Below are 72089 nucleotides of genomic sequence, written 5' to 3' on the forward strand. Positions count from 1 at the left end.
TTTATCTCATGATACATCACCATGGACACATGCCATGGTGGACACACTTCTGGTCATGCAATGGGCATTGGGGCCCAGGAAAGAGGGAGCTGCAAGCAGGCTACCTTAGCAAGTAATCCTGCTGGAAATCCGTCCTTACTCACATCTGAAGGGCCACTACAAGAGGTGGCAGCAGAGATGGGGACCATTTGGATTAAATGTTCTGGTAAATTGGATCTGAGCTGGGCTGCTTCTGATTAATTGCTCAGGATGCAGGGGTCATTGCAGCTGCTGCAAAAATTAGCGTCCTCAAATGAGGATGGAGACCAAAATAGCAAACTAGGTTTAACTCCTTTTCACCCTGAAGTTCTGGACCTGCAAGTTTTCCAGATCTTGAAAGAAGCAGAGGTCCCAAAGTCATGCCTAATGTGCAGCTCTGGATGCTCTCAGGGCCCCTGAGTCTCAGCATTATTCACTGCCCCAGTCACAGGTGTCAAACCACTTGAATGCCTGAAGTCACTTGCTCACATTTGGGCAGCACATGGCAGCAGCTATGAGAAATCACAGTTAGTTACCTGAAAGGGCAGTTCTCTACACTTAGCAAATGGCACAGTGTAAAGAGATTGGATAAACTGCAATGTATAGTCCCAAACAAGCAGGCATAAGACTTCTTATATATATCGGTATAGAAAGGTGCTAAGCTAAAGTGATCTAACACCTCAATATTCCTCAGTGAGCTATTATATTTAAAAACATATACAACCATGATATTATATTGCATGTTATCCAGCAGTGGCTATTCACTACCTTGTGAATTCATCATTCCTCTGACCTGCAGGTTTGTTTGCTCAGTCTGGTTCCATGTAGAGCATGGACAACATGTTCTTTCTAGCACACGTGGGCACTTTCAGAGCAAACAATAGACACAGGCTTGCAGTGAAAATCTCCAGGTAGCCCCTGCCTTCACTCAGGCAAGGCTTGAAGCCAGGAATAATTGTCCTGACAGTGCAAGATGTTCCCAAATGTGTTCTGAAAATAATGGAGGGGTTGACACCACTACAGCAATCTTTTTTATGTGAGGGTGTGGAACAACAGAAGGCCTAGGGTAAAAATCTAGGGAGTCTGTTTTGGTCCGTTCCTGATATCATTCAAACAGAAAGTAAGCAAAACAAATTTTGCGTGATGAATCCTTCTTCTAAATAGTATAAATAACACATGTACCCTTCCCAAAGCTCGGACTCATATCATCAGCCTTTAAGCACCTGACTGGAATGTATTAAAGAAGCTGGCTGGTGACCATAACCCCCTTCTAGATGGGCTGAATCGTTTTCTGAGATGTTCCTATCTCCCTCCGTTGAGATTATACAGACCCTAAGGCAAATCGTCTCCTTTCTTAGTCATTGCAGTGAAGTGCCTTTTGTTAGGTGTTATGAAGCCGAACCTCTCTGTCTTTCCCTTCTTCTTAAAAATATTGGACAACAGCAAATACTTACACTCTGCACTGGCAGGAATCATTACAATAGGGAGATGTGGTAATGTCACAGAGAAAATATCCTGTGTCACCTATAGTCATACTTAATGTTACAGGCACACTCAGTCAAAAAGCACAGTAGTAAAGCAATTAATATACTGTAAATTATAGTCCTGATTCTGAAGGTTGTATTTATTATATGGAATCCTGTTTCTTAAAATTAATCACTTGAGTTTTATTTAATATTCTATTTTAGCTCTTCCTCAGTTCACTGTAGCCAATTGCAAATGCTGCTTTTCATACTTGCCCTCTGAAGCTCATTATTCCAGAGAGACTGGAATAAAATTGGGATAAAAGAAATTATGGTTTTGGAAAGGAAAAACAGGATGTTGCAGCCTTTTTTCAGAACATACCAGTTATTCTGCTACAGGGAATTTAATACATTTACCAACTATCTTCAGTTTTGATTTGGAAAATTTGTGAGTATTAATATTTTAAAAGAGCATTTTGAGCTCTTTTGTGGGTAGTTATGTATTTACAGTGTATATGTGAAGACAAAAAGATTTCTTAAGCTAAAACCTACTGCTCTTTCTCCAGCAAATCTCCTCAATAGATCAATGGACTGTTGAATTCCTCACTGAGTATTTTTTTTAACTTGCTTCTGATGCATGGAGTGTTGTTTGCCAGCGTCTGGCCATGTCTCACCTAATTACATTCCTGTCATCACTAGTTTTGAGGGCATCTTTAATATCTTTGTGTTCCTGCTTGCGGCACTAAGCAGTTTCACAGACTCATCAGAACACTGGTTGAAATGGTCCTGTGGAGGACAGCTGGTCCAGTCACCTCCACAAAGCAGGGCTGCCACAAACACCAGGTCAGTTCAGACATGGCTTTGCCTTGCAAAGTCTCAAAAACCTTCACAGACGGTGACTCTGCAGGCTCTGCTCCCTCAGCAACATGTTCCCGAGTTGCACTACTATTCTGCTGATGTCCAGCCTAAACCTTCCACACTCTGGTACATGGGTCCTGTCCCATGTCTGGCTGTCTGGCACTACTAAGAGTCTGGCTCTGTCATCTTTGTAACTACCCTTCAAGTAGCTATAGCTTGCTCTCATGCTCCCCCTTAGCTCACCATCTGCCAGCGTAAACAAGCCCTGTTACCCCAACTTTTTCTATTCCAAAAAATCCAAATGTTTTAGTCCAGCTGAAGTGATGTGGCTTCTTGGATATGCAGGACCTGGGTGAGAATTCAGGGTGTTTGACATGCAGGAAATGACATTACCTGTCTTGGTCTTAAACTTTAAAAAACGGAAATAAAAACTAATTTTTTTTAATGTGTCTTTCTAAGGATAAAGCATAGCAAGACTCAGCTAATACTGAAATTACTCCTGCAAAAAGCATCCTAAACCTTTTAAAGTGTGGATTTGGACCTGTGTGTAGATGTGTCTGTAGTGTCATATGCTTTGAATGCAGCTGACTTATCATCACCAGGATTACTTTGACTTCTAGTGTACTGGTGAAGAGCAGACAGCCACGACAAAATAGCAAAATACACTTTGCTTTCCCCTACAGACTGGTTGCTTCAGTGGCAATGATGATGAGTACAGAGTGAAAACTAAACTCAGAGCTCCATCAAAATCTCGTGCAACTTCAGAAGACAGTATTTGAGCAAGAAGCAAACACAGACAGACATAAGGCTCTTGTACCAAGAGGAAGGTAGTATGAGTCAGAGAGCAGCAGTTACTTCAAAATAGGCATATTACCATTATATTTTTTAGTTTGCAGGTGAGAGCGGGATTTCCTGTTTGCAGAAAACACAAAAATGTTAATGAAACATTTGACACAATCTCACATTCTAAAAAACAAGGCCAAAATGCAGAAAAAATGTGCTTAGTATTTTGGTAAAAGCATCTCCTTACCAACCTTATTTCACCCTATAAAGCCTTTTTGCCAACCCAGGCTCCAGACATAGCAAAGTAAGCAGTTACAGTGACAGCAGCACAACCCTGACCTGCTTTGCCTAAGGCCAAATCCTTGGGGGACAGCAGCTGGGGCAGGGGCAGGCAGCAGAGCTTCCCCCATCCATGCCCCAGTGCTCCCCATGTTTGGGGGACCTGAATTAACAAGCTCTGGGCCAGGACCTCCAGTTCACACAGCCAGACCAGCTCTTGATTGCTCTTTGCCTCAGACAAGGGCATTGAACAATGGCTGGTAGGTTTTCCTTCCTGAAGAGCATTATAGTGTTCAGAAAATGGGACCTGCTGATCTGGCAAATGTGTGAGGTCATGCTTGGAGCTCAGGGACCACTGAGCCCTTTTTAATGGCACTGCCACCACAACTAACTCCAGTCCCTGCCAAAAACCTCTGCTCTGGAAACACCCTTCTAGCTTTATTGTTTAGGGGAGGCCTTCTCTGTGCAGGAAATATGCCCTCAGTCCTCGGATCTGCCATGTCTGGAAATTTCTCCTGTAAACAATGGCAGGCATTACTGCATCACGTACTGTCTCTATGAGGTGGTAGCTAGCCAAAAGGCACCAGAAGAGGAAAATATAATATAACATCTATGAAATAGCATAGTTCTAGCTGCAGTTGACCCAGCTTCCTCAGAGAAAGAGTAAACAGGGATCTAGCACTGCGGGGGAAACCTCCCTCATGAGCTACAGGGTGCGCCATAGGCACTGAGGTGACTATTGGAGTTTGTAGTATGATCCCACAAATTAACAGAGAAAGAAGAGATTTATTTAGCAGCTTTTGGAGGATTGGTGGTTGGTCAAAAGCAGTATACTTGGTCCTTCTTTGAATATAAGAGAAGTTACTCTGGCTGCAGAGTATCAGAGACATGTCTCACAGAAAGCTAGTGCCAGCTACAAATAGGCATGAGTGTGATGAATACCACAAGGTTGTGCTTTCTTTTGTTCACTGTTTCCAACATTATAATCAAGAATTTAATCCTATTCTTTGCCAGAAAACAATAAAATATATTTTCTTCTTTAAATTCTTGCAGGATGTCAGTAATCCTAACAAATATAAAGTTTTCATTAGAAATAGTGAAATCAAATACAGACATGTGGAATACACAACAGAAAGGGCTCTGCAGTCCTAAGGTTAGAACGAGTCGCCCTTCAATCTGAAGATCAGACACCAACATTTGCTCAGCTGAGAGAAGTCCTTCTTGGTGAAAATTAAGCAGTGCTTTCTAGTTGGGGATAGGCAGAAGGAACTGTCAGTGTCCCCATGTTAATACAGCTGGTTCCTCCTCTGCAGACAAGAACCCCAAGAAACCCCATGTTAATACAGCTGGTTCCTCCTCTGCAGACAAAATTGCCTACAAGCATGTGGACGGTTTCTGCCAGCCCCACCTGCCCATACACCTTATGCTGCCTGGCATCTTTGGGACATCAGGTGCTGGGTCAGGGGCACTGCTGAGCACTGTTGGTCCTCATGATTCCATGCCTCCATGCACTGAGGAAAGACCCACCCAAGTACCCTGATGTGGCTGCAGAGAGAGTTGCGCCATGCTGCTTAGGCTCAATGGGTATCAGACATAGACATTGATATCTGTGGTATTTGAAAAGGAAATGAACTCTAATCTTGATTACTATTTTTTAATCAGGTTCAAAATATGTATCAGAAGTAATTTTCACAGCTGTTGTTGATTTGTTAGTACATCTGCCCCCAAATCTCCCTGCTGTTTGCTTTATGGTTTACAATCTTATTTTCATTTGTTTAAAGAAATGTTTTTCTCTCCCCTGTCGTTACATGAGACATCCACATGAACAACAGCGCAACGAAGAAACTGCCTATACCCACAGTCCTGTCAAGTGTGCAAAGCAAACAAGCATAAACAGAGAAGGACTGCCTTCCCCAGCCCCTCCTGCAGCTCTGCTCCTCTCATCCTAGAAATGGTGTAAAACAGTTTGGTGCTAAATCATAGCTGAGAACTGCTTTAATTCATTAAGGACACCTATTCTTTGTCATATTCTTTAGCAGGAGAGCCTGTTTCCCTCATTAGGCCAGCTGATACAATGGAAAATATGGGCAGCTTTCAGACTCAAAGTCCCTTATCTAGTCTAAGCCCAAAAATGTGTTCATTTTTCCAACTATGAGGTAAGTTTAAAGCAAGATAGGACCTCCAGCTCCAAACCTTGCACCTCTTAATCTTTGGACTGTACTACTTTTGACATCGTATGACATGACAGGCTTTATGATCAGTCACATTTTCATAGGAATGCAGAACTGAGGGAGACAGAGCTTATTTTTGTTAAACTATTTGTCTGAGTCTATATTGGAACTAGGATTTTTTTGGAGGGGGGAACCATAAAACGGCACAGCACAGCCAGTGCCAGCAGCAACCAGGCAGAAACCCTGCTTATGGCAAAGCAGGTTTGGGTTCCCACAGGTTGTCACTCAGCCTGAGCTAAAGCAGTCTGAAGTGCTCTGCAGGGAACTCTTAAGAATTAAAACTTACATTCCCTCACTTGCCTTCCTGCCGTCGCAGTCAGGCCAGTTTGAGGGCTTTAATCACAAAGGGAACATGGGAGAGAGGGCTGGAGGGTTGTTTGGATTTTTTAATTATGGTCATTATGTAATTGGATAAAAGGTTGTAAATTCTACACAAATGCATCACAGGTAATGAAATACTTCTCCACAGGTGCATATTGCCATTAAATGAGTAACATTTGTCATTTGACATATACCTCCACAACTGTAATTACAGTAAATATTTCAACTGGGAAACTAAGGTACAGGTCAACCAGCCTATTTAAAAGCACACACTTCCAATCAAGTTCTGCCATGCACACCTCACTGCAATTGCAAGATGTTGCTCTGTAGTTACAGAGATAAGAGCAGTGTGGGAGCCCTTAGTTTTTTCTCACAGATCCCATTTTCCAGGCTTATTACTATTGTGTTACTGCAAGCTTAATACACGCGCATCATTCAAAAATCAAGACTATCAAATGAAAGCATGATCAAGCCTGGGTGAAGCATTCTGCAGATATGCATTTTGTAATAGAGTTAAGCTCAGAGAGCAAATAGCTCTTGTAACTGAGATGTTTGCCCTCAGTGTGCTCCAATAAACTGATTTACTTTTCTTCTTTTTTTTTTTACCCTTTTTTTTAAAAAGAGCTGACGCAAGTTTGTCAAAGGGAGTTGTTGGGGTGTAGCAGCTGTTGATTGGTTCATCTGATACACTCCCATTTGTCTTTAAATCACTGTCCAACTGCTCTAGGTTGCACATGAGCAAACTTTTCATTACAGGTACAATTCCTAAAAGATATAACCTGCTTAGCAAGTGAGGAAGAGAATCTGCTTGACTCAGAGGTAAACCTAAAATATTTTTTCTTTACAATGTTTGATCAATGTATTTTAGACACTGGTCACATTTTTAAAAACCAAGAATTAGAAATTTAATTAATCTGTAAATATAAGTGCAATGTGAAGGATATGTTCCTTAAGAATTACTGACATGGTAATTTACATTGGCATATATCTTTGGTATTTCTTCAGGAATGAAATTTAGTCTTTTTTTTTTTTTTTTTTTTTTTGTAGAGCAAATCAAAACCTAAGCAACAGAGAAGCAGCAAAGGGTGTTTAAAGCTGACCAGGCAATTAAGAAATGTATGCTTGCTTTACTTTGCAGCCCTTGGCTAATTTCTGAGAATTTTTTTCAAGGCTCTTGATTTACTTGGCTAACATTTCTGTAAATAAATGAATTTGTGAAAGCAGGCTTTGCATTTTAATTGTTAATTTCACAGTGACAGCACATTTCATTTTTAAGTAGCTGTGCAGACAATAATTTTGTAAAGTCACTGTCATGAAGATGAAGAATCCGGCAAAATCTGCTAAATCAGATACCATGGTGGAGCTTACAAATCTTGATACTGCAAAACCCATGAAAATGTTAGTCATATCTGTGACCCGGCATTATCTGCCTGATCATTGTCTATTCATTCAATGTCCTAACTGCAGACTGGACAGAAATCAATAACATTGTGAAATCTGATGCCAAAAATTTCATCATTTTCTGAATCACTGCTGAAAACCGTTACTTAATAAATGATGCAGAACAGTACCCTATACTTGAAGAGAAAAATAGTTCTATAGGGATAAATAGCTTCCCGCTAATAATAGGTGAATCTCTTGCAACCAGTATTTCCATTTTAATACCATACTTTAAGAAAAATATTTTCTGTTCAGCCAAATGCCACAGGAGACAGCAAAACTATCACCATATTGACGCCAAGTTTAAGAAACACTGTAGAGCTAAGATTTTTCATATATATAAACATAAGGGGGAAACGTATTGGTTTGAACTACAGAGAAGGAAAAAGAAGTGGAGACTTTTGGCTGCTTCCAAACTTACAAAATTCCTCTGTAGGGAAAGGAAGTCATGCAAGTCATGATGGGTTGGATGCCTAAAACAGAATTTAGGGACCAAATTCAGAACTCTGAAGCAGAAAGCACTCAATCCCAGGGAAGCTAAAGCAGATGAACTTTGATGTTTCTCCTCTGATATCATGTGCTAATCTTCTTGGCAGGGCCCAGGCCTGCCGGACCTTGGTGGCTGTGCTCTGTCACGCCATCACTGCCCTGGTGACTGGCCATGACCCAGGAGCAGCCTTTCAACCAGCACGAACCCTGCAGGGGTGTAGCCGAGCACCCATCTACCAGCCCTGGCAGTGGGGTTGCACATGGTGCAGCATGCAGTGTAGCCAGTATTTTATTTTAAACAGAGCCAGCTAGTGCATCCCCCTTTTTCTAAATAATATCTCGCAGGTCAAGCAGCAACCCAAGAGGCACATGGCTACCTCATTTCCTCTTCAGGTAAAGGGGTGGGAGCTCTGCCCATTCTATGTTACTCATGGGGAGCAAACGCTACCAGTACCTCAACATCTTCTCAAACCCTTCAGTACCTACAGCTTTAGGAACCTGAAGACATGGATTTCCACCAACTAAGGACCAGTTCTGCCAAGTTCTGCTGAAGTTCAAAGACACCATTGGTTGTAAATACAGTTATTAGTGTTTTCAGGATTCAAATCTAATACCAAGACAGTTTCATGGGTCTCATCCTGCCCACATTTATGCCAATGGCTTTCAGCTCATGGTTTGCAGACCCTTTGAGCTCTACCAGCTGCTCCCTAAAAGGTGACAACTGTAAGAAACCAGCTTCTCAACAGATTTAATTTTGCCACCTGAGGCTTTCCACCTTCACCAGAAGACTTTTAGGAATTCACAGATTAAAAAATAAAATAAAATAATTTTTAAATCACTGCTTTATGCAGTAATTCCACAGCCTCTTGAGGTGACGCCCATAAATCAGATTACTTGTGTAAATGTTTGACAGGACAATGTCCAGATGATTCTTATGCTCTAACATGTATTTCCAGTCCATTTTTGCTCCCCTTTCCAAATTGTGTTTGCTGTGCTGCACAAACTTTCCTCTTCAGCTTAATCTCTGTGTAATTTAACTACTGGCAACTTTTTTGCTTACTTTTCCTGTTTCCCAACTCTTTGAAGATCTGTATTTTTTTTGGACTGACACTACTGGAAAAGAAGCGTTCCTCTGACAAGCGTTTGGCAGTGTGCACAGGGGAGATTTTGCCCTTTACCAGAACAGGGCTAAGCACGGTCAGATTTTTCTGCCTGACTTTTACACCACAGATGATTAAAAATAAGCATCAGGAATTGGAAAGACTTCGTTTCTCAGACAGGGCAGTGTCTGCATTTGAAGACAGTTCTGTGAATGAAATCACAGTTGGGAGGGCTCTATTGGGGGGTTTTCTTATTATCTTTCTGTGTCCTGGAGTTATTCATATCCCAAGCGGGCAGAACCCCCCGGCTGCTGGAATGCGAGTGCCGGCAGCTCTGCCCTGATGCCGGAGTCACTCGTCCCCTCACGCACACTCCCTGCATGGCAGCAGAAAGGAGTAAACACAGACGATCTCTCTGGTAGGAAATCTCCTGATGCACTGTGATATTGCTTTTCCTTTTCAGCTGTGTGGTCTGGGTGAATGTTTTTAGTAAGCGAGGAAGCTGACTTTAATTTCTGGCCTGGGGTCAGTTTTAGCCTCCAGGACTGGTACTTAAAAGTTTACGTTTACATTTTAAACACATGCACTCTAACATTTTGCCACTACAAGTATGTTTGTAGATGTTCTTAAGAACAGAGTGTGATCATTAGCAGAGGCTAGTGAAGGTCTGGTCATTGAGCAAGGACCTATCCATCCATAAATGCAAAACCAGGAAAAAGGCTATTAAATAATTGCAGGTTTAGTGTTACAAAGAGCCAGACATAAAAATTATTTGTCGCAGTGTCTGATATTGTTACTATACAGTGCTGGGCTGCATTTAGCATGTGATATTTATGAAAATTGTAATGGATTCAGCCAGTGTGCCTGATTGCAATGTATCAGGTAGAGTGCCAGCAACATGCTATCTGGTCTGTTCTTGCTCTCTTCACCAGTGTGCCTCTTTTGTCTCCTCAGCTATGAAATGGAAATATAAAATGTATCAAGGAATATCTTTGGGAAGGGAAAAGTATCATAAAACTGCAACATTTCTTGCAGTGTTTTCCTCTTGAATCTGGGAATGAGCAAATGAATGTAAATATGTATCTGCAGATGAGACTGTAACATAAAGCTGCTGATAATCCTGGAGGTGAAGTCCTCTTTGTAACTCTGGTTTGTACAGTTTCCTTTGGTCCATATAGAAATAGACAGTTGAGCATTTATCCATATGATTTTTAAAAAGCAGGGATTTTTCTAACAAGGGTAAAGACAGTCCATGTAATATTCATGTAATATTCCTGCATGAGACAGAGCTTCTAGTCTTGAGAGACAAGTAATAATTAAACTCAGATATACTGAAAATCAGAAAATGCTGTATCAGAATTGCACCAACTAAATATCATAGAAGTGATCATACAGAGATGCTTACCTCTGTCCGATCCCAGTGAAGTGGCCAAACCTTCAAAACATTTAAATCTGTGACAACATTAATCTTACAACAAATTATTCAAAACACTGAGAATTTCCCTTAAGAGTAAGTATGTTTTGAAGTAGTGGTAAGAAAACCCTGATATACTCCATTTCTAACCACAAGCTCTTCCGCATCACCATACCCTAGAAATTCAAAACCAGCAGTTCAAGAAATTACTTTCTGATGGATTTGTGATTTTGCCAGATGCTGGATATCCACTGTGCATCCATTGGTCCCTGCACTCTTTCCCATTTGAAGGGAGACAGAAGGACCAAGTGCTGACATATAAAGGGACATTATGTTTGCCCAGAATTTTCCCAGTCTGCAACGGTTTCCCCTCTTAATGCTATTACAAAGAACAAACACAAACCCAACAATTCACACTGGTTTATCTAATTTGAGGAAAACTCTAATGAGTTCTGTTGTGTTTTGTTTGCAGAACAGAGTGTTCTGGCAGTCCCCGCATGGTAGAGAGGACCCACAAGCAGACGACGTGGTGCTGTTTACCCTGAAGAAGTGAGTGTGTGTGCTGGAAAGCGCTGACCGCTCTAATGGATCGCATGGAGCTGCAGAAAGTCAACATCGAACTTGATGATCAGAGCAACAGTGGGGAAAGCCTTGAAGACAACTACACGGAGCTGGTTGATTCAGAAAAGGCTGCAATTAGGAGGTAAGCATTTAAATGGGAAGGCTGTTCTGTTAAGGCTAGAAATAAGTAACCAAAAAGCAAACTCCACTAATGGTATCTGGGACTCAAAACATTTCCTAGGTAATGCAATGAATTTAGTGTGATTGTTTAGCTAGTGTTTTCCCACAGCACCAACCATCTCTGTTCTGCTCTCTGCAGCATGGTGTGCCCAGCACAACAGGGGCAGCCCAGGTTCCCCCTTGCTGGCCACTGCCTGCAGTGACCTCTTCAGGCACCCACTTGGCAATTTTCAACCACTCCAGTCAGATAGGACATGTGTAAATTAATATGCTCCCAGGGCAGTGCTCATCTCCCATGGGGCAGCCCACCCTCAGGCATCTCCGCCAGAAGCCCCTATAGCACCAGAACCTGGGTGGCCTGAGAAAGACATCTCAAAGCCAGCCATCAGCCTCCAGCTTTCAGCTTGCTGAACCCCCTGGCACATACCTCCAACAGGGCAGTTGCAAGGCACTTTGTTCCTCAGCTGTGAAGTACCTGCTCAGCTTTAGCACATTGCTGGCAGTAAGGAATTGTCATTTTCCAACATCTGTAATCAGATATAATTTGAAGATTACTGGTTTTAAAACTAAATTCCAAGGCAAAACAAAGATCTATTAAACATGTCATTGGACATGAGAATCTTACAGGAGTAAAGAGGGGTTTTTCTGAAGGATTTTTAAATATTCATTGAGATGTCAAAGGAAAGTTTCCACTGATGAGAAAAGGCACTACTTGAACATAATGTGTGTGTCATAAGCCTTATCTAATATTTTCTTATTTTTCTTCATGTTCAGTGCATTTGCTAGTGATGATGCAGAAAGTCAGAAGTTCCTTACAAATGGATATCTGGGTAAAAAGAAATTGGAAGAATATAGTGAAGAATATGTAAGTTTTATTCAATTTTAAGGGTAATTGCAAAGTAAATCTTATTGACCTGAATCTTTTTCCAAAAGTTTCAGTAAACAAAGTTACTCTAGATCTTGATCAGTATAATCTTGGCTTTGGAAGAGTAAACATATTTTCTAACAGTTAGTGCAGCAAACCTTTTCTGTTGTCTTGCAAGCAAAACTGCATCTTTCCTTCACAAGTATTCAGAAAAATTCCTCACATCATACTTGGACTTCAGTAGCACCCATGTCATCTCACCTGAGATGTTCAGCCAGGGTGGGTCTGCACCCATTTTTCTGATAGGAGATTTGGTTCAGGGGAACTTTGTTGTTCCTATATCAAGTTAGAACTGGGCCTTAGTGCATATGCATTTGTATTGTTTGTTTCCAGAGTCAGTGTAAATGAATCCACATCCAGCTGCATTGCTTTAAAGAAAGGACATTCACGTTTGGCTTTACAATGCTGAACATTACACACTCAGCACACCTCCAGCTCTTTCCATGTGCCAATGGAAGTACAGCATTGGTTTCTGGGGGGTTCATAGGGGTATCTCCTGGGGGGTTCATGGGGGTATCTCTCTGCTCAGGATTTAACTTTATTCAAAGTTTTCATGAACATCTGATTTTTTAAAAAATCAGTAATTTGAAAATCTGTTAGATAACAGCATGTATTTCTATAGAGGCTGGCCAACACAGCCAGTTGTGGCTATGTCACCTCAGTTGCCTGTCAGGAATGTAGCTCTCCCCCACACTGAGACAAGAGGAGAGTGGGAAGAGGCAAACACCTACCAGCACAGCTGGCTTTGGGGATAGAAGAGGCTCCTTATGGTGGAAATCACCTGTGAGCTCAGGAACCTTGACACAGCTCCACCTCTAAAAGATCAAGGAAGCAATACAGGGAAAAACAGCAGACATGATAATTAGTCTGTTGTTCTCAGTAAAATGCAAATTAATTGCCATTTTCTGTTCTTGTTCCCAACAGCACCGGGGAAGAGCTTCCTTTGGAATGTCCTCATTCAACCTCAGCAATGCCATTATGGGCAGTGGCATCTTAGGGCTCTCCTATGCCATGGCCAACACAGGAATTATCCTTTTCATGTAAGTACATATAAAGAAAAACAAATAGAATATAGCAGTGAGCTGGAGCTAAAGTTTTTGTGACTGAGAGGTACATTAAACTGGTTTTGTTAGCTGAAAAGTTTTGTAAGATCATCTGTAATGAAAACATTTTAGCTGCACCACAAGGAACCATCCACTGCTGACAAACCTTTTTTTTTTTTTTTTTAATTTAGCTCTGTTTTGTATCAGGAACACAACTGTGAATTGATACTGTGCAATCAAAAACCAGAGGGGTAGAACAGTATACTGGTCCTAAAATAACAACAACAATCTTACTGGTTCAGTTGGGAATTCAACAAGGGAAATAAATCACCCATAAAGTATATATTTACATCATCCCAACTATCTAATCACTATGTAGAAATGGAAGAATATTCAATATGTCTGAAATAGCAGTATGCTTTGAATGAAAAGGCATTCACAGATTTATTCAGATTTAATGTTCTCCCTCAAGTCTATTTGTACTCAACATGCACAGATGACAGCAATGGTATGTGGCTGACATACAGTATCTATACACAATGGGTTTTGATAGACAGTAACAGATAGCCTCATGAAGTTTTTTAATCTGTGGCTAACCTTGTAAAATGAGACAGACTGTACAAAAAAAAAAAAAAAAAGTTGGTTTTCTTTTTTCAATAACTGGTTTTAATTTTAACTGAAGCCTTGATATTAATCCTCCATGAGGCTGGAATAAAGCATGACAGTACTATATGACAATAGGCCATTATTTTACATCACTGAAATCTAACAAGCCTTTAAATCAGGTTGCATGACTATCTTCATACAACTTCTTTCTCCTGGAGATTGTGTAACTATGACAGCAACAGCATTTGAAATGCTACATGTAGCCAGTTGCTAAGAAGCACCTCCTGTGTTTCCAGTAGAATTTTTAACTCAAAATTAATTGTAGATGCACCTGCATTCAATTGGTTTAGATCTAGTATTTACAGATACAAAAATGGAAGCTGGTTCTAACATTGACTGCATTAGGGTCTGAAAAATGTAGGATTTTTTTTTTCCAACTTTCTCTGAGCACTTGTACTAACTAGTATGGCCATAAAATATGACCGGAAAGAAAACTGCGATACATCAAGCCTCGCTAGGGGAAAAAAAAACATTACCTTTGTAATATTTTTATTTTTAAGGCTCTGTTCATTCACACGGGTGGCTAAAAAAATCTGATATGAGCCTAATGACATTAGCTCAGTTGGTGGTGCTAAAACAGGGAGTAATGCTAAAGCAACCCTATGAAGTCTTAAACAGCAAAAACAAAGGACATCTGCACCCACAGTTCATTTTTGTTTCTGTCCTACTTTCATACTTTCTGCATGAGAACATTCTCCCTTCTGGTAAGGAAGGAGTTTTATTTAAAAGTATAAAACTGTGTGAGGATATTGTTACCCCCATGGCATGTATCCACTTGCTGGAAGTTCCTCTGTTTTCACAGATCATGACATTAGTGTTAGCAGGACAGAAAAATCCCATCTACTAAATGGAAAATGCTGGACATTTATTTTAATTTGGATGATGCTGGCAGAGTTGTCCAAATTTTTGTAATTTACTGTTCTCATGTTGCCCAAGTGCTCTCATGCTGGAAGATGTTCCACAGGGTGAAAGCTAAAGGAGGCCTCCTAAAATTCAGAAGCTCTCCAGAAGTTCTTATTACATCCTCCTCTCCTGTAGAGGAGGTTTTCAATGGCACACAGCATGCACCAGAACATCACTTCTGCTGGCATGATTTAGCAAGTGCAAGCAGGATGGCTTTAGTTCACCACACCTCATGCGTCAAGACATGGAGACCATGTCTCTGAAAAGCAGCTGCCTGATTAAGAAGGGTGCAATCTTGGTAGGATACACTGCGACCTCAGACATGACCCCCCTTACCAAATTACATGAGCCAACAGTGTGAGAGACAACCCTGCTCACATGAAGTCTGCAGCACTGTCTGTCTCTCTTGGAGAAAGAAAATTCAGAGAAAATTGTGGTCTGGTGGCCATCACATGGCCCCAGGGTCTATGTCTCCTCTTAGACTGTAACTCATTTATGAACTTGGCTGTCAGGATTTCCCATAGCAATACCAAATCATGTGTTCAGTGGAGTGGAAGCTGTGCACACAACCTCCTGTTCAGTCATGGAGTAAGGCACATCCGTATTTCTTAGCTATGTCATGTTATCTCACATCCCCTTCTGCACCAACCCTTGTGCAGGTTGATAACAAGACAGTTATGGTAATAAGATATGTTACCCACAGTGTTGTGCTCTGAAAATGTCATATAAAGCTACATTTTTCACCAGCAGTTCACAACAGGCAGATAGCTGAAATCACATAGGATGCGAATGTTGTGTGGAAGGAATATGGCAGTAATCAGAATTAATGAATTCAGGCACCAGTACCTGCAAACAGACTAGGCTAGAAGAGTATGCTGCAAGTGCTCCAACAGCAGACTTTCCAGTGTCGTGCCATACTTTAGCATTATGCAAGATTTCTAAAAGCAAAAGTGGGCATCTCAAGCTAAACTCCACATCTTCATGATGACATGGTGAAAGTCAAAAGTGGTGACTAGTCAGGAGCTGGCAGCAAAGTTGTCACAACCATGGTTTTAGTTTCTTTTTTAATAGCTCTGAGTAAGGAGAGAGATTAAAATAAGAGGTCAGTGAGCAGGTAAGAGACTGAAGACCTGACTCTTGTATAGAAATCTGTTTACTTCAGCAGGGTCTTGTTAAGATGTAAGATTCAGTCCTTGTGGAACAACACAGAACTGGCACTTACCTGAACTTAAACAAGCCTTGAGGGGCTCTCGGAATACAAGACTCACAAGTAAGCTACAGCTGACAATTGTCTCTTCATTTACCACTGGGAGTCCAAAGTACAAACTTGCTGAAAACTATTTATGCATTGAACTTCATGAGAATGAGCAAGCTTACATTCAAATCAACTGAGTGTCTCTGATGTCCTGCTTGGGATTCTGATTTCTGCTTTGCCTTGCAGAGTTTTGCTGCTCAGCGTAGCAATACTGTCACTCTACTCGGTCCACCTCTTACTGAAGATATCAAAAGAAGGAGGTATGAGGATCAGGCTGTGGCTGACTAAGAGTCCCTACTGCATGCATGTATTTTACCTTGGAATCCAATTCAAGTGTGTCCAATGCAGTGGCCCATGTTTCTTTTTTTGTTTGTTTTTTTTTCAGGATCACTCATATATGAAAAACTGGGAGAAAAGGCATTTGGCTGGCCTGGGAAGTGTGGTGTTTTCATTTCAGTTACAATGCAGAACATTGGAGGTAAGGGGCAAGAGTTTTCTAACTTTTCTACAGAACACAAGTGTTTTCTCTCCTCTTCTGGCTAAATGGCATCAGAGAGAAGCCAGGTACATATATCTATACCATACTGTAATAAGGAAGGACAGGAGGAATTCACCTTGTCTTGTTTCAGTTACCTGACACTTCAGTGTCTGGTGAAAGCTAGTTACTTGGGATCCCTCCATGACCAGTGAAGAGCCTTCAATGATGGCTAAAATGGCTTGGCTGAATGTCCTTAAAGATTTGGCTGTTTCTCTTCATTGAGTACAGCTCAGACTAGACATCATCTGCTTCAACTCAGAAAAGATTAATCTGACCTAAAAGGAATGGCACATGCTTCTGACTTCTCCATAAAAGAAAGGCTCTTCAGTAGTTCATTTTACAGATGAATTCTCTCCTTGAAATGACAGCTGGGTTGTGATCTCTCTAACATGTTGAGTGTTTAAGAGTGATTGTTGAAAGCATTCATCCACAAAGATACTTCCTGTGAAATATCTATGAAGAAATATTCATCCTCTCAGGAGACTGTTTACTTACTGATATAAGTAGTAGGCGTAGGACTATGCATTCATGCAACAAAAAATTCCTTTTACTACCCTGGAAGAAGCCTTTTAGAAGACTGGAGAACACCATCTCTGAAAGCTCAGGGAATTTTGTAGTTTTTTCCAGATTTTTTAAGGAGAGGTAGTTGAAATATAAATTAAATGCATCAATGGTCAATTAAATATACATAGAGTTTTTTGCGATCTCTCTCTTGGAATTTGGCATGTTTTGCAAATCTCCATTGACAGATCATTACTGTCATTTTAGAGCAACTTTGTTACCCAGACAGAGGTGGTCTACTGCAAGAGACTTTTTGATTTTGTTCATAAAAGATCCTATTCCGTGGTCTTCCTTTCCTTCCTCACGCCCAGGTATCAAATGTGGTTGAATTCAGAAAGGAAGTATGCTTCCCTCTTAGAGAAGAATAACTGTTCCTCGAGTTCTCTTGTCTAGACTGATCCATAGGTCTCCAGAAACCTCTCTGTGGCCAATGTAAAATAACTGAAAAAAGCATGCCTTCTGGAAGTACATTTAAATGAGATGTATAGAAGTCCACATTTCCATCAGGAATCTTGACAACTAGGGTGGGGTTTTTTTAATGTATGGAGTACAGTATTGGACGCAAGAAGCTGAAAATAGAAGGGATAAGGCAGATGAAGAGATTTAGAGGCAGTAACAACTAAAGTTACTACAGGATGTGGATGGACAGTGTCCATAGGAAAAACAACATTTACAACAGAAAAGCAAAAGGAAAAGTTAAGAACATTAATTTCATCAGAACAGTGATTTCAGTATGTTGTTAATTCAGTAATAACTGCATTGTATTTTAATACTGAATGCTAGATGTCATTCAGGACATGCTCATAACCATATCAAGGGAACATACCATCTATTTAGTCACAGTGTTATTTGAACAAAACTAATTTCTCTATTTTAGCAAAACTTGGTTTCCCAAAATAAATGTTTTTCATGCAGTTTTAATGGGTTTTAAAACAAATTATTTTTGTTGGAAGTACACTGTTTTCTCTGAAGGTGTTTATTTTTTTCAGCCATGTCAAGCTACCTCTTTATTATTAAATATGAACTTCCTGAAGTGATCAGAGCATTTATGAAACTTGAGGAGAGTTCTGGGTAGGTACCTTTGCCCAACCTGAACCTCAGATGAAAATTTTTCACTTTGATGTCCATGATAATGATTGTTATTTTTTATTCCTCCTCTTTAGAGAATGGTACCTAAATGGGAATTACCTCGTCATACTCGTAACAATTGGGATTATTCTTCCCCTCTCCCTTCTAAAGAGCTTAGGTAAGCTTAATGCCCCACTTAACCTCATTTCTTATTTCTATTAGGATTGTGAATTTATATGTAGCTGAACTATTGTTTTTTTTTCTTGCTGCACAGGTTATCTTGGTTATACGAGTGGTTTTTCACTGACCTGTATGGTTTTCTTTGTCAGTGTGGTAAGTGACTGGGTATTGTCTCTCTGCAAATACAGAGCCTGCAAACTGTGCAATGCTGTTATATTTTTAACCTTGACAATTTAATGTGGATGTTAGAATAACACCTGCAAGTGAATAAAATCAGCAAGCTTATTGCCAAATGAAGCCAGAATAAAAAAGATCAGCCTAAAAAACAAGACCTAAGAATAAAAAATAAAGCAAGAAAACTGCAGACACAAAGTAACGACAAATACTTGCAGGAGAAGCAGAAGTGGTAGCAATTTTTTACTTGCTCCCTCTCCTTCCCCTCTCTCTTCTGTGTTGCTGTCTATATTTCTGTTGGCATACCCTGGATGTAAGTGTAATCTCCTATGGTGGTACTCTTCTGATTACATTGTCTACTCTTCTGTAGGTAATCTTCAAGAAATCCCAAATACCGTGTCCTCTCCCCATCATGGACCACGGGGTTGAAAACTGGACCACCACCAACAACACAGTGCCGATGCACCTGGTCATGTTACCAAATGAGTCTCTCAGTTCTGGTGTGAATTTCATGATGGACAACACAGCTGGGCACTTACCAGGCCTTGAGGAGCTAAAAGATACCTCCCCCAAAAGTGGTGTAGAATATGAAGCACACAGCGACAGTAATGACATGTGTCAGCCAAAATACTTTGTGTTCAACTCACGGGTAAGGGAGATTCTGTAGAATTTGTCTTTAGCCATTCATACCACAGCTAAACTGCTGCCTGCCAAAAGTCAGAGGTACAGCAGTGACCATTCTTACTAATGGGAGCTTTATTTTACAGACTGCCTATGCAATACCCATCCTGGCATTTGCATTCGTATGCCACCCTGAGGTGCTACCAATATACAGTGAACTGAAAGAGTAAGGTTCTTAAATTTTGTCCCATATTTCCAGTTAACCATAGCTAGAGATCACTTTCTACATGTTCTGCCTTGATTGCTGGTGTGTAGACAGCTATGATTTATTGCTTTCCATAGTAAACAGATATTGGCTTTGCTTTGACCTAATAGTCAGATACTGGTGACAGGGAACCACTGTTCAGATAGCTGCATTGATCGATATTTACTTAGGAAAGGGGGAACCTGGACAGTCCTTCAAATGATGTGAAATATACTGGGGAAGTTCATTGCACTGAAACAGATCATTCTGGTTTCTAATAATATCTTAGTGAGTTCTGCGTCTGGGTCAGCTGCTGCTTATACTTAAGCTTTCTTGGGATGCCATTGGTTTGGGTGTCTTACATAGACCCTTCACCCAGGCTATTTCGCTTATCAAATATCAAAATCTAATATACTTGCTTAAATCAGCACAGAGTTGACAAGGGCACAGAGTTGACAAGTTGGGAAGGGCTAAGAAAATGAATTTGTCCAACAGCAAGAATTACACTACAGGAGGTTGTGCTACAAAACTCCAGGAGGCCAAGACCCATTACCTCCTATTTCAGCAGGTTTAACCTCAGAAGAAATAAAAATTCTCAGCTGACTTGGGAACATGCTTCCAGGTCTTATGAGCTGAAGATTTTCTTACACTAAATCTTTAACCAAAGGATTTCTAAAGAAAGCATTTGACCTGCAGGAGGTTCTTGAACCTACAGAACAGCCCTATGTAGATATAAGGGTATGTTCATACAGAGCTGACTGAAAGCTCTTGTCTATTGTTATTACCAGCCCTGCAATTTTAGCCACTCCATTTTTTATTTAAAATACAACATTTGATAGTGTATAAATAATGATATACAAAATAACACAGCACATTTATATGTTGTCACTAAGTAAGCAGTAGAAATGGAGTTTCAATACACTTTTATAAGTCTGTGCTGCCCTGCACAGAGCTGTGAAGCTTCAAGTAAAGAGCTCTGTATAACCAATATAGTTGCTATGAACTACTAGCTAGTGTGGGGATGACAGTAGAGCTATGACTCTTCAGAGCACTTCTTGTACAAATAGAGGCTTTATAAGAATAGCACTGTTACTGTCTTTCTCTCCTACTTTAGTCGCTCCCGAAAGCGGATGCAGAATGTCTCAAATATCTCCATCACTGGCATGCTTATCATGTATCTTCTGGCTGCCCTCTTTGGATACCTTACCTTCTATGGTAGGTCAAAGCCCTGTTCTCTGCAGAATTTTCCCTCTCAGTTTAAAGCAGGTGAGATGGTTCTGTCACACTGAGGCTCAAGTGTTCATGTATTTTCTGTGAGCTTGAATCCAGGTATAAGCATTATTCAAACACAGCATGTAGTGTGTAACCTCATGAATAAGCGGTGGGACTTATCCAGCTGTTGGGCCTCAAGTTCTTCACCCACAAGAGACTCAGAGGCACCTACTGGGTGGACCAGTTTTGTATCTCTTGTTTTTTTGAACTCAGACAAGAAGCTGCTGCAAACCTGGCTCTTGGCAAAGGCCAAGAGTGACCATACTAAAAACACTCTAGTACTCAACAGTCTTACATGACACTATTAAGTGCTACCCACCCTGGCTCTGACGCCACTAATTCAGCTTCACCTATGCTGAAAAACAGGTGCAAATCATTCTAGTGTAAGAAAAATATGGATGAGCTAGACTAACCGGTAGGTAAACAGAGCAGCCCCTCTATTAGCACACCGTTTTATGCAAACGCCACCTCTTTTTACCTTGTTAGTTCCTCCATTACAGCAGAGAAGTGAATGACACAGCACAATCTGCTCTCTACCACTGGGGCAGGATGGCTCTGTTTGAGAGCTGGGACACCTGGGTGAAGGTCGGAGGGACCTGTTCCCAGTTCAGTGAGTTGTTTCCTATTTTGTATCAGAGAAATTATTTTTACCTCAGGTTCCACATCCACTTAAGCACTTTGAGAAAGTCACTTGAGATACTGGAGTGCAAAGCATCACCTCAAAGCTGTATTACCCTCATCATCTCTGAATGATGGACTTGTATCAGTCGTGCTGCGAAAATTCCTCTTTCGTGCCTAACCCAAAACATGTATCCGATGACAGCAGCTGGGCCAAAGCTAATCTTATCTGGCTGGAGTGTAAAGATCATTTTGCATGTACAGATATTACTTAAGTGATTGAACTCCTTTGTGTTTCCTTTTCATAGGAGAAGTTGAAGATGAGCTACTTCACACATACACCAAAGTGTACACCTTCGACACCCTCTTACTGTCAGTTCGCCTTGCAGTGCTGGTGGCTGTAACCCTGACTGTGCCCCTTGTCCTTTTCCCCGTAAGTAATGCAGTTGCTGAAGCTGAGATCACTGCTAGCCCATATACACTGACTGTATGTACTCAGCACAGACAGACTTTAACATTGAAGAAAAGTAAGACTGAGTTTTTATTTGGGAGGGTCTGTTTTCTCATATGCAGTTTGATCAGAACAAGGACCATAGGTACTTAGGGTTGCAAACTTTGAAAGACTGAAATAAATCAGTCTTTATAAATAAATCAGAAACAACTGTCCTGTCTTTCTTTGTACTATATTTATCAAAGCAGCAGTGTAAGTACCAAAGACTTGGGCATATATTGAAACCACTTACAAAATTTCCTGATACAGACATAGGCAGCTACTGTAGCGTCCAAACTCAAGACAGACACATGCAGCTCGGGCCACGCACTGTGCAGGACTGCCAGACCTGGCTGCCAAAGCAGAGGGGCAGAGACCCTGTGCACATCTTACATGCTTGAGTATATGGAAGTTAAGTGCCAGAAAACAGAGGCAGTCACGACTCAGACACAGTCAGACGTCTGAGCAAAGTTTGGATCTTCTAGGTGCAGTTTACAGGGAAAAACACAATATCCACAGTAGCAGGGACAGAAAGACACAGCTAAACAAACTGCTCTGCAGAGGGACTGACCTCCTCAGGAATCAATCTCCAGCTGAAAAGCAGACCTCCAGGCTCCTGAATGTACAGGACTGTCCCTCATGCCTTTCCTGGGATGGAATGCAACGGGGGAGAAAATAGTTGATCCTGGTCATTTAGTTTTGAGAGGCTGGTGTGCCATTTGTATGGTGTGTACAGCCCTGCATTGTGCTGCCTTGGGACTCCCACCAATCCACATCACACTGTGGTGTTTCCACCTGATGAGAGCAGTAGTTCTGGGGTTCTGTTGCTCCGTTGTCCTGGATGCAAACGCAAGCTCTGTGTAGGTACTGTTTCCAGGCTTGCTGACAAATACCTAAAAGCACTGATCACCATTCAAGGTTGTCTACAGAAGAAAAATTTCTGGTATAAAACACCCAGAGTGATCAGTCCATCTAGCTTAGAGTGCTCAGATGCTCTGCCTTAAATGTCGTGTTTAAATCAGTCACTACGTGCTTAAATTAGTCTTAAATAACAGATTCTTCTTCATGGGAAAACAAGTTAAGGTCATTGCAGAAGCCTCTATCTGTCAGATGTGGCATTTTGCATTTTGCATCTTTAGCTTTCTGTATAATCATTTTATATCTGAATAGTGTGCAAAGGCTTAGCAGTTACATACCACAGTACTAATTGCTCTATTAAAAGAACTCCCGAGAAAATATCATTTGCTTGTAAACCAGCATATCAAGCAATTTTACACGGCCTATCAAGACAGCCAGCTCAGCAGATCTAATTACTCCAAATAAGCAGTATAGTTGTATCAACTACTTTTTTATGAACAACCACATTTGTATTTCTTACAAAATTTCTTGTAAATTAGTCAGAGTTTAATCTTTTTTTAAAAAAAGGAAATCAATGCATTGCTAAAAAAAAATAAATATCGATTTATGTACCCTTAATCACTGTAAAACTTCAGTTTGATAGCTTCATCTTAAGGATGATGTCACAGCAGAAACAATGCACAAGATGTTGACAATAAGTGAATAGGAATGCAGGCAGCAGTTCTTCAGTGGAATAAGGCTGGTTTACACCAACTCAGTGGCTGAAGAAAATTTTTATAACCTGCCTTCCTCTTCCTAATATTGGCTCACATCAACTTGAAAAACATAATATGCAAAATTCATTCTCTGTTTTTAAAAGATGGGCTTCAAGTCTGACAGAACCCCATACATTTATTGAATTGCCACATTCATCCAGAAACAGTTGTCTGTTATTTTAAAACAACCAAACAGAAGTGAGTTTCTAGCTTTTTTCAATGTAAAAACATTTTTATTCAACTTCTACATTTCAAATGATTTAAGTTAATCACAATACTTCAGAGTAACACTATCGCCAGCCACCAAAGGGATTTGCTCTTCACCTTTTTCCTACTTACCGTCTTTGCTGATGAAAAAGCAAAAAAACTCTCTCTGTGTTGTGTGAGAAAGTCAGCAGAGAAAAAAGGATCCTCTGCAATAGTTTTTAAGATTGTAATTTCCAAGTGCTATTGAAAAATATACTTTTGAGAGAGATCTATATGTATATGTACATGTATATGTATATATTTAATGAAAGTAAAACAACAGCTTCTTCCTTCTCTCAGAAAAGTAAATGATAGAACTCTTGGGGGATTTTCAGAGGGATCAGGTTCAGGAATACAGCAACTCATATTTCACCCGTGCATTTTTTGCCTGCTGATTAGTATTCATAGTGGGGGTTTCTTTGGGGGCTTTTTTGCTGATATTAGCATCTTTCAGTTGAACAGATTTCATGTCCCTGATTTTACACCCTATTTACTTGACTTTCTTCTACACTGCAAATATTTGAGTTTCTGCATTAAACTGTGAGCCCAGTTCTCAAAAACCTATATCACAGTGAGATTACATTAAGGGAATCAAAGACTGAAAACACATTTCTTAAGTCAAAATTTCTCACAGAAAAAGTAGCTAGCATAGTTCGTTTAAAAAAATGAAAAGCGAAGATAAATTAATTGCTGTTTTACTTTCCCTGCTGGTTTTCATCTTACAGATCCGTTCATCTATCAGTGCATTGTTGTTTCCCAAAAGGCCATTCAGCTGGATAAGACATTTCCTGATTGCAGCAGTAATTCTTGCTTTTAATGACCTGCTTGTAATTTTTGTCCCAACTATTAAAGATATCTTCGGATTTATTGGTAAGTTTCATAAATACTTTTTGTTCACTCTGTTAATACTCTCCACAACATATTTACATTCACGGGCTGAATTACAGTCTCTGTTTGGGTCTTGCAGTAAAGTAATATAAATGCAGATTAAAGTTAAAAAGGGAAATAAAAATTCCCAAACAGTTGACAGACAAAGCTAAATGCTACCCAACCTCATTGCTACCTTGCATGAGGCACAAGGAATCCAATAATCCTAGTATAAAAACTGGTAAGGAATTCCCACTTTGACAAAAAGGGCATTAAGTTCATGTGGAGGAGAGGGAAATCACCTTTGGTTTTCAAGCATCTATAGCTTGGTCAAAATGTATTGACTTCCAAACTGTGATGTTAGAAGGAGAAAGGTGACACATTTCTTTTGACATTCACAGTTCTCTCCCTACCTCTTTCTTTTGGTCAGTTTTGGCCTCTGACCAAAGAGGTCCATGAAAAGCCTCCATGCTCTGAGCTGCTTGAGGACTTGGGGATGCAGATGCCCTTGAGAAAGACACCTCCATGGAGTTTCTGCCTTTTTTCATATTTTTATACTCCACACAGGCAGCCAATTTGCTCCTCCCTGCCTTTTACACCTGGACTCTGCTGAGAGGAGAGGAGCTGGCATTTCCAGGGCACAGCTCATCCACACTCTTTTCTACACCTGCTTTCCAGGGTCATCATGCCCTGGAAGTGCCTGTTTGTCCTTGCTTCACCAGCTCACATGTAGACATCCATATCACAGGCAGCCACGCTGGTTTGAACAAACCCTCTCAGTAACAAATGCCTCTTCAGGCCCTGAGCACTCAAATAAGTGTTTGGACATCTAGAGCTCTGCACAAATGCTGTCTGCAGAGGAAGCCCCTTGCGTAGCTGGGCTTTGAAGAGCAGCTGCCTCCCCACGTGCTCTTTTGCAGGTGCACCACGTTGCTTGAGTGTCAGATGACACGGTAGTCAGCTCTGTTTTCTCTTCCAGGTGCCTCTTCTGCTACAATGCTGATTTTCATCCTCCCTGCTGCCTTCTACCTGCGGCTGGTTGAGAAGGAGCCCCTGAGGTCTCCCCAGAAGATTGGGGTAAGGGAGTTGGCATCAATTGCAAAAAGAAGGATGGGAGGGTGTGTGCTTTCTGCTGGTCACAAATACTCAGACCTTTGACTTGCAACATCTGGCAGTTGCTCATAAATGGTAGTGTCTCTTGCAAAGTACAGGTCAGGCAGTGTAATTCACCTTAGCATGGAGAGGCAGTCCTCACAAGCCAAAGCCTTTAGCGCCCTACTGATACGCAACAGGAAGTGTCTAGGTTAAAATGTGACTTAAATCACTAGAAAAAGGCATTTATTTAATCCAATCTAAGCTCTAGTTAACACCTGCACTTGCATAAATAACACCAAGAGAGCATATAAGGAGCTGTTGGTTCACGCTAGAAGGCCATCTGTGGATTAACAGGAAGGCTTGAGGTCAAGGTTAAGAAGGAAGTTGAATTGCAGAGATAATTAAGTAATAGTGAATTCCCCACTGAGGTAGATCCATACACCTACAGGACACATATATGAAGGTGTATCATTTATACACAGTATGTTTTTATATGTTGTGCTGGACTGTCACAGCTGTACCTTTCATCCTGAACATCAATAGTTATCTGCACATTTAAAAATATCACCAAGGAGATATCCTTTGAAAATTTAATCAGAAAAGTTATTAGTGAAATATATATGGAGGCACATAGTGTAAACAGATGTACATATGTACATCTATATATATGTTCACAAAAAACATGGAAGTTCAATCGATACATACTGCAAGTATAAAAGAAAAGGTTTGTTATCATAAAATGATTTATGATGATGACTTTTGGAGCTGTTATTATAGAGAGACTGTGAATATTTGTTCATGTCTCTTTGTTCATTCTTCATGTTGCTGTGTGTTAGGCACATCTAGAATTTCACACCCTGCACTGAGATCACATACAATATTCATCTTTGTGTTGTGAGGCAGAATATTGTTAAGTGTGGACAGATTACGGTAAACTAAAGCCCCACTAAAGCAAAGGGTGACTATAAGCACCTGAATCACTTCAATATATACAGAAATGTCTTCAGAGAAGAGAGATGGGCTTACCTGTTTGTCTTAATAAGGATGAAAAGGATTAACTCTGAAGCTGTTCTTGATATCAGTGACAATGATCATACATTGAAAATTGGTCAGTTTTTAAAGAAAAAAAGCTGTTCCTCTGTTATGCTTTGTATTATTGTTCATAGTAACAGAGTGGGTTTTTTCCAGATCTAGTCTTGTAAAGCCTGGCTCTCTTGGACTGAAATTCACACAGGACTCACTTTGATTCACATAGCCCTGTATGACATTACTTGGGTTTTAGTCACAGACAATGACCCAAACTCAGAACCTGGGTGTTACAAGTTCCAGTAGGACAGTCTGTGAACTACAGTCTGCTCAGTCACTTGCTTTATTAATAAAATTTCATTTTCCAATTGCAGGCTTTAATTTTTCTCATACTTGGCATAATCTTCATGATTGTGAGTATGACTCTTATTGTAATGGACTGGATTTACAATCCCCCAAGTTCCAGACATCACTAACCTGTGGAGACAACCGAGTGCTTTTTATACCATAAATATTTCTATTGTGTGCTCCGAAGGACACCAAAATGGGACTGTTATTCCTAGCTAGTAACTGCAGTATTTTGAAGACAGTTTCTGGTAAGGTCACTAGAACCCAATGGAGTCTACATCATCCTTTTCACTAAGGATCGTTATTTATGCATTAGGAACCTGAGATTAGCACTTCTGGACAGGTGAAATGAAATGTGTGATGTGGATGCTTTCTATTTTCAAAACCAAAATAACTGTGTACCTAGTCCTCAAAAATAGCTCGGTGTCACCCTCTTCCATCATGCTAATAACCACAGTTCCTAGAGTCCTGGAAAGGCAATGGCCAGAAAACCATCTAGTTCCTTGTTTTCTATCTGAAGCTTGTGGGCATGGCTGCCCAGCTCCAAGAGAAAGGGTATGGTTTCTGTAGGGGTCTGAAAGGTGACTGGTCCCCACCAACTGGTCTACCAGAAAGATGATGGCTTTGACAAGCTTGTGGACAAAACTGAGCATCAGATTTGTTGCCCAAATTCATCACCCTTGGCAGATGACAGCTGTCATACAGAATAAAGCTCTCTGGCACAAACTCTGTGCTGGGGCATGTGCTTGAAGAACAGTTGAGCATTCACATTTTGTTGTTAAAGATGCCTGTGCTGGAAACATCAGGCTTTTCTGCTGTGGGGTTTTTTTTTTGTTTTCTTTACTTTTTTAATTCTTGTGTGAGCTTGCATCACTGAACAAGTTGTATCCTCCATAGAAACTCGTCTTCCATTCTCACGGGAATTTAAGGAGACCACAAGGTGTGGCAAAGCACCCTATCCAGTATTGTTCAGTACTTGTGTATTTGATAAATGTTCAGTGCAGGAAACTGTAATTTGCTATATATAAAAATATGTATTTATGTAAATAATTTTTTGTTTTCCTCTAGTTATAAAAATGCTACCCTGTGGTAAATGATTTTTGAAATTTTTTTATAGCCACACACTTAATATTGTTTTGAAGAAAACATATTGGATTGGTGGGTTTGTAAAAGGTTCATTTTTATTCAGCAGTGTTTAAAACATACCTGTAGCAAGCCCTAACGGTTACCTGTGTAAAAACACATTCAGATGTTTACTACTTATGTTACAATAAATTGCAAGATGTTTTCCTCTTGAGAATTTTTAATACATGCCTCACAGTTCTGTATTATCATTGTACACCATAAACTTGGGTAACTTGCTTCGTTGCTCTACCTTAGCTTGTCTCTGCATATGCTAGCATTCAACAACATACATAATTAAGGTATGCAAAGAAAAAGACATTATTGACAATATCTCAAGTGTATCATGCTATGCAGCTGTGCAACACAGGAAAAAAAAAAAGAAGGTTAAGTTCTATGTTATATGGGTGCTTAATTAATGCTCAGTACCCTCCAGACTGCGATTTTGGCTGTGCTGTGGATTACCCACTACATATGCTCTCTGTACACACCGGAGGAAAATAGTCAGAGAAGTCACGTTAACTCCATAGCAGAGGGAATGAGTGCAAAGGTGCAACTGTTGGTTTTAACACGCTTACACAAATCCAGGCTCATGTAATTGTAGTTTTCATTTTCCAACTCAGAAATCTGTTGAGCACACACCTGTGAATTCAGAAAGCCATAAAGCACACAAAAAGTGTCTCTGCTCACTCCTCAACTTCGCACAAAATTATGTGTGTGTATGTGTGTGTATAAATGTGTGAATACTTACAGGTAAACAGGAAAGGCACACCAAATATGTATTCCATTCCAACTGCTGTCTGTCTGAGCAGTATTTTATGCTTGATTGAGTACTGTATCCTTAATATACTGGGGCATGCTTCTTCATGAATGCTAAGTCTGGCTTTACATTTTTTAAAGAAAAAGGTGCCAATAATATTTTACTCTATTTTAAGTACACTAATTCAAATAATGCTGCATTATTACTGCAGGTACCTTTAGCATGGACTAGAGTTAACAGTAATGCACCCACACACCTTTCTTCCTGTGACCATTACTGAGAGTTACGAGTATGGAAAAACTGAACTGTAACTGCATCTTTGCTTCAGAGCAAAAGCACATATTGTGACTGCAGCTGCATGTAGAGACTTAGGAATTCGTGTAGCCCACTTAAAATATAAATGACCTCAAGAAAAATAATAGAAAAACTATGGAACAATAGCATAATTCACTGTCTTTTCACAGCGCAAAACTGTCAGTGTCTAAAATCGAAGTAGAGAGTCTGTAACATGTCCATTTTTCAAGTTAAAATATGTTGGTAACAGTGATATGCAGCTGCTGCGCACACTGTAAGGGTAGTATTGCATACTAACTTATTAGCACTGCTGGGAGCGGTGGATGTTGGATTTTCTTGCTCGTTTTGTAATGTTGACAATAGGCCTTGTGAGGGTTTTTATTACAAAACCATCCATGGATGTATAATAAATGAATTTTTCAAAGACTGTAGATCTTTTATCTTCTGTTTTAGGCTAGCGGGAGAAGGAATTTTTTTTTAAACCAAGCAGAGTCAAACTGGTAGCCTTAACACGAGCATCATTAAAACTGCATTCCTTTTTAAGAGAGAAATTTGTGTATCCATGTCTCTGCAGATGAGCAACATGGCAGCCCCTTCATATAATAACCCTTTTACATACTCTGTTTTGTATCTATTCATGGAGTTGCATAGAAATCACCAGGTAGAGAATGGCTGGCATTAAAAGTGAGGTTATCTGTGAGATACTGAATGCCTCATTCTTTGGAGCATGGGATTAGCGGGGATACACAGTATGGCAGCTAAGTATAGTCACTATTAGGAGCGTGCACCAGATGGTACCACTCTGTATAAATACTTCCTATCATTGCAGCTGTAGGTTTTCCTGCTGTTACATATTTGTCTGGTGTATAATCGTAGCCCAAAATATACTGGTCTATGCGCCACTCCAGCAGTGATGAGCTCATGTGAGAACCATGCTCACAGACCCAGCCAGCCAGCGTTTGCAACCTGCCCACTAGTGAGGGAGGCACTGCAGACCCAGACACTTGCTCAACACCTGCGACACAAGCATCCTCCCCGATTTTCTCCTTCCCCTGTGGCTAGGAATCCTTAATTCCCTGAAACACCTCCTTTGCTCTGTCTTGATGGGCCTTGAGCTGTAAATTTCTTGTGGCAGGAGGTCGTTTTAATTAAACAATTTAAATTGTGGAAAGTGAATGAGGGGAGTTAAAGAAAAGGAAAAGGTATGTCTTCAAGGATGAAAAAGAAAACAGTGAAAATGTATTAGAAATTTTAGCAGTCATTAAATAGACGTGACAAGAATGCTAGAAGTGATATAGAAAAAAAAAAGAAGTAATGAATAAATATTCCAGCTCTGGATTTGAAAAAAGGCAGAAAAAAGGACACTCATTACAGAGCAAAGTCCTCTCTAGTCCATAAGTAATATAAGATTATGTTAAACAACATCTATCTGAAAGAAGGGCAGCAGGCCTAGATAAGCCACAAAGCAGCTGGCTCTGGTGTCAATTTTCAGTAAACCCTGGCATGCTTGGCTAGTTCTCAATGTCTGACATAATAGTAATTAGAGCTAGTCAGCAGTTACTCACTAAGAGGTCTTGCTGGTGCTATAGGTGGAAAATTTCCATTCATTTTACTTGAAATTTCAATGGAAGTTTTACTGAAAATGTGCTACTGCAACAAAATTCTGGCAGAATACAGGCAGACCCCAGTGGAAACCTGCCTGGTTTTCCATTAACCTGCCTGACAAGGTGCTGGGGGGGTCCCAGGGCTTACAGCTCCTGGACTCCACCTCCCCTGGCAGCTGGGTCCCCCAGGAGGGGGACCTGCTATAGGGCCAGCCTGCTGACACCCAGCCCAGGTGCTTTGGCTGGGGATCCAGGATGATCTTGGGGTTGCAGAGTTTCTTCCCATGGAGCCTTGCCTCAGTGCTGCAGTGGCAATCCTGTCAATATCTCCATGGTATATTGTGTTGTTCAGTAGCATCTTGAAAAAAAAAAAAAAAAAAAACCACCAACAAAAACACCTGAAGAATGTTTTTGGTTAATTAAATCATCACTTACTACAAACACTTAAAAACTTGTGCTGAACCTGAGTGATAAAGACTGTTTTCTTAAGAGCACGGGAGATATGAAGCTGGAAGGGATCTCAGGTAACTTCCTATTCCTCACCTGGGTTAGCTAACAGTCTTAGGTTAGTGTTTGCAGACAACAACATTGGCTCTAGCTGCTCATTTCAGATATTTAGTAAAGTCCAGGAGAAAAAAAAAAAAAAAAAAAGGCTGTGCTAACTGGTCTCACAACCACTAAAACCTGTGAAGAGCTGCTCTTTCCAGCTACACAGGAGACACCACTGATAACTCAGTACCCTCTGGATGCTGAGGTGTCAGGGGGCATTCACAGTGCTGCAGAGCTGCTGCCTTCATTAGCAAAGCATAACAGTGAAAGGAGTTATTTCATGTGGAGCCTAAGTCCCCCTGCCCACCTGGTGAGTCAAGTTCTAAACCCAATGCATCATATAATGATAAATAGCTTTGGAAATCTACACACTGTCCTAATTTTGCTACATAAAATGAGATGGAGACCTTGTTCTGTTAGTGACAATGAAACAGAAGGTGTTTATCACCCAGCAGAAGCAAAGCTAAACATAAAAGGATGCTCACTTGGCCACAGCTCTCCAGGACACTTTGAAGTGGATGTTTCAAGTTCCACATGCTCAAATGGAAAGTGTTCACAGCATTCATTCACCTTTACATGCAGCATGCACCTCTCCTGACACATTTATCTTAACGCCTGGGAAAGCTACCTGTCCTCAGTAACAGATTGTCTACACGTAAATTATTACCTAGCTGTTTTTCCCAAAAGGAGGGTCCATGCAGGAAGCAATGGCTGCATGCCATCAGCATCAGCCTTCTTTTCCCTCTCTGACCAAGGTGAAACTTTTGCCTTTTCCACCACAGAGAATCCAACCCTTCCCACCCTTTCCCTCTGAGATGTTTGGGTTTAGCTTTTACACAAGCAGCTCAAGGAATTGACTCTAGTTTCTAGACTGCCATGGTCAAACTACTCCAACAAACAGCTTCATGTGCATGAGCTAATACAAGCGCTCACACTAAGATTGACACTTCTCCTTTGAATCCTCACCTTTAACTTGGTCCATCCTGAGCAAACTTAGAGGGCTTAGCACAAAACGTTTCTGAATGTCCCCACAAAGAAGCAGCTGCTGAGGCAGACAGACACCTTTGCACACACCCCACCTCAATTACTGTTTCCTACAGGTCACTTGGTAGTCTCCCCTCAGCTTGCAACAACACCTCCTCACCATTCAGAGGCACTTCAGCCTAATATATTACTAATGGACAGAAATATTTGCCCTACTTATGTCCTCAAAGCCCTGTTGCATGAGTTAGGAGCCACCTGTTTCCCTCCTTCAGCTACAGAGTGATAAAGTTACATATATCTGGAACCTGCAATGAACTGATATAAATCTGATGGGGCCTGGGCTGTCTTAATACACCCCTTTGCTCTTAATAGTGGTTTTGCACTCTACAGTTCATTTTATTAACCTTCTGCAAAATGCCATTCAGACCTTTTTTTTTAATCCAGCCTCAAAGAAAACAAATATTTGAATTACCCCTGCTTTTACACTTGTGGGTAACTGGGCAGATACAGGTTCAACAGAAAATTATATTCCCCATTATTTTCTCCAGGAAATCTTATGTCAAACCTTAGGCTGTTGCAGGGAATGTGGTTCCTTATATTGCTTATGAAGAGTCTTCAAGACACTGAATATTGCTACTAACCTCACCGATATCAAGCTGTGTAAACATCCGCCCACAATGCAGCTAAAGCAACAGTAGGCAATTAAAGCAACTATGTTCCTAGAAGCTATTGGGAAATCAAATACAAGATTACTCAGAAAGCAAGTTTCCCTGAAATTGTCTCCAATGCCCAAGACCTCATAGTACTACGTGAGATACACCAAATTGCATTCAGTCTAACAGCATTCATGGTGAGGTGAGTCAGGCAACCTAGTCAGGGATAACTCATTTTCTTACACACACTGCCAGAGCCATGAAAAGACGTTTTGGTTAAATGGGCATATTTTACCTGGCTTCAGGTACAAAAGACAAGGACAAGTTCAATCTTTCTGTAAAAAAAGAGGGTATCCCTGGCATTCTCTTGATGGGACCAAAACCATTTCCCTCCCATAAACAATACCACCAGCAGCAAAGGGATCACATCCTTAACTTCAGAAGTTGGGAGCATGCAGTTAATACCAGCTCAGTCTGTGCTTCAGCTGCTTTGAAGCACAACAGCTACCATGAGGGCTAGGTTACTTATTCAGTAGAGGGGAAGTTTTGCTAAAACACTGGAGTCAACTAAGTGCCAAAGTCCTTAGCCAGCAACTTCCAGATTCAATGCCAAATCAGAGAAAAACCTCACAGCTGTGTGCCCGTGTGAAAAAGTATTTTACAATACTTAGTACAGCCTGATAGAATATTTGATTTGTTATCATGGTAAACACCAGGAAGCAAGCTACTAGAATGAGAATAAGAAAAGTCTCCTGCAGTCAAACTGGATTGTTTCAGTGCCAAAGGAAATTTTTTTCACTTTCACTTTTGTTTTTTCTATTAATCATACGCCCCACAATCAGTGAATAATATGAACTAAGCAGTGTAAGGGTACTAGCAATAAAATGTGAACCCCAGGAGAAGAGGGCCTGCAGGGCATGCTGAGCATTGCCTTCTGGCACCATCAAGTCAGACATAGCATTTTCTCTTCTTTAATCAGCAACCAGACATGCAACTTTTTTGCCCTGTTGGACACCAAAAAACCCCAAGTTGCACAAGCAAGCATTTGAAACTAGTAGCAGGTCACCCCAAAAGTCCATACCCACTCTCCTGTCACAGAAGACTGTGCCACACACTCCAGCCTCAGCAGCAGCTCCCAGGAACAGCTTTCTCCGAGAGCTGAAACTAGAAACCTGCTCATTGTAGTCCAGATTCCCCTCCCAAAAGCTAAAAATAGCTCTCCTGCAAACTTGTTTGGTGAGAAAAACAACAAAGGACAGTGAAATGGAAAGACCTTCAGAATTTTTAAACATTATTACTGAGTAACTGGGGAAGAGATGGGAGACGGGCCCTTTTAGCCTTCTGCAATACGACGTTTAGCACATGTGAAGAAGACCTGTTGCTTTTGTGCTCCCAGTTTCCATGTGCTGAGATTTCATCTGAGCACGAGAAACTACTCCATCATTTTCTTTGATTCTTATATTCTGCCTATCTTCATCCTTTGATATTTTCTAGTGTTCGCACCAGAGGTCTATGTTGGTTACTACAGCTATCTATACATTGTATTTTAGCATCTATTGTAAAAATCACCAGGGATTAAAAAATCACTAGTTATATCTGTCCCCTTAAGGAACAATGAAGAATTTTTTTATTTGCTCTGGTAACTTTACTAGTACATTCACGTTGGTGTATAGCCATGCTGAAGGTGGTGAACAGAAGACAAGGAACAAACGTTCACCAGAATGATGGGTTCCACCGTCTGATCCTCACTTCGAAAGGGAGATATGAAAACTTCTCTCTTTCACTTGGAGTGCAGAAGGTGGGGAACTAAGAAAATACTAACTTTTCTCCAACATCTGCTTAAAGATCAGCCATGTGCTCTGCTCTCCTCATTCCTGAACACAAAAATACTTTGCTCATGACAATTCTCATGGAAGGAGATGACCTGGAGAGTGCTGATGTGCAAATGAATTCACCAGAATGATTGCTGCTGCTTTGGGGAGACATGGAATCTGTGATGGATAATACACAAACACACATCACTATAGCAACACTCACACTAATATATGTTTGCACAAAAGTCCAATCCTTGTGGGACTCATTTGAGCCTTCACGAAAAGTTTCAACTAGCCAATGAAAGAGCAGACACAATCCCATGAGATAGAGATGGCCAACACACCATATATTGCATGAATTACTAGTCACTTGGGGCTGAAACAAGTGACAGGAAATAGTTTCTGAGAAAACCAGCATCTGACTGAAACCATCCAGAACTAACTAAATAACAAATGTATTCATAAAAATCCAGGCCTTCCTATTACAATGCACAGGAATCAGTAAATACAGAGTTAACTGCTTGCCCAGAGAGTTAGATCATCTCTGCTAAGGCATGCAGACTTGATATACCATATACCTAGTACCAGCTGGCATGAAGTTACTCTAGTAAAGCAAGTAGAAAAATTCACATGCACCCATAGACAAGTGGCAACCAAATCACAAGAAGGAACATATTAAACATGTTCCTGAAATAATTTCCCTTCTTCTGTTTTAAGGATCCCCATATATTGTCTTTTAATTGAAGAAAATCATGCAAGCACTAATACAGGTTAACTTTAAGCATGTGCTTTATTCCATCACGTCTGTCACCCCTGTATAAAATATCAGTTACAGCATAATCCTCTGGGCTTTTTTCTGGGGTGTCATTGTTCTCTGATATTCATTGAAATCAGGAACACAAAACATCACATGTCAAGCACCTGACATACTGAACAAAATGTGCAATATTTCTAGCTTCTGAGATAAAATCACCTTATATTTACATTTATCCTGCACACAGAGAATTGAGTTGAATATCAAACGATACATTTGGATTCAGTTTACAGTGATCTACTGATAATATTAATGTGTCTTTTGAAAGCATTCTACTCCGTTACATCCAAAGTTCAAATAGATTTTAACCTTAGTGAGGTAAAATCCCAATCAGAAACCAAAAATGTAACATAGAATAGTAGTAGTAGTAGCAGTAGTAGCTGAAATTTTGTCCCATCATCAGAAAGAGCATTTGGCAGCTGCCCTCTGGCATATCTGTCCATAGTTATAACCTTATCAAAGGATAGGCAGAAGGAAGGCAGGGCTACAACATGACAGCAGAAAGCTCATTAATCCAGTCCTGAGATTTATGCAACATAAGGAAATGTATTTTGCATTTTCTTTTTCAGTGTCTCTCATCACACTGATGAGCCTCAGCCTAGAACAATGCAATTTTTAAGACAACCAGTCTATGTGGGTGGCTATTTTAAAGATTTCTGGACAAAGCTACATATCACAGAGGCCACAGAGTTGGAGGAAGCTGTGGCTGTGTGAACAGTGTATTGTTGACACAAGGCAAGATGTCTTTGTTTATTAGGCACTGATTAGATCTTTTTTTGTATTAAATGCCCTTTCCTAATTGGCACTGCTTGCTGGCATGCCTCCATGTGAACTGTTAGCCCAGCAACAGCCTTTAGCCAAAGGAATCAGAAACAGCCAGACACTTGCCCCAACCAGTGCCTGTGGACAATCCCTCTGGCACTTCTGCCTGAAGAAAGCATCCAGCCACATATCTCTGACAAGAGTTTTCAGCATTAGCAAAAAAATATAAACTGCTAACAGTCAGACATTAAATCTTTCCACAAGAGGGGAGAGAAGTGAACCTAGCCGCAGCAGTCATTGGCTGCTTGCCGGCCGTTAGGATCACCCACGCTGGTATTGCACCTAGCAGTGCCCAGACAACCTTTCCAGAGGTTGTCGGAGTGGCTTGAACCCAGCAGGCTGGTTGTGCCCTGAAACTATGGATGAGCATGTCCCTTCCAGTGGCTCTGCTGTGGGGGCTGCATTTCCAACAAAGGGTAGTAACATCAGAGAGGGCAAGTGATATTTCAAATGCAGAACCCCCTTCTCCAGTGAACATGTGCCTGTCCATCATCATATGCAGGGTCACTGAAGGCAGCTACCTGATATTCTTTAACTCTCAGTTTATGAGTAAAGTTGATGCTAAAACAAATCAACTGATACCTGTTCTCTGAGCTAATCTGTCTATTGTAACCAACAAAACTGCTTATGTTTGCATTTGATTCTCTGTATGAGGAAAGAAAATTTATCTTTGACATTTCTGGCAATGTCAAACAGCTCTGCACTTAGTAACACATAATGTGCACAAGATAAATGAGCATTTTGGAATAATCTCCACATTTCTGTTTCTTAATTGCTCATGCCTGTGTAAAAAATGTATCAAGTTCTTTAGTTCCTGCAGAACATGACATACTAATCCTCACAACTACCACAAACAAGCTGAGGAAGAATTTCTGCTGTACCCACCCCTGTCCCTTAAAGCATCACCTTCAAACTGATTGAATAAGAGCCTGGTATGGTGACAGATCATACACAGTCACTGCTGCCCTATGCCACCTTGAAGAGAGTGAGGGTGCTGTCTGTCAAACCCTTTGGCTCATGTTTTGAGAAAGATGCCATGAGCTGCTGCATCCAGGATAATTTCACATAAGAGGCATCAGGCAGTCAGCAGAAGTGGGGTGGCAGAAGCAAAGCTGACTTTAAAATGACAGATTTCCCATAATAGAATGAAAAAAGAGAGGTTTTCCACAGTTATAACTGAGGAAATGCCATGCCATTCCCTAGGCTAATATACCATTGAACTGGGAGGGGGCAAGTGTGTCTATGTTGACTCTATAGGGAGAAGACAGCTTTTGTCTGACTGTTTTCAAGAAAAAACAAACAACAACAACAACAACAACAACAACTTTAGGTGGGATTTATGGGTAGAAAAAAACCAAATGTGGTGGTCCATAAATTCAAAATTTCTATCATTATAGTTTTAATTACTGCTGTCATGAGTAGCAAGAAATATAGAGCATGAAGCAATCACATTCAAGTGCACTAAAATCTCATCTTTGCCTTCAATGGGAAAATTGCAGTACTGAATCATCTGGGAAAAAAAAATGAAAATGGAACTGAATTGCTAAGGAACCAAGACTAAGCTCATCACAGTAAGCATAATGCTGGAAGAAATTATTCAAAACCATAGCAGGATCATCTCATTTGTCCCACAGTAGAGAGGATTCACTCAGGCACCACTGAGACCTTCCATGAGCTGCATCCTAGGGTAAGTTTGAAGGGGATACTAATAACCTTGTCGATGGGGACAAGAATCACAGAATCACAGAATTGTCTAGGTTGAAAAAGACCTTGAAGATCATCCAGTCCAACCATCAACCCAACATTAACAGTTCCCAACTACACCATATCCCTCCGCGCTAAGAAGAAGAAGGGATCCCACAGCAGTTCACCCCCTGAATGCTTACCCAGGGGACTAGGCCAGTGCTGCAGCCTGTGCTGCTGGGGCTCACTCTGACACCAGCACCTGAAAAGGTGAAGCCACATAAGGTACAGTCATGCTGGGAGCAGAGTGACTCTGTGACCAGGCTTACCCTCAACAGCACCATCCATTCAGTCTGCTCTCCTTTACCAGCCAGCAGATCATCTCCTCTGCAGATAACACCTTCCAGGACAGAAATACCAAAGCTGGCTCTACGCAGGGCAGCATGGCTATGGCCTCGCTAGCACAGAAAATGCATCTGAGCAGTACCATATAGCTCATGTCCATATGGACAAATTTGCTTCCATCTCTGAGTAAGATGGCTATGACCATGCTGCCTCCAGCTCATGGTCTCCAAACTGTCCTGCTCCACCTTGGTCTGCAAAAGAATTAATTGGCACAGGGAAAAATCATACCAAGGAGTGTGTGAACAAGTAAGAACCACTGTCCAAGTCCATACTCTGGCCCTAATATTTTTAGTATTACTGAGCCATCCAAATCAGGTTCATTTGGGTCAGGCACACCTCTGCCTCCACAGAGCCAGCTGGAAGCTGCATGTCCGCAGCCCCAAAGCACAGCACCAGGAGCTCATAAACCTGAGCTGTCAAACCTGAGCTGGCTCTGTACCTCTGCACCTGGCTGCCTCCTGCTCCAGGAGCTCAGGACTGATGCCTCTGATCCCACTTGAGCTGGCTTCCAGCACCCACACGACAGCACAGGTGAGCTGGAAGGCCCTCCCTGAATGAGTGCGCCTGGCAGCATGATGCAGAAATTCAAGCCGGCATTATGCGGAGCCACCATGGGAAGCCATAATACCTATATTACTCAGGTCTTCCAGCCCCACTTTCTCTTGGATAACAAAAGGCTGACAGGATATATCAGCAGTAAGGAAACAAGCAAAAGATTAGGCTACAGACTGTCATCCAGGAAAGCACTTATAATAGCACAAACAAAACTTTAATTTGCATTTTTAGCTTCCATTGCAGGACACTTTTTTTGGTACAGTTTCTTTCTCCTTCATATGCATATTATATGATGAGGGGCCTGATCCTGAAGCTTTTATGTGTTCACTTATTTTGAGTGTCTGTTCCTGAAAGAAGGTGTGGTGTATATGTACCTGCAGAACTAAGGTCTATGTGACCGTTTCCATCCCCTTGTTTGTATAATATTGATCATCTTTTTGTACTTTTGCCTTATTTCCCTGTCAAAGCTTTTCAAAGCTAAAGGAAATGAAACAATACTTCCCTCTACTGGAAGACCCAGGAATTCTGGAAATTAATGTGAAGTGTTAAATTTTTCTGAGCTACTTTTGCTAGGTTGAGAAGACAGACCACAGCAGCAGAGGATGAAGAAGATGACAGAGGAGTGTTAGAATTTTTTGTTTGGTTCTTAGCCCTGGATTAAACCATTGGGGACCTCCTATATGACTTGCTCTTTTTCCTCCAAGTTTTAGTTAGTGTGCCATGTTTATTATTTTAATTATCAATGCACCTCTGAAAACCCTCATGCCACTCAGGCTATACACTGAGATTTTTTTAGTCTCACTGTGTGTGTAATTTTCTGAATCTGTTGTATGGTTATTAGGTAGATTTTCTCAAGCTGCAATCACATGGCTTATTCCAGGACTCCAATGAGAGTTTTGGAAAAAAAATCAGCCATCACCAATGAACATCTCTGAAACTCCCACTGGGGATGTGAATCGATGGCTAGGCAGGGGAAGGCTCCAGGGGACATGGAAAATTTCACTTGTGGCTTATAGATCTTGTTGAGAAGGCTGTTCCACAGGGCCGGAAAGGGTGATTCCCACCGGAGTCATGGGAGCCCTGAGATTTCCAGCTTTTTTTATAAATCAGGATCATGTAAAGCAAGGTCAAGCACCAGCTGTCCCATTCCTGATTTCCAGGCATCATCTACTGGCAGCTGTCCATAAGGTTTTCTATAGATAGATTTCTACTGGTTGTGGAGGCCATAGGGAAATTTGATAACAGGGGAAATTTGTACCAAGCAATTCCCAGATACCTCTGTCCCCAGTTTTGTCTCTGGTTGTTTCCCAGTCTCTCATGGGGTTCTGCAGAACAATTATATTGCCTTCCATACTTCTGATCATTTATAACTTACTTCTATAACCAAATTAGGCCCACAAAAGTAAATCTGATCAACATCTACAGATATATCTTCATATGAAATCCAAAGTGTCCTGAATTGCTCTTTACAGATGAAGTATCATTATCCAACACCTCTTTAACCTCTTTAACAGATGAGGTAACGGATGAGGTATTTCAGCCACGAGTAAATGTTACCATTTCTGGGCTGAAACACAGACCTACACAACAACAAAACTACAGGCAGGAAAACAGCCACAAAACAGATTTTTCAAGTGAAAACAAAAAGAATTATAGGTAAGATCTCCATGGTCGGATCCTGAGACCAGCTTTGGTATGCACCCAGATCTTACTGGAAGGAAAGCTTTTACCGACTCAGTAGTAGTTGCTCAAGGATGGCGACTCTAATCCAGGGCTCACATTTTGCCAGGGCTCTGGAATTAACACCTGCTGCTTTAGAAAAAGTGCCGTGGCATCCCTTGGGGGCTGAAAGAGGTCAGACTGCCCTCCACTGCCTCCTAAGATTCATTTGAATCACTGGGTGAGCAAGCTGGCTAAAGAAAAAACAAAAGGTAATAACACAACTTGATTCATGGGTTTGACATGCTCAGCTGAGGACTCTTCCCCCCCTTCTTGTTCAGTTAGTCATTTCCTCTGTTTCACAAGGGACATCGAATACTGTGTTTCTCTCCTGCGTCCAGGAACTTACTTGCACAAAGTCTGAAAAAGAAGGAAAATGTACTGTTGCTAAAAATTACCCTATCGTCACTTCAGGCAGGTCATGAGCTCTTCATGCCAGCAGCTAAGCAGTCATGCTCAGCTAGCTCCATTCAATGAAATCAGGTTGCATGTATGAGTAACTACTTATTCAGCCACATATAGAATTCAAAAACTGGTCATTTAAAGTCAGAATCAGAAATGAGAAGACCATAGCAGATCACAAGGCCTAAGTCACATTGTAGGAAAGGACTCTGTGTTCTTAATTATTTAGAGCAATGGGACATCAAGGGTTGGCATCTTGCATCAAGCAGAAAAAATGGCCTTTTTTTGTTGGAAAACAGCACACCAACATCCCAGAAACAACATAGCTGAAAAGAATAGAGCTGGAGAGATTTCCTTTTAGGGCAAATCTCTCAGCCATTCACTGATTTATTATTAACATTTGTACTGCTGCTGTGTTAAAAGGCTCTGGCTAGCTTGGGCTCCACTAGTCTAAGTACCACACTGATGACTTTATCTGCAGCTCAATGCTCAAATTCAGCCCATCACCCAAAGCCCAAGATCACTGATACTTCATCCAGCCAAAAAGTGACCCACTGCTCCTTTAAGCCAGGAAACTGGGGCAGAGAAGGAGAGGTCCCTACACGTAATGTGGTCACTGCTAGCTCAACACCTTCCATTCTGAAATTGGGACTGAATTTGAGAAAAATAAGTGAAAGCCTCAGTCTCTGCAGACTTTCACATATGATTTTTCAGAGCTGTATGCCTTGCTGCTGAATACAGAGGTCCGTCATTGCCCATGTATAAATAAGCATTTGCAGAATGGGGGGGAATTTCAACTGGATTTATGAGATACTCCTGAGTGCAGCAGCAACTGCTTTTAAAAATCCTGATAACAGCTCACTGTATCTGTGGCATTGGTCTCACATTGGCTTTGCTCACTGTGGGTAATAAAGCTGTAAATTCAACCATTGCAACACATGGGACTTTTATTTTTATTTGGTGACTGTTGCCCCCATATTGAACTTGTTCACTCATGTTCTTCAGATGCTTGGACTGATATATCCCCAGTGTGACTGGAAAAAAGTTGTGCATCCTCTCCGCAGTACCACCTATGAGTAGCCTGCCTGATTTAGCCATGTTTTACCCCCACAAAAGGCACAGTCTGAGGCAACACAGTCCTGGAGCTGACTTTGCTTGGCCACTTGGTTCCTCTGACCGCAAATGTCTGGCAGAGTCCTGAGGGAAAGCATATTCCTGCTGCCCCATGAATCCTGTCACCTCTGCTGCACCCTGCAGTTGTGCTGCACCTTGGCAGTGGTCAGCCTCACAGAAAGCCATCTGAGCATGCATTGTTCCCCACTGTATTTGTATTTGGTTGGGCAGCTGGGGATTATTCTTTCCGGCTGGAGAGCAGTGGAAACCATGGTTTACAGCAGCTGGGAACTGCTAAAATAAAGCTTTTCCTGTTTGTGTACTTGAAAGCAAAGATGTAGGGTCCAAGGACTTCAAGGAGAGGCTGCAGCACCTGGGGGTTAGCTAGCAGTATGTGTCAGGGGTGCTAAGCTTCAGCCTTACGGGTGCTGCAGGGTAGCACAAAACAGTCACAGAGAGCCTAATCCTAGATGGCTTCATTTTGTAGTTCTGCCTCTGGATAACTACAACTGATGAGCTTGCTGTGAGAACAGAATTTTGCGGATACATACAAAAAATGAGAATGTTTAAAAAAGAGTTGAAGAAAGCAAAGATCAAGCGACTACCATGTGGTATACTTATAACATCCATGAAATCATAAATTGACCACTTTAAGACTCATTATCTTTTAGTGCCACCCATTTCTTCTGTTTCCTGGCTCCCAGGCCATGAAAGGTTGGTCACTCCAGAGCAGGCTATTGCTAAACAGTCTTCAAACAGCATGTAATTGCCAAGACAACCCCTTTAGATTTTACATGTCCTTGTGAATTATTAGACTTCACTGCACAAAGGAGCCTAAGAAGAGCCTTTGAAGATAATACCCCACAGCCTCTGTTTCCCAAGTCTCTAACGATACCGCCTCAGGAGGAACCCCTTGCCAAAGAGTGTCCATTTCCTGATGCAGCAATACGGCATAACACTATGAAACCAGAACCTCAGAGCAGTTCTCTGGGAGCTAACACAAGGGTCATATCATCAATAGCAGTAGAGCTGTCCTCCTTCCAAGATTTTATTTCAAGGTGGTATGCCCTTCTGAAACACATGCCCTAGGCAGCCACACAACATCAAACATGAAGCAGGTTTTGCAACAAGAAATTCTGAGGCATATACTACCCAAGCTAAATATTCAGCGTAGCTCAATAAGATGGTCACTCTGCATGATACATTTTTTCTCTCTCAGCTGTCTTTAAACAGAACATTCAACACAAAGAATCACATATTCTCCTCAGTCTTTTTCACAGGGGCTGTTTTCTAAACCTTCAGGAGTTTCTCTTTTGCTCACCTTTTGTCTCCATCTAATTTGTCTGCATTTTCTATTCCAGATCTTGCTCATATGCTCCTGCATCACATGTGCAGCCTTTAAAATAACAGAATAAGCCTTATACAGCAAGTCCAAAGAATGGGAGAATAGATAAGCAGTCTATCTCAACACTCAAGTTAGTTTGCAGCCTGCAGAGAGGAAGGGCAATGCCTCTCCATGCTTTCTACTCTGTCTCTGCATATGGCTGACTGCTATTTGGTTTGTACTACATTATAACCCCCAAGATGCCTTTTTTTGTTTTGCTACTGTATAAACACTTGCACCTTATTGGTAATTCTGCATTTGATTTTGCCTCACTAGACACAGAACTTTTTACTTGTCATGAAGTCAATCAGATTAAGTTTAATAATGACATTTCCCCATTTCATTTGGAATTCTCCTGCTGTCCACATTAATCCCCATCCATTTTAGATTGACTAGGCCTTGTGTTTCTCCACTACCTCATGATAAAGTTCATCAGTCCCTGCTAAGACAACTAATTTATCAAAATGTTTGCTATTCCAGTCCATGCGCTGAGACCCTCATGGGTAAAGTTGTGTCAGAACCAGAAGTCTGGAAAAAAACAACACATGGAATATTTCAGCCCCTTCTTATCCTTTACAGACTGATCAAAGGAAAATAATCCTGTGTTGTTTTGGCACACAGGAAGTATTTCTCCCTAGGACAAGGAAAAGTTTTCAGACATGGTCAAAACATTTTAAATTTGGGGATTTTAAACCTGGCTAATCCAGCTACAATAAGTGTGGATGAATTAGGAACACAGATATTCCACTGGGTCTGTTACAGTTCACTAGTCTTCTTCATTAAGAAATTAATCTACATGCTTCTTCCTCTACTTCAAATGTGTTTCTAGAATTTCTAAGCTGTCACTCATTTTCTCCCTAAATTCTCTTTCCCCTCTTATTCCATCTTAACTTTTAAGGCTAAGGACCACTATCTACCTTCATCACAGACCAGAAGGCTCCCTGAGTTCTTGTGGGGAAAAAAAATCAAGTCCTGAGGTAAAGATTTCTAGTGCTGAAGTATCTACCACTGCCATAAGCAAGCAATTCCAAGGATGCCTGCATTATGCCTTGACATAAGTGTCCCATAATCCAACAGCAGCATCAGGAGGAGAGTCCAGCTGCCTTGTTGCCCCAGCGAACACCTCTCTCTTCCACACCACTACCTCTGAAAATCTAGTCCTTTCCAATGTAGTTCTTTGGCTGTACCTCTATGTTTGAAACTGAACACAACCTACCAAACACTATTGATTGAAATATTGTTATCATATTACTTTCAATAGCACTCTACTCCATCCCAAAATAGCATTTGCCTTTGATCCTCTGTACCAGATGTTTTCACTAAGCTATCCACAATGACATCTGATTTCCTGAGTGACTACAGATCATTTCCAACTCAAATTACTCTTCCCACATGCATATGCAGTATTTAATATGCTATTGTATCATTGCGTTGAGTGGCTTAGTTTGGTCCCTCTGACTAGTGAGTCACACAGTATTTTTATTAACCTAGATAAACACTTATCTGCAAGATTTATGTCTGATCTTCTTCACTCCCTCTTCCACCAGCTTAAGAAGAAGACAAACTTTTTTAAAACATCAGTCAAGACAGATCCATGTGTTACCATTAGCTCCTGTTTTCTAACCAGATACATGATCAGGCCTCACCTTTATCCACCTGCTTACTGAATAGATAATTGTGGGGAGTTTTGTCAAAATCCCTCTTCAGAGGAAAGCATATGCACTATCACTAGATCACCTTGTCTCTCTAAGAAGAAAATGACACCACACTAGTAGAATAGTGTGGAAACTTCCCGTTTCTTCCTGGGTATCAAATTGTTGTTCATCTCCTCTAGAGTACAGAAAAAAGAGGTGGCTGAAAGGATAAAACAAGAAAGGATTATTTAGGTTGTCTTATGTAATAACTATTTAGAACATAAACACATAAACTTTTTAGATAATCTGAAGCAAAAGATCACATCAAATGAAAACCATGGTCCATCAGTACTATTCATGGGAGGGTGCCACAGCTCAGAGAGAATTTCTCACATAGTCCTCATTGAAAAACTTCTCAGCAGCTTTTGTCTTCCAGTCCAACAACAAAAGTAGGATCTAGACGCTCCAGTCACATAACACATTTCTTCACATCTCTGTTGAGCTTCCACCTATCCTGCCATACACAAAGTGAGCAGGAGTGAGAGCTGGCCAGAGAACTGCTGCTCTGCAGACTAGTCCCCTGCGAGACCACAGGGACAGCTTTGCTAGCATGGGGACAAGGGTTGGGTGGGGTGGTACAAGCAGCAGATGGTGAAGTGTGAGGGTATAAAGACATGCTGGAAGTTACAGCCTGCAGTTCCACAAATCATATTATCTTTTATCTAGTTTCACTACTTAGAGTGGACTGATAGGATAAAGATCTTCACGTTAGCCTGGGTTCCTGTGGAAATGAAGATTATGAAATTTCTCTTTCTCTTTCTGTCAGCTCTTCCTGCTGTTTTCTGGACCAATTTTTGGCCCATTTTGGTGGAATCTGACAGAACTTCACAGCCCTCAAGAAATTAATGTTTCTAAGGTTGCATGAACATCAGCATCTAGAGAGAGAAGAGATCCAAATCAGAGCCTTCACCAGGGGAAAGGCTGCAAATTGAGCCTTCTTACTCTGGCTTGTTTGGCCATTTGGCCATATCTCCAACCAGATACAAAACATTTTTCCTCTTGCCCAGCCAGCAGTTAGGGGAAAGGTCAGGGTGCTGTAGATAGGTTTAAGGAACATGGTGGGAAAAAGGAGAGATTGCCAAGATCTACAAGGAATATTATTTGTGCAGACATAGGAGAGCAGCCCAGCTCAGTCAGCACATGCAGATGCTCCCAGCTCCCCTGGGCTTCCAAGCCCAGCAGGAACTAGGAACATCTGAGGCAAAATACTTCTGATCAGACAAAACCTCCAGCTGAGCCCTAAACCAACACCAGTACCTTCTCCCAGTGTGAGCCTTGGCTTTTCCATCCATTCCTTGAGCATGAGTAACATGGTGGACACCATCTGACCCAGCTCCAGGCTTTTAGCTGCAAGGACAAAGTTGGGTTTTGCCACGCTGTGTTTGAGAGGTTGGAAAGTGGCTGTTCCTGCCATAGGAGGAAGAGGAAAGGATGGTGTGGGTCAGAAGAGCCAGACTGTCCACTTCTACAGCCCACCATGATGGGGCAGTGATGGGGTGACTGCTGCCACTGGCAACAGCCAGACACAAGCTCAGCACCTATCCCAGCACATCCTTAAGTGGCAGAAAGCAGCAAACCTGTCTTTCCAGGGCTTTGGCTTGGTCCAAGCAGGTGATAAAACCAGATGTGTTTTACCATCCTAAGGATCTGTTGTCCTCAGCCAGCACCTGCCTCACCTGGCTGTAGAGCCAGGCCTGGGTTTCTCACAGAAGACAGCAGCTGCTGCTTCCCTTCTAGCTGGATCCCAAGAGCAGCCTTTAACTTTGAAGTCCTTCAGCCTGTTTTCTGAAGTGGTTCCACTTTGCAAGAAAACTTCACTGAGAGCAGGAGGATGTCCTCAATGAACTTTGTAGCTTCTCAACACTTAGCAAGGCAAGGGGAAGGTTTGGGCTCCTGTATGAACTCCAATAACCAGCTTCACATTTTATCCAAACAGTGTGGATTGTTAAAGAAAAAAATCTGTTGGAGATGTTCAAAACCAGTTTGTCTGATGCAAAACATTGTGCAAACAGAAGTAGAAATATAGTAATTTTGAAGTCTCGATTTCTCCCAATACAGTGAATAAATCCAGCCAATCAGTGTCATCTGAAAAGCCTCAGACATTTTGAAGATATTTCCTTGTCCCCTTCAGGGACAGCAAAAGTAGGAGAAAAGGGGGAAAAAAAAAAAAAAATTTCTACATCTGTGTAAGGAAAACACTAGATAGTGCTTGATTTCACATTTGTGGGTGAATGATTACAGCCAAAGGTTCAATACATGTTTTTGCAACACAGAAAGATATTTGGGGGGCGGGGGGACGGGGTTGCAGCCACTAAAATCATGTGTTCTGGTATGGGTAAACATTCCATTATCTGAGAAGCTGAATCATTATTCCTCAGTGGTAGTGTTATGACACATTTTTAATTGGGAGCTTGTGTTGATAACAACTAAAAGTGCATCATCTTTTCCAGGAAGCTAGCCTAATGCAGAGATTCATTTGATCTTCTGATTTCTCTATCGACTTTGTGCTGCATGCCAAAATAACAAGTCATGCCTTCATGTCACCACTAGAAATGAGCTTAGCCAGAGTTCATCTCCAGACAGAAAACATACCCAGAGTCTGAAGGGATTTTAAATCACTAAATCATAGGCAGTGTTCAGAAGAATTTGGGAGGATGGGAATGGGGGAGGGGGGGAGGAGAAAGGAATTGGAACAGGACTTAGAAAAGTAGATCAATGGAAGCACTTTAAATGCAGTTTGGTTATGATACTTTAAGTAATCAAAGGCTACCGAGACAAGAATAATTTGTGTCAAAGTGCTGAAAACATCAAAAATGAGTGTGTGATTCCCAGTGCTCATGGAGAAGAGATTTTAGGGCCGGCCCATTAACCTCCTGAGCACCGTTGCTGGTGCTGCACAATGCACCTGGCTCCCAGCCAGCTACAGGGATGGAGAGGGCTCCATCTCACTATTGCAGCTTAGCTATTTTGTCTTTCACCCAAGTGAAGATGTAAATTTTACTCTTAAGAAAGTATCCCAGTCATTTATAGTGGACAACCTTGAAAAATTTTGGACAGTTTGCTCACTTGTAAGAATATCTTGAAGTATCGCAATAACAACACTCTCCAGAAGCCTCTTTGTCATGTCTAACACCAAAGGCCAAAGCAGGTGGTAGTGACACTATGACTTGGCTAACACATATAGGCGCTACACATTATACCCATGGTTTGGATGGCATTGTGCAATAGCCCTCCTTCCCCCAAGATATTTACTCCAAGGCCACATTCTGCTGATTCTCCTGAAGCCAGGCAGAAGGGGGTCTCCATTTCCCACTGCTACGGTGCCTGTGCTGCAGGTTTGCCACTAGAGGACACTGAATCAACATGAGACCTTGCTGGAGGGCTGGACTGGGGGTGCTGCTGGGGAGGGGGGTGCTCTGTGGGCCCACACCACTGCCTTCTCCCACTTATGAAAACCATGGGAAAGCTGGAAACTGGATGGGGAGTTCTCAGCTGCACCAGCAGTGGTTTGCCACTCGAGGCTATGACTCTTAGAGGTTTTCCATCCCTTTGGGATTCTTTCATTTTATATTTGGGGTGCATTTTTTTTATGCCGCGGGGGAGGAAAACTGGGAAATCAATGTTATTTTCCATTGTGCAAAGCTCGTTGTGTTTGTTTATGATGGGTTCCTTACTAGGGAGCCCATTCAAAAGGAATTGTGAAAGAAACCAAACAGGAAAGGGTGGAACAATGATCTTGATAAGAAGCATCACAGGCAATGCTCAAACACAATAGTTAGATTTACAGCCTGGAAGATGTGAGGGCTCTGCCCCAACCCTAGTGAAACTGTTGTTTTTCTAAGGCTGTAGATCCGGAGATCAAAGGGTAAAGATCAAGCCTGAAGAAGGAGCAGAGGAGAAAGGGCTGCAAAAGCTCTTAGATTCATGAAGATGACAGAGGCATGAAGCCTGCCTTAAGCAAGTTGTGACTTGGTCTCCAAGAGAACAAAGTCTCATCGACTTGTACAAAGTCTCATCTACTGGTGGGCATGAGGGGAGTGCTGAGTACAGGATGGCAGCCTGTTTCTGCTGTTTTAAATCAATGTCTCAGAAGTCCAAGTACTTTGGACACATGTCATTCTTTGTTATGAAGAAGCTCTTTAAGGGTAGGCAGCAACCCATAACTGTCCACACATGCTCCCAGGAGGGACTAGCTACCTCACCACAGCTGTTGGACTGTGATGGGTATCACTCTTCACAAGTGAGAAGCTCAATCCGGGGAAGTTCCTGGGGGGTGGCTAGCTGGAAGGGGCTGTACCGAATGCCAGCACCAGCACTGGAGTGTATCAGAAGCAGGGCTGGTTCCTGGTATAGGCAGAACAGGCAGCAGACTACTTGAGGAGAGCAGAATGGACTGGGGTCACTTGTTACTTGGCATCTGTCAGGAAGTAAGTCAGGAAGGTGAGTTAGTAGCTATCGCAATGAGACATGACTCTCTCTCAGGAGAGACCCCTGCTTTCCCCCACTACGCTTCTCACAGATCCCCTTGCAAGGGTTATCCGTGGCTTTCCAAGATCCTCTTCATGAAGCTGCCACCCTGCTGTACCTTTCCCAATAGCCCTTCCTTCCCAATGCAGACACAACTTAGCTCTGGTCTGCAAGGCACCTGAGGAGGACCCTGCCGAGACCTATCACGAAAATTAAACCACCATGTGAATGACACCAAGGCACCACCACCACCTCTGAGAGGGGAGAATAAAAAGGTTCTACATCGGAAGCATGACACAGGCTCTGTGCCAGTGGACAGGGACAAGTACATGTGCCTGTAGGAGGGGACAGCCACCACACCACAACGCAGCTATGCTGGCAGTGTTACCAATGGGAGGGAGGACTGTCTCCTTGGCAGTTTTCACACTCCAGCATGTGGAAACCCATGCTGAGTTTGTGGGAGGATTCATAGCACCGTAGTGGGCCCAGAGTGCCTCACAACTGATTTTGGAAATAGAACATCCTTTATGACACTCTTGTGCCTTTTCCTTCTTTGAACAAATATATTGTGACAGAGTCAATTCCTGTTCTTCACCATTAAGCACAGTATAGTAGTCTTTGCACCAAATACTGCTACTGATAAACATCTCCAACTGCTAAAACCTGCAGTAGGGAAGGGAAGGGCAGTAGGAGCATGGGAGCAGGACTGTTCTTCACAGCAGTTACCCACAGCCTCTCTCATGATGAGTGGGAGTTGAGGTACACTGAGAACAGAAGAAGAAATTAATTTTTAAAAAATTATTTTTAATCCTGACAAACATGGACCTGTACTCAGTTACTGTATTTTTCATGTCACTAGACAACACACTGTCACTGTAGAAACTGAAGGAGACCTTTCTCCAAATTCCCTATTTTCCTGGAAACGGGTCCAATTCAAAGGAGCGTTGCAAACCACCATCTCAGGAAGCATCCCAGCCAGGACACTATAGGATGTTTGATGGGAGAAGAAAGAAAAAAGGTTGACTCCACCCCTAAACCCTTGGCTTTTTTTTTTAATCTTTCTATGTAACAGATTCGGTTTATTTGTGAAACTTCACACCAAACCATTCAGACAATTCTGAGAAGTTATTCCCTGTTCTGTTCATCCATACTGTTGCCAAGCTTGTCCCCAATTCATAGGCACCCACTACTAAGCCAAAATTGTATTTGTAGAACATCTGATGAAACAAACAAACAAAAAAAAAAATCCAGCCTGTTTTAATATCCAAATGGCTTTTAAGACAGGCAACAGTGATTTATTTTTTCAAACACAGACAAAGAGCAAATCTTTAAGAAATATGTTTCTGGAAAACTTGCCTATGTCAAAATCCTCACAGCCACTAAGAGGCAACAATACAGCTCTAAATCACAGCATGAGACAGGAGGGGCTGCACATCCTTGTCATGCACAGCCAAAATCAAGAGCCTGGAAGAAGTCTAGATAGATCCCATGTTGACGTAACTCATACTTTCCTTCACCTCTCCAGCCCCATCCCTCAGGATTGTATCAAGATAGACTCTCACTAGGTTATCTAAACTCTGCATTACTCATTTCTATGTGGGTGCACCCCCCACCTCACCCACCCCTCACCCTTGCTCTCTGGCCCCGATGTCCAGCAGAGCTCAAGGTGGAGACTCTCACATATCTCAAGTCTCACTACAGCAACCGTAATGACAACATCTAATGCTTGTTTAACTTCTGGGATTGCCCAAAAGATCTATATTTAGGAGAAAACTCTAAAAACTTGCCCCTTTGACTTGTGCTCTCAGGAAGTTCCTGGCTCCTGCAAGTCTCCCTGTACCAAAGCTAACTATTAAGTTCTTGTTATTACAGCCCATTTCAGTAACAGCAGTTGCCCAGTAAGCATTACATTCAAACTGCACAAAACTTCTGGAATTCACATTAGCATATAAAGGACATTTTGCTCTATCAAAACACTTTTACTTCTTAATTTTCTGCTGTTATTCACATACCTGAAATAGGGATAATTGGCAGCCAAAAATAAGTTTCACAACTTCTAAAAGGTAACAGTTGTATCAAATATATCAAATATCTTCCTACAAGCACATGTGTACACCATTTTTAGTATTCATTTCTGGCTTATTTAAAAAAACAATGAATTGAAATTAGGACACCTGCTGGTATTCAGCCTCTACCTAATTTCAATTATTGCAAACACGTAATAGAAAAGCAAATACAGGCATTTTCAAATAGCACTAGCATTTGTTATCATATTCCAACTCTTGTTTAAAAGTATGTTAGCTGGAATAGGCTATTTTGATGGAAAAAAGTTAATTTTATGTTCTGATTTCATTTTTTTTTTTGCAGAAGATAGAGATGTACAAGACTTCAAAGACTCCCAAATTGAACAGTTTTACAAAGCTGCAGCACAATTACGATCTCAGTTACATGCATATTCAGAAGCAATGAGTAGCAGATTTTAAGAGCTTTCAGAAGTATAGAGTTATGGGATGAGCTTTTGTAATCAAAAACACCAGCTTGAAATTATGAGGTTTATTCATTCACTGCTTGTCCCAGAATTCATGTTAATGAAAAGAGCTATGAAAATCCCTGCCCCAGCTGATTTATAGTCCAGCTTTCAGACAGGAACACCACACATATTATTTGGGTATATGTTAAAGATAGTATAAAAGCACATTTTAAAATTATAATTTATATATTTAATATAATAACAAAAATAATATATATTTTTTAAATTACTTTTTGTGGAAGTACATTATGAAGAATAGACTTGAATGGTGGCTCTGGTTACAAATAAGTAATCCAACTTTTTATTCTGTACTTCTTGCAGTGGGCTACATTTCTAACTGGCTGCACCACTTGGAAACCCCAGTGGGTTGGAGCATAACAGGCTCCAGCTGGTGCTGCTTGTCATAGCTCCAAAAGCAAAGAACCAGAGAACAACATGGAAGAGCTGAGCTTTAGGTGTTTAATACCTTCTCAAACACACCAAAAGATTTAAATGCACAAAATAAACATCCTTTTTTAAATTTTTTATTCCAAGGGCAACTCTCATGTAGAAATAATAGCTATCTATGGCTGTGCCATCATACTACTGGCTGCACCATGAATTCAGCCACCAGCCATGCTTTCCTTCCCCCTTCTCAAATAATTTTGAATTTTTTTCTAACAACAACAATAACTTTTCAGTAACTCCAAGGTTACAGCCCTTCTGGTGCCCAAGGAAGCCTCACCTGCCTGGAGACAGGCTCAGTCCTAGCAGTATCTATTAAGGAGATCTACAGATGTGCACCAGCTTGCAGTTGAGCTCAGTGTAACTTCAAGAGTACAAGACTGAAGCCCAACTTACTATGGAATAGCAGAGTATGCCTGGTCTGATATCTATAAACATCTGAGCAGATTATACAACTCCTAACCTTGTGTTAACCAATGTGCTCTAGTAATATGGTACAGAGCACGTACATCCAAAACCTTGACTTTGCAGTCTCTGCCACAAGCCTTTTTCCTTCAGGAAGTTCAGGGGTTGCTGCAGAAAGCAGGGCCTTCTGGTGCTGATCTTCTGCAGAAGGTCTCCAGCAGGACACAAGCCTACCCTCCAGCACTGAGCTGTGAGACTGATGGCAGCTGTCCGGGGACACCCTGGGCCCAAGGGAGCTGGGTCTGACTGCAGGAGAGCAACAGCAGCAAGGATCTGAACAGGGGAAGGAGAAGGCAGTGGCTCGTTAGCTAACCAGCTAATGACAAATGAGCACAGAGGACAAGCTGGCAGCCTATGCTGGGGCCACTCAGCATGTGGTTTGAACCAAAGGGCTCTACAGAAAAAAGCCTCCAGAAGCAGATGCAGATGGCTGGGAAATGATCCTGGCCATGTGCAAACTGAACTCTGTGGCTCACCAACCTCACTTTTTTTTTGAAATATCTTCACATTGAATGCGAAACTTGATTGAAGGTGTTTCAAATCCATATATATCTTTTCTCATTTAGCAGCAATTTTTGTCCCTGTCTGTGGCATGGTTGTTTAAGAGGGCATGTTAAGTGCATCTTTAAGTGACTCTGCCTTTAACTTTCTAACAGTACAGGTGTCTCCTGTTCTCAGACTGCTGTGAAATGTTATCTTTCGACATGAGCTTAATAAAAATGTGGTTTATCTTCATGTCAATGTTTGTGGTGTGAGCAAGTCCTCCATCCTGACATTAGCAGGTGACAGTGCAGCTACCAGCCATGTCTACACTGAAGGATCTCTTCAAGATTTATTGCAGCTCCAATGAGGTTTTGGGTTTGAAAGGGCTTAAACCCTCTGCAGCAGCCAGAAATCATAATTCAGAGGCAGGTACAAACACAGTTTTCTAACTGTAGACTGTTTATATTTTCCCTAAACCAGCAAAACTAAGTTTTATAAGACACAATGGGAGGAGTCAGCTGCAGATGTACATTGGGAGATTTCAGGGGGAAGGTATGCAGTGCCTCTCCAAATAAAACTGTGGTTCAAAGTACATCTGCAGTGAGACAGGCAGTCTATCAAAAAATGCCTGGGCCTTAAGCCTAAAAAGACAAGATGGGCAGTGAAATCTCTAAGGCCTTTTAAACTATTTTGAAAAATTACAGATTAAACAGAGGAAAGAATTTTAAGCAGGCTTTTAAACCATTTATTTAAACAGTATAAACCTTCTGGATATAACCATCATCAAGACGCAGAGGTCTGCATGCAACTTAAAAGGAAATGGGGGAGAGAATTACTGTGGGGTTTTTACCAGAAAGAGTAGAAGGAAAAAAAAAAAAAGGAAATAAAAACTCCTACTTAATGTTAAAAAAGGCAATGGCAAATAATACAAACTTTTACTGTGCTGATCAAGCTCATGCTGAGGATGGAAGGAGATGGAGATGGAGTATCTCAGCTCCTGGCTCATGGGGCCTCTGCTGACTGGATGACCTAGTGAAACATCACGTTCTAGGGCTCTGCTGTTAGACAGCAGCAAGCCATGACTTGCCCCCTGCATCCCACCTCTACAGCACTTTGCTGCAGCTCTTTGCTGGAGGTTGCCATCTCACAGTTCATGCACTGGTCACAACCTGTTTCATAATTGTCCAGAGGGAAGCACTGCGGGAGATGTGATGGACATCCACAAGCACTAATTTCATGAGAAGTACAGCTCTGTTTGGAAGAGGACATCTGCAAACAGCCAGCTCCCCACACAAATAATACCTGTTTAGAAAGATGAGCTGGAGGGACAAATCTGTGTTGGGCACATAGCAGTCACTAAAGCAAAATATTCAAACGACTTGGGGAAAACGCACTCAGTGTCTTCACAAGCGATGTTTTTAGCAATGCTTTCAACTTTAAGTATTAACTCCCTTCCTCTGAGCATCTGGTAAATGGGTTCTTGCAGAGCCTTTACAAGCAGTCCTTGGAGCTTGGTATCATTTCAGTATCTCCTGATGAGGAATTCAGCAACCATCAGGTCACCAGTTAGGACCAGGAACCTAAGAGTGGCAGTATGTTTTCCAAGGGCTTTACAAGTCACTGACAACATTATGTGGGGAAATCTGATAACATTCAAGAGAAGAGTCAGAGAAGAGACATCCTTCTTCATTATGTACAAAATATAGTACCCTCTAGCTCATGTCTCATTTTCAGACCCTTCTCCTGTGACGCGTATTCCCATAAGAACAACTTGAAACATTTGAAGAGGCTATCCAGTTTAAAACCAGTAGAGCGGTGTTTTAAAATCTTCTGCAGCACCTATAAATGTTGTTGCAAGATATGTTTGTCATAACCTAACTCTCTGGGAGACCATCTGAAGACGACCTTTGGTTTTCACCATGTTAAAGACATCCCTCCATATTTTTTTTCAATTCCCATGCCAGCTAGCTTGTACCCTTCAGTTTTGTTTCTCCAGCCTTGGAAAGACATCAGCATCCACACAAATCTCTCAGATGTCTCACCCCTCTGTCTTGGTTAACAACCAAGAACGTGCTGCATTTATTCTCCCTACTTCAAACCACCACAACAGAAACCCTGATATCACTTGCTTGGGCCAAACAGGTAATTTAAGGAAAGCAGCTTGGCTGGCCTTCTGAGAAAAATGCCACACAAATGCCATGGTTTTGGCAAACACAGGCCCCTTCTTAAAAGACATATAGAAGTTTTCCATGGGCCAAATGCCAGCATTGCACCTCTTCTTGTTGCCACATGCAACAGGGTGGTTGTGATTTTGAATATGCAAAGCACTGAGGAGCTGTCAGACATCATTCTTCTCTCAAGGAAGCTCTCCCCTTCCACATGTTCACAAGCCCAAAGCACTTCCAGAAGCACTGTGGTAGATTTGGAGAAGCCAGAAACACATTCAGTGGTGCTGGTTACATGCAGTTTTGGGATGGGGAGACACTTGGTTCCTCTGCCTTCAGTTGCTCAGTGGGAGAGTCCTCTCAGAGTATTTTACACCCTCGATGAGTCAGTTTTGTTTTGATGAAAGTCTGGGGATCTTCATCTGCTTTGCCATATTCATGACCCCACACTGGTCTAATTATAGAGTTCCCTTCTCTGAAAAAGATCTGGTAACAGTGATGATCAGATGCCTTTCAATGAGGCTGTGCACCCTTTCACCCAGCCAAGCTCATGGGAATGGCATCCCTCACATCCAAAAGCTCTGGGTTTATTAACAGCTGTATTATTTATAAAATAGCATCACTCTTGAAATTTCTACCTAGGAGCCTCGAGTACACACACCACCAGAGCCAGTGCTGACCAAGGCAACAAGTTCTGCTTAAGTCTTCACATCCTCCTCTGAAGTTCACCCCCTCACCTGTGAATTCTGCACCCTCTTCTTCTTTTCCAATACCTGTTAGTGAATAATATTTGCATCACAGCTATGCATGCTAAGAACCAAACATAGCTACTCTGGTCTCATAGTCTAAAGCACTTTTTCAGCCTTAATTTCTCCACTAGACATGCCACATTTCTTCATGTATTCAGAAGCCATTCTTTAACATCAAGGCCTTTTTACAAAGAGAATCAACATCCATTGTACAATAGTCAAGCAAAATGTTTCTATCCTGGGTCACCAGGGCTCAGTTACCTGAAAATAGCACACACCACGACAGCAATCACACACTTAACACAGCTTTGGCTCAAACAGGACTGTCACTGAAAATGGCATCTTTTTCAATGCTCCAATAGTTAATACACAGCAGAATAAAAGTCATGTAATTCAGGGCACTGTAGATATTCTGTCAGTCAAATAAATTATTCTAAGGTACTCACATTTAATTTGCTAGAGCTGCACTTTCCTGTTTATCAGCACATACTGTCCCAATAGCAGCCTCTAAACTCATTTCACTGTGGCTACGGTAATGTAGCTGACCTTTCTCTGGTCAAGAAACATCTTAATTTCTTTGAGACATCTCCAATCCTGGCTAGGAAGTCTTCAGGTGCTTTTCATTGGACTCCCACAAAAGCCAAATAATTGATCAGTTCTCACCCATACCATCAGATAACTACATGCAAAAGCCGTTTGTCTGTTTTCATTAATGTAAAGAAATAAATCATTCTCCCCACACAGTTCTAATGACTATCAGAGACGGCTTCTCCTAAGATAGCATTTATTTTGCTCACAACTTCAGCTTCCCATTTTTACCATCATGCAGAGATCTAGTATTTTAATCACTACACCCTTATTCCACAATTTCTTTACATCAGAGGATTTGCTGCAGATTTGCTCTCCTTCCTGTTAAGAGTATGAAAATTCACTTCTCTTTATGATATTTCCTCTGAACAGCTTTGACTCCCCAATAAAAGCAATGTTGCCATAGTGTTATTGGCTTCCTGAAGACAGTTTTTCCAAGAATGACTTACGCAGTCTGTATACAATGCAAATGTTCTGAAAGCCTAACCAGTTTTAAGAGTAGTATTAACACAATGCCTCATTGCTCCATAAGGCATACCAGGCATGTACTTTTTGCTGCAAGACAGGACTCTCCTCCAATGGCAGAGTTCAGCTCCTGTGTTTTTCCTTATCCTAATGCTTTGGAAGTGCAGATCACTCCCTTTCAGGCTCCATCTTCTGAGGCCATCCCGTTGTGTTGGACTTTGAAGAACTTTGAAGCCACGTTGTCTTTTAGGAAAGCAAATGCATTCGCCGTTTCCAGTCTTGGTGGGGCTGAGGAGAAGTCACACTCCCTCACCTCTGGAAGAGCTGCCTGTGGACTGAGCAGCAGGAGCCCAAGTTTTGGCAGTCCTGGTGACAGCCCTGTGAAGCTGTGTTGAAACCTTCAAAAGGACTGCTCTCCCTTAATTCAGAAAACAGAGTTCTGGCTCAATATCAAACATCACCTTCTAGATTTCATGAAGAGCTGAACTCGCACCAAAACATGATGAGATTTGCTTGAGTTTTGGGGGGTTTTTTACCAGAAAGAATCTGTGAGTAATGAAGTCTGGCAAGCCACTGATGAACAGTCAGAATGTATGCTAGTTAGTACTTTACTATAATTGCAGTAATTATTAATTACCTGACATTCTGCCGTGCCAGAGAATTTCCTTTTCCTGACAATCTCTTCCCCTTTGAGCTTATTAATGACTCCTGCCAACGAACCTCTCCTGTTTTGTCTCTGCTATATATATGAGATTCCCTTCATATCAAGTAGTCTTGTAAAATTTTTTAATAAATCCTATAATTACTTTGAAGAAATGCTTCAGAGCATATAAAAAGCTTTCCAAAAACATGCTTCAATTTATAAATTCACAGTAACCAGACACAGTTTCAAAATACCTGCTGATCCCAACCCAGGGCTTTCCTCCTTTCCCTGTCCCCAGCACAGAGAGAAACCTCTGTCTTATTTTATGTGCATGCATCTCTGCACACCATGGTCATCAAGCTCTAGACTCAGCAGGAAAACAAGGCAAGCAGAGCAAGGGGGTCTCTCAGTCCCGGTGTTAGGCTCCTCACAGGGTCCATATCACACATGCAGGCAGGATCAGGCCCCCCATCACATTGGCAGGCAGGTCTCCAGGATGCTGCCCCTCTGCGCCTCCCACACCAGGTCCTCTACTCTTAGGCAGACAGATTTTGGTAATTGGAAAGATAGAGAAATGTGTACAGACCCTTGCAAAAATTCCTTCACCCCAACAAGCTCTAGCTAGAGCACGCACATACATATTTTACTCACACATATGGCATTCACTTCTGAGATAAAGCCAACAACAAAGGCAATAAAACCAGCTTTTTAAATACACCAATGCACTACACACAAACAAACACACACTTTCCAAGCACAATTAAAAAAAAAAAAAAATCCCTGTCATGGGATGAAGACATGCTAGGATGTGACTTTTTTTCTATTTTCACCCAGTCATCCTCAAAAGCTTTGGCTTAACTAACAGCAATAATAGCAGTAATGAGCATTACTTCCTAACCACTAAACTTAAGCTATGCTTACATAAACAAAAACAGACATGTTTTAAAGTAAGACTCTGTAACTGTATTAAATAAATGCATGCTTAAAGTGAAATTTTACATTAATTTGATAAATGCCAGTGGGAAATCATCCCATCCTCAGTAGATGTATCACCCTGCAATAGAAACAGGAGTTATTGCTTGGAAAACATCCTGAAAAAAACAGAAAAAGCACAGTATGTACGTAGAAGTGGGGTCATGAAAGAAGTACATATGTATTTTGCAGCCCATCAACAGTTCTGCACAGGATACTCTCTGACGTAAATGCAAAGTGCAGCATCTGTCTCAGGAGGAGCCATTCTCCATCCAGCCACTGTTTCAGTCAAGCTTCACCATCTGTAGTGAGCACATTTTGAACATCTCAACTTTACCTGACACACAACTGATTGGAGGAAATGACATGTTCAGCCCTCTCCACACAGAACTTCTCATCTGTGAACTAAAGAACTTATTTTAAAGGAGTAGGTTTTTCGGTTTTAATATTGTGGTGTGTGGTGGTTTAGTCCCTGCCGGGGTCTGAGACCACGCGGCCGCTGCCCCTCCCCCACAAAGGGAGTGAGATACAAAGCCCTGGGGCTGAGATAAGGAGAAGTTTAATATAACAGTGCAACAGCAACACAACAAACAACAACAATAACAGTAACAGTAACAGTGATAACAATGAACAGAGCAAGATATCTACCGATACAGCAGTGAGAGCAGAGAGATGGCATAACACACGCGTTAACCGACTGTCCCGCGCTTGGGCGCTTTTGCGCCCAGACGTGACCTCAGCATGGTATATGAATAACCCGGCTAGAGCTTCCCCCCCACTGCTGGGGAAACTTAACCCTATCCTAGCTGAACCAGGACATGGTGGAAAAGAGCATTCAAAGGCCTTCTTACAGAGCCACATGATGAGCCCACCCATGCCTCAGGCCAGCCCCACTTCCAGGGAATCAGGCCCTGGCCACACAGATCCGCCTCAGTGTCTGAATTCCAGATCTGAAAATACTTCTTCTGTTCTTAAAATATGCTAAAGTGGAGAAATACAGACCATATCACCATTTCTTCCACTGTCAGTACAGCAATCATCACTTTAAAAACACCTAGACACTTTACACAGTGGAGCATTTTTATTCCATGGTAAACTTTTATTGATTTTTAAGATTTGATCAGCATTGATTCTCTCCAAAATTTATCAACTGAGAGCCAGGTATTCTTTAAGCAAGTTGCTGTTTTCTGTTGCAGTACAAGAGTTGCATTTTTCACACTGTGCATACTTACGGCCTCCCGTAGAAAGGCTCTTCAGTTCAGCCTGGTCGAGGCAGATAGATAAATTAGTGCATCCCAGGTCAGGTTCAAGGAGTCTGGAGGCAGCACCATTATTCCCATCCACGTGGCAGGGAGAAGCTTTTATCTAGTTTCTGTTTAAAGTGTAAGAGGCTGCTTGGTTTTAACCAGCCTACTTAGTTGAGCTGCATAGTTTCTTTATGTAAAGTCTAAAGACTTTGCATCGTGTTAGACACTTTGGCAGACATTTCAGCTCCTTTGCTCCGTAACAGCCTTCTATTCTTCAGGACACAATAGCAGAGCTCCCTCAAACTTAATTTATTTAATAGATACATAAAGGGCACCTCTCTCCCTTAAACAACCCTTTTTCTTTAGGTTCATGAAACCTTGGAACAACGGCACGGCATGTCACAAGCAGATGTCCCTGGCTGAGGTTTTATTTGCTGTCAGAGGAATGGGCTGTCCCCATGTCCCCCGAGGACACCAACCTCACCACAGCCCAGCAGAGCTGTTGCTGGCAAGCCCATGGGGGGACCACGACATCTCCAGTCCCTCCAACTAAATCCTGCAGGGACCACAATGTAGGTTCCCATGGCCTTGCCAGGATCACCTGCCAGCACAATGTTCACAGAAAAAGTCCAGGAAAGTAAAGAACAAACTCGCTTGATGAATGTGTTTATCGTATTACTGACTCTCTTTTTAATTCCTATAATGAAGCAGCAGTCAACACTCTGCCATGGGTGGAAGCAGGGGTTTTGGACACCTGTTTCCCAGCTGCATAGCAAAGCACTCTGCACCACAAGGAAGTGGCAGACCCTATAGGGAAAAAAAATTGAAATTAACTAATTCCCTCTCTGGTGAGATGTCATCATTCATGAGGAATCCTAATTTTAGCTGGTTCCCAAACATTACACTCTGTTTCAGTTCTGTTTTCACTGAACACTAATGGGGGGGGAAAAAGACAAGTTGGAGACTGCACTCACTTTCCCCTTTGGGGAGCAAAACCAAAAAAATACAAAAAAATAGTATCAGGGCCCTGGGGAGAGGTGAAGAGCAGGGTGATGTGCCTAGCTGCACCCTGCATGGGGGGCCATGCCCCCTCAGTGTACCCCACGTGCTGACAGCCCTCATGACACCAGGGCTAGCATGGGGAGATGGCTCGCAGGAACACAGCATCTGTTTTCAGTTAGGTCCCTGAAATGCATAAACTGCAATCTGGCATCTCACTACAGGCTTTAAAATTATGCTGGGGTAGCAGTGGGAGAGGGGAGGCATGTGATGAAAAAGCAACATCGTGTTTATTAAAATATATCTTCAATGTTCAGACACTGGATTTGTTATTGCTTTTCCTCATCTCCATGTTGGTTTTTTGTGTCAGTGCACAAGTCAAAGGCACAGGCTAGGAAGCAAGAGGCTGCCTCCTCCCAGAAACCGCTATGGGGTCTGGGAGACTCCTCGCTGCCCAGCCCTGCTGCTGGCTGATGGAGGTAGACTGCAGCCACCTCCATCTGGGGAGCTCCTGTTCTGGCACATGTGAGGCAAAGGCCATCATCTGCAACCTACTAAGGAAAAACATGATAAGGAAAACCTAACGGTGAATATTATTATCCCAGTAAAATACAGCTCGAGATATGATGCTGCAAGTTACCATCCTGCCAGCGCACTTGAAGGTGCCAAGGAAGGCTGGTCCCTGGAGCCAAGTGGATAAGCACCGCACTGCCTCGGCACATCACCTGCAACCCCGGGCAGACCCATGGGCACTATGGCCAGGTGCGACCAGCTCCAGCCCCTGACAACCACTTTTTCCAGTGCTAGTAGCAGCCAAGGTGATGACTTCAGAGGAGCGAGTGGCTCACAAGATGGAGACCACACATGGCTCTGGGCAGCAGCTCAGTGGGATCCCACGTGGGGCAGCTTCTCAGGGGTTTCCCACGCAGGGATGGGCACTGCCTCAGGGCCTGGGGGCTCAAACACACAGCAGGGTACCCAGCCCCATGGGAGAGGTGCCCCATAGGAGAGATGTCTCATGGGCACAGTGCAGGCATTCAGAGTACAGAAGTCACAGAAGCACTGGCCTAGGGAAAATGCCTAAACCTGGAGCCTTTTGAAAAAGCTTATATCCATTGCAAGGCATGAAGGCATTGTTGTGAAACCTCTCCTGCAGACAAAACTCCCTCCCTCAAAAGGAACGGGAGCAGGACCCCATGCCTATCAGTCCTCGGCAGATTAAATGATTCACTTGGGACCAAGCAGATAGGTCCTCCTGTTGCAAAGGAGGCAGAGCAGTGCTCTGGCCCCTGCAGCAGTCCCTCGTGCTGCGATGCCAAAAGCCCCCTAGGCCCCGCAGATGCTGCTAGCACCTCTGGGGACACGTTCAGCTGTCCATCACAAGCTGCCAGCCAAGGCGTTGCCTTCATGGCCAAGGGACGTGTCAACCACTCCCTGCATCCAAAATTCAGTTTTGCACATTCCTCCAGGCCTGCCCTGGCTCCCAGAGGCTCGGCTGTGCTGTGCCATGCCATGCTGTACCTGCCATGGTTTGTCTCTTCCAGGTGCCTCTCCTGACACACAACTGCACCAAGCAGCTCTGGTTTGACTCAGCTACTGAAGCACTTGCCTCTCAATTAAAACGCAGGTGGAGGACTGAGCCATGCTCCAACCTCTCACATAATAGCCTAGTAGTTAGAGCACGGATCTTCTCAGATGGTGGGAAAGTTCTGCCTGAGGCCACATCTTTCAGCTATAACCATTTTTCTTCAGAGGTAATTGCTGGCTGAGGAGAGGCACACCACTCCTCCCATTGCTGCTCTTCAGTTTTGCACAAGTTTTGTAAAGGCAGCGGTCTTCTCATCCACCCAGTCTCTCAGGTGCAGTGAAGGATGATGCTTTCCCCCCTTGCTCCTGACCCTACAGGGTGGTTTATAGCCCAGTGATTCAGAACTTACAGGAAGTAGTTCGCTTGAGGATCCTCTCAGACAGAGAGGAGACCCAAATACCTGCCTTACACTCCCTGAGCAGGTCTCCAGGCATGGAACTCCTGGATAAGAATGACGGCAATCAGTTATTTTAATATAAGATAAACCTCCTTCCACAAACACTCAATTCCCTTCCTGGCCTAGGAAGGGAGCCCAGCATGACTAGCAGAGATGTTAGTCCCCACAGCTGGGGAGATAGGCCTCAGCATTTGATTCTGAGCCATGCACGGTCTTGGCTGGGAGAAGCACCTTGCAGTGAGCCACTCAGCCAGCATGGCATCACTGGCATGTGCTGTGCTGTCACCAAACTTAAAGCATCTCTGAGAAATTGCTAGTAAAAACTGGAGCACCTCTAGACCCACAGGTATGGTGGCAGTTTTTAATGAAACGCACTGTTCAGGTAGGATTTAGGTATCTTTGTGGCTCTGGATGTCATTACCTAGAAGTCACAGACTCAAAGTGCAGAAGGGTGAGAGCTGCATTAGCATGATGCTGTGCTTGAGCTCATAAGCCTTTCTGAGCAGCAGAGTGTCTGTCCCAGCATGGTACCACACTAAGGCGGCCCCAGCACAAGGCCAGCAAGCAGCCAGCCATCCTGGGGAGCAGCACCTGCCTGGTTCCCTGGCTGCTCGCCCCTCCACCAGTGGCACAGCAGCTACCCATCGTGTTCTCTCCTATGGCTCTACAGCTCTATGCAATGCTCAGGAGCTCTTCCAGTCCTCTTCACACCCCATGGAAACATAATTCACAGCCTGCTGCAGCAGAACCGACGAGAGCATATGGGCAGACACTGTAATCAGTGTTTTCTCTTTTCCATTTCAGATCATTCCCCAAGATGAGGCTAAGTCCAGCATTTGTAATATGGCTATGCCATGATCAACATGGACCAGGCATAAGCTGAGATGAAATGGTGCATTCATCTGGGGAAGCAGAGCCTCACTGCAACCCCAGCTACTCCATGCAGCTACCAGCTCACAGCAGTCACTCCCTTCCCTGTCCAAACATGGACGATTTCATTGCATGACAGCACAAGCCACAAACACAAAACTCTCGCTACAATAGGTCGCTCTTTCTCACGTACTGCGTCTGCACAGCCCTATCTACCCTGCTATTGCCAGAGGCAACCAGACTAGGATAGGGGGCTCTATGGCAGTGAAAACAAGCCAAAACATCAAGGAGCAGATGAATGGCTACCGCCTACCACTGCTCAGGTTCACAGTTTCATTGGCTTGGCATGCTCTTTAATGTCATGTAAAGCTGAGTTAACTGAGGCATGAGGCTGCTGATACTATTCTGGCTGCTGTTGCAAGAGTACGAGCCAAGAAAGCAACCTTCCTGGGGAAGAGCAGCTGGGTTGTCATGCTAGGAAACAAACTGATGTTTCTGAACCACAAAACTGCTTGGTTTCCATTTTGTTTCTCCAGAAGGTCAATGAGCTAAAATAGTTGGCAATGAAATCAACCACTTGACTGCAGAAACCAGTGTGACCCAGCCACTGGGCAGCGACACTTAAGCCTGCCATATTAGATACCCTAGGTATGTGTGGTTTGTAAGCATCAAGCTTTTTTGCTTTAGCCATGAGTGTTTGCTGAATGGCACACCCAGGTGATGCACAGCTGGACCGCCCCTCCAACTGCCAGTTCAAATGCAGGTCTTGCCCTCAGCCTCAGTCCCTCAGCACCACTCACCCTCATCGCCCTGTATCTGACAGACCCAAATAGGCTCAGCTGTTCCTAGGATCCAGCACTTGGTCCCAGCTGCTACAGCCTGGGGTGAGGGCAGCAAAGCTTTGCTAGGTGGCTATTTACAAAAAACTGCTGCACGTGCCTGTGTAAAATCTCTGTCATAAATGGAGCTATACCAATATAAGCAAGCTGGAGCAGCTGCTGCAGCATCCGGCTGTGCTGGGAGAGTTACGCTGTTCTGATTATGCTGACACAGTCAGAGCAACAAAAATCCTCCATGTACCAAGGGCTTATCTAGAAAAGGTGCTTACAGGGATTAGGACTTCATTCTTGTTGTTAAAGTCAGACAAGCTCTGCCCTTGACTTCAGGGGCTTGGGAGGTCACACCAGGCCAAGGACAGGCTGGGGGGGTTTGGACTGTGACCCTCAACACAAAATCAATGGTGCTTACATGGTTAGTGTCACTGTGTAAATCAGTGGCTTGCAAAACATAGGGACAGGCCTTCTAAAATGAAAAGATGTCATAACAAGAGATACAGATTCCATTTTCTAGCATGCCTTACATAATTCTGAAAAGTTAATATTTTAAAAGAGGCACAGAATTTGTAGATTTCTAACTACCTGTTAAAAGTGTACTAAGAATCATATATAAATATATTAAATACATTGATAGAAATTATGATTGAGTCAAACAGAACAAGGGGATGCAAAGATTTCCACTCCAGCTGCTGCTGTTATATTTGTAGTTCGGAACTGGTTTGGTTTTAGTAGCTGGTATCCTTCCAGAGGAGCTGATTCAGGAAGGTAGCTTCACTACATATTTTTGGGGAAGAACTTGTGAAAGAAGCTGACTAAAAGGGCAACCAGAAAATATAGTCAGTGACAGACACAGATGAATCGCCTGGCAGTCTTTTTTACTCTGATGAGTGGAAATCAGATCTGTCAGCAGCTATTTTTAATAGGTACGGAGCCATGAAGGATTCACTACAAAGTTTTTATATTCTTTCACTTACCAATACTTAATATTCCCTGTATCAAATTCTGAGGTGAGGTAAACTTCTGCAATTTGTGGAGACAAGCATCATATGTAGACAACTCCTACAAGTAGGAGTTGGTTGTTTCACCAAAGCCAGAGGTCCCAATTAATATGTTTTGTGTAAAACTAGGAAGCAGCTGGCTTGGGTTTCATAAAGATTACCACAACAAAGTTGCAATGGAAGGGGCAAGCAGAGACACACATCCAATCTGAACACCCTTTAGCCCAATCACAGCACACACTGTTCCCAAGACAGGCCTGTCCAGAAACCAACCTTGGCAGCTGCTGTGTCAAGTGTCAAGGAAGGGATTGTGCACACGATGTAACCTAATCAGAGGCTGAAATAAGTTGCATTACATAGAACTCACATATGTTGCTGTTAATCTACCTGAAGTACAAAAATCAACTTGCAAAATTGACAACTAGACTTACATTAGCCTTTCCTGTCCCTGGAGTCATGCAGCTGCAATGGGGAGATGGCCCTCAGCTGGGTGGAGGGCCATCAGCCTTCAGGAGTCTTCCTCAGTGCAATGGCCAAGAAATTGTGCAGAATAAAGATGCCTGGGCCAAATTTTACCTTTCTCCCTTTTCAGCTAGTCAGCAGTGCCAGTTGAGAGGAATTCCTTTTCCACACCAACAGGGAATTTCATTATTGCAGCACGAGTGACCAGTCTGCAGAGATGTGCATCAGTGCCTCTGTACCACCTTCCTTTCAAGCTTTGGGTGTAATGAGCTGGACAGGAGCTGAAGGGATGAAAGAAGATGTGGTCACATCATAGCAGTTTTTAACTGGTGTCCACATTGTCCAGACACCGCAGGTAAGGACAGTATGCAGGATGCTGTGTTATACTGGGTTGCAACCAGCTCTCCAAATATCTGTCACCAAACAGACCTTGCCTACAGAAAAGAACTTGACCTACCGTATGCATAAAAATGTGCATGGACTTGCAGAAGATGTGATTAGATTAAAAATTTAACTAATATAAATATTAGTCAATATTAGTTTTTAAGAGATAAAAAAGCCCATGCAGTTGCTACATCTAATTATACATGTTGTCAGAAGTGGGGTACATCCAGAACAGACTTGGGTACAAGTACAACTAAAGAACCAGTAGTGCAAACACTGCAATGACTATTTTCTTTACGCTTAACTTTAAAAAGTCTCACTTTCATTGGCTAGAATTTCGGGTGGTTTTCTTGGATTATAGATGGAGGAATTGCCCTCATGGTATTAGCTCATAGACAATCTTTTGTTTAGAGAGCTCATCAGAAGGGAATATTTACACTAATTCCACAGTGGAACCTTTGAATTGTTCTGTGTGGAAAAGAAAATGAGCATCTGTACTCTGTGCAGTGGAGAACAGACATGCAACCTTAAACAGTAGAAGTCTTGATAACCTAGCAAATTGCAAGGTAAGATTGAACCACAAGTTATCTGGAGAGGTGCCTGGGCCTCCCCAGTCTGTTTTAGGGGAGATCGAAGGAGCACACCATTGTCTCTCCCACCCATTCAGCTTACAATAGATAAAACAGTATTTCATTGGGCTGGGGCATAGATCTCTGCTCGCAGGAGGGCTCCACGTTCATTCCCAGCCACACACAGGGGGCCCCTCTGACAGGGCCCTTTCTGGAAGAGCACAGCTGAGGTTCAAAGTGTCACTAAAAAAAAGCCTGAATGCACTGATTGTTAGCACTTGGGACCTTATTCAAATCAGCTCAATAAAAAAAAAAAAAAAAGAAAAAAAGAAAAAAAAGATGCAATTATGTCTAAACAGAAGAGGCAGTGTCTGAGGAGCTAGACAGGTAGTCGACCTCACGGCAAAGCAGGCATCAGGGAACAGTGCCCTGGAAAGGGATGTGAAGAAGATCCAAGTTTTGTGCCTGTGCTTCCTTGGGCTGCCAGCAGGCAGGCTTACTCCCTGGGGTGACAGTATAGAGGATACAGACAGCCCATACTAAAACATTAGTGTGGTAATGGCTTTTGAGAACAGTGATTAGGCAAAATTACTTTTTTTTCTCCCTTTTTGACAGAAAATGGGATATTGGTGTTACAGCTTTCATAGCTGCTTTTCTTCCCCACAGCAGCAGTTCATCCTTAGAAAAATCCAAAAAAATAAACATTCAGTAGTTTTAATCACAGAAAAAAATTGTCAGTTGGCAGAAAAAGGACAAAAAAAATCGAAGCTTTTCCTTAACACGACCTTCCTTCTCCTCTTCCCCACCACCTCTGCCACCAACAATGGAAATTACTGGCTCTGATTTGAACAGCTTATAAAAATCACACAGGCTGTGGCAACAAACTCATCGCTGCCTGCGTGAGGCCAGCGTGGCTGAATCAGCTTTCCAGGGGACAGGGCTGCAGCCAACCCCTGCGCGCAGCCTTGGAGGAAGCGCAGCCCCAGCCTAGCTGCCCTTGCCGCTTCCTGGGGCAAGTTGGTGGCAGCATGGTGAGCTCCCAACCTCCTCCAGCGTACCCAGGAGTCCCCCGAAGGGTCCTTTCAGACACAGGAGTCAGAGCGTGATTTAATGCAGTTATATGTTGGGGGAGTTAATTCCAAAGCTGGTCCCTGCACTGCTGTGATGCCACAGGTCGTTTTTTTCTGGCTGAGGAGCCAGATTCTCCTCTCACCTGCAGAGTAAGAGGAAAATGGGAGTTTTTCAGAATAGAGGAATGGGACTTGAAAAAAAAACAACAACAAACAAACAAGAAAATGCAGGCCTACCAGCCTCCAGAGTGAAGAAACATTAATGACTTTCTTAAATATCCTTCATGTCAGTATTTCATTCCTCTAACTTAAAACTAGCGAAATGAGACAACTAATGATTAATATAAGGCTTTGGCTTGCAAATCTATCATTTACCCATGCAATGGCTCTCTCCAAACTTTTGGTCTCAGAGCAAGGCACTAAGCTTTGTATCAGTTGTTAAGGGAGGACTTAGACCAGGGAGACCTAGTCTTGTCTATGCTGGAGAAGGAGAGCTATGACAGACCGCAACCACATCACCTCACACAGCAGGATATACTGCACCAGTCGGCCTTCATGGGAGAGCAAATCCTCCACTAAATCTGCACTTGTTCTTAATATCCTTCCACACAAGCCTCATCACGGCAGGAGAGCCAGCCTCTGAAAGCCCCTACCCCAGGCTGGGGCACAAACTGTGAGCAGCAAGAGATAACGCTGCTCACAGTTTCTCATGGACGGTCCCTGCAAAGAATTTTTTCAGGGTCTCTCATTACAAAACAAGTTGGCAGTAACTTGGGTCACTTCCCTGAATTTGCCTGGTCAGCTGGCCCCGCTCCCCCTTGCGCAAGATGCTGGATGTCAGAGGCAGCCATGGCCTCACAGACTGGTTGGGAGCATGAATTACATTTGCAGGGCGATGGCAAAAGGGGAGTTATGGGAAAAGCAAATTGGCATAAGTATAAACACACCACTGAGAGAAAGAGTTTCCCCAGGGTCATAGATACATATTGCAATGGTTTGGGACATGTAATTTCCTTGCAACATAATATTTAATTGTATCACATTAACATTCCTGTGCTGTAGTAAAATGTGCTATTGTAGCATGTTTTGACATGAGCTCTAGGTTTTGGCCAAGAGCCAGTTTTCACTGTTAGTGCCATGGTGTGGCTGCTTGCAGAAACTACATTTCATATATTCCTTGCTCAGAAAGAGGAAATCAAACCCTTTTGTTTCAAAACAAAAAGCTTCTAAAATGCAGGCTGCAGCCTGGGACCCAGGAAATTCACCTTCCTGACAGTATGAAGGAGCCGAACTTTTCCCTCCCTATCCCTACTGTGTATGAGGTTAAAGTGTTAGCATGTGAGCTGTTGGAGATGGTGGTGGCAGGAGGAAGGAGGGGACCCAGGGTGGTACCAGACCTAGAAATCTCTGATAATCTACACAGCTGTTGCGTTGATGCTGATTTTTCTTTTGTTGTTTTTCCTGCTAGTTGAAATGTTTCTTAAGAAAGTTATTTATGTTAAAACAAAAGAAATGAGAGCACTAAACGAAATCACTGAGGCAGTGCTGCAGATGACTCTGCTTATAAAGTCATCTATCTTCAGAGGGCAGACCCAAGGGTCTTAGGGCAAGTCTGGATGCTCTTGTAGTAGAGCAGCAGCAGCAGCAGCAAGAGTGGCTCATCTCTTAAGCACATGGTGGAAGAGGGATCAGTTGGGGCAGGGAGTGCAGGAACATCCTCCCCTGCACTCTCCTTGGCTTTAGGGCCACCTCTCTGTTCCTTGTCGGCCATTGTGACAATCTCATTTCTTTAGCTCAAACTGTGCAATGCAGAGAGCTGCCAGCCCCAGCCTGGCCAACCATTCTAACAAAGGCCATGTCTGCAAGTGCTTTCCTTCAGCTTTGTAAGGTTTCGCTCTTCTTCAGGTATTCCTTGCAAGGCACCACTCTAAACTGTAGTAAGAAAGGTGAAAGCACAACCAGGCTCCACTTTACCAGCACATTCCTGCCACACTCCACCATGCTCCCAGCCCCCAAAGCCTGGCAAACCCTGGGAAGCTCAGCCCATAGCAGCTGATGGAGGAAGGAAGCCCTGGCCCTCTGCAAGGAAGGGACAACTGAGACACATGAGCGAGCTCTCTTCTGCCCTTCCATGGCTCATCTACAGTCAGAAATTTGCCGACATACTGTCCACACGGAACATGGGGTGGAAGTAGAAGAGCTCACTCCCAAAATCTGGGCAGCATTCAAGTTGAGGCAAGGACAAATGTCATTGACCTTTACGGTATTCCAAGAACTAAAATCCCTCAGCTCCCTTCCGCTCACTGGAGAAATGGCCCAAAATCTGTTCTCTTTCCAGTCTCCCCCCAGGGGAAAAAAAAAACATCAATCTCTATGTAAGTGTATTTGTTCTGTGTGTTCCTTATTTTATATTTTACTAACCAATGCCAACTTTCAGTCATTGAATCCAGACACTCGTGTTAACAATGGACGATTACATTTTCCATCTGAATGTTTTCCCACAAGCACAAGCATTAACTCAGAGTACTCTTTTTACAAGTAATAGTGTTGTAATGTATAGTAAGATGAAATATGTAACTGGTGCAGATGAAACCGCTTCGCTGGAACCAACAGACCCACACCAGTTTACACCACCAGAGGCCTTGGTCTACAGCTCTTTCCCCACTTAGGGGCAGCCAGGATGCTGTGTTTGGGCCAATAGGATTCATGATCATTTTAAATAGAAGCAGCTTTATCATGCGCGTCGGTAAACTGCTGTGCTATTGGACTGCAGGCAGCTGAGTACTTTTCCACTCTTTTTAGCTATCGCTATCAGAAATCATGGGTTAGTCGATAACCACATTCCTCCGAGATGAGTTTGCCAGCGCACTGAAGGAGATCTGTTCACACTGGGAGGCATTGTTTCCCAGGCTATTCCAAACAATACAGAAAACACTGTGTTCTCATTTGAGTACTATGAAGAAGGAGATCAGTGGATGGGCTTTTAAAGAACTAGAATATGCAATTCTATAAACTATATTCTTTAAATAAAGAAAAACCCTCTATGTCATGCAGAACTAAACCATGATTTGCTCATGGACTGCATCCAGCATCAGAAATATGGATGAGCTTTGGCTGGGCTTTCTAAGCAACAGAAAGAAATACTTCATTCCCAGCAGAAGAGAAAAAGAGGGGAAAAAAAAAAGGCAAAAGAAGAGATTACACTAGCGTTTGAGGTCATTTCATTCTCGTTAGCAAAACATAATGACAAATTCATTGAAAGTGAGCAGGATCAAGATATTTGGGATAAGACCTTGTCCTGAGTCAACTCTTGCCTCAGAGACCTTGCCCCTGAGTCAACGTAGAGCAAGATGTTAATCCGTCCATACTGCACTGGATCAGTTTTGCCAACCAGGTCAGAGGTAGTATTTCAGACACTAATTTGGTATTGATGCTTT

At 42.3% G+C, this 72089-nt stretch overlaps 1 protein-coding gene across 6 annotated transcripts; it reads left to right on the top strand.

The window, feature by feature from the left end:
• The first annotated feature begins 6182 nt into the window (after positions 1-6182).
• Positions 6183-29493, top strand: SLC38A4 (solute carrier family 38 member 4). Of its 6 annotated transcripts, none has more exons than XM_074827379.1 (17): positions 6183-6772; positions 10018-10108; positions 10869-11099; positions 11912-12002; positions 12987-13102; positions 16116-16189; positions 16315-16407; positions 18018-18099; positions 18192-18274; positions 18371-18429; positions 18821-19099; positions 19218-19297; positions 20430-20530; positions 21514-21638; positions 24280-24424; positions 25401-25498; positions 26917-29493. In XM_074827379.1, exons 3-17 carry the CDS (start codon positions 10981-10983, stop codon positions 27016-27018), a joined length of 1647 nt encoding a protein of 548 aa, XP_074683480.1. In that variant the 5' UTR covers positions 6183-6772; positions 10018-10108; positions 10869-10980; the 3' UTR covers positions 27019-29493. The 6 variants fall into 6 exon arrangements, with proteins under 6 accessions (XP_074683480.1, XP_074683479.1, XP_074683484.1 ...); XM_074827377.1 differs by lacking the exon at positions 6183-6772 and adding an exon at positions 9045-9400 and having other exon boundaries at positions 9937-10108; XM_074827378.1 differs by lacking the exon at positions 10018-10108.
• Positions 29494-72089: the final 42596 nt, after the last annotated feature.

The sequence above is a fragment of the Strix aluco genome, chromosome 5, assembly GCF_031877795.1.
Source record: "Strix aluco isolate bStrAlu1 chromosome 5, bStrAlu1.hap1, whole genome shotgun sequence".
NCBI classification, from domain to species: Eukaryota; Metazoa; Chordata; class Aves; order Strigiformes; family Strigidae; genus Strix; species Strix aluco.

What these genes read in the sequence shown, in the direction of transcription:
- SLC38A4 (XM_074827379.1), top strand. Translation starts at nt 10,981, where the DNA reads ATGGATCGCATGGAGCTGCAGAAAGTCAACATCGAACTTGATGATCAG. An exon ending in CTCCCTTCTAAAGAGCTTAG is followed by an intron (nt 18,275 to 18,370) that starts GTAAGCTTAATG and finishes CTTGCTGCACAG; the next exon opens with GTTATCTTGGTTATACGAGT. An exon ending in AGATATCTTCGGATTTATTG is followed by an intron (nt 24,425 to 25,400) that starts GTAAGTTTCATA and finishes TTTCTCTTCCAG; the next exon opens with GTGCCTCTTCTGCTACAATG.